At 40.3% G+C, this 60,674-nt stretch overlaps 1 protein-coding gene and 1 pseudogene across 1 annotated transcript; one reads left to right on the top strand and one right to left on the bottom strand.

The window, feature by feature from the left end:
* Nucleotides 1–11,680: 11,680 nt before the first annotated feature.
* LOC128063616 (GTP-binding nuclear protein Ran-like) lies at nucleotides 11,681–12,326 on the bottom strand (annotated as a pseudogene).
* A 10,598-nt stretch (nucleotides 12,327–22,924) lies between these two features.
* Nucleotides 22,925–46,783, top strand: SLC6A16 (solute carrier family 6 member 16). The gene is made up of 11 exons (XM_052656824.1): nucleotides 22,925–23,126; nucleotides 23,562–23,719; nucleotides 23,908–24,034; nucleotides 24,252–24,427; nucleotides 24,665–24,775; nucleotides 24,952–25,193; nucleotides 43,202–43,388; nucleotides 43,729–43,930; nucleotides 44,072–44,231; nucleotides 46,150–46,312; nucleotides 46,523–46,783. Exons 1-11 carry the CDS (start codon nucleotides 22,925–22,927, stop codon nucleotides 46,781–46,783), a joined length of 1,989 nt encoding a protein of 662 aa, XP_052512784.1.
* The last annotated feature ends 13,891 nt before the right edge of the window (nucleotides 46,784–60,674 follow it).

Below are 60,674 nucleotides of genomic sequence, written 5' to 3'. Positions count from 1 at the left end.
GTTCTCTGTTCCCTTCCCCACCAGGTCTGCATCCTCTTCCTCTCTGGTTTCTGGCCCCTTATCTGTGTGCCTGTCCTCCTTCCTCTGTTTATCTACCCCACCCCCACCTTCCTATCATTTCCCGCTCTCGGAATCTGTGTCCAGCTCTTAGCCACAAAGTAGACCAAGGTGCTCCCATGTGCTGGGGCAGGGGCTGGGCACCTGGGGGAAGTGAAAGTGCTGCAGGCCCCAAGTGGGAAGATCCCCAGTGCAAAGGGGTGATTTGGCAGTACCAAAACACCCAGAGCGGAAGCTGAGCCAAGGGCAGTACTTCCTGCTTTGGCAACGAGGCCCCGAGAAGGGGAGGCCCCACAGGAGTCAAGACTGAGCCCAGGACCTTGGCCGTTAGATCCAGGTTTGCAGTACCTGATCATCTTTAGGCCTGAGCTCCACAGCCAGCAGCCTCTGAAATCTCCCCTGACATCCTGCAGGCTTCTCACTTGTCAAGTCCCAAATCCCCATCGATGTTTATTTAACATTATGGATGTTCCTACCATTTCAACATCTACCCAGGAAAACCAGACCTCCTTAGAGAGCCAGTTCCCTCTCTCTTCTGAGCAACCTCATTCACTTTTTTTTTTAAGGCTCTGAATGTAATTTATTTTCTTATTAATGTCATCAAAAATCAATTCATATTAGTAATATTCTGATTTTTAACTCTAGGCTTTCTTTTTTTTAACCCCAATTTTATTGAGGAATAACTGACAAGTATGATTATGTATATTTAAAGTATACAGGAAAATTTTATATATGTGTATTAGGAAATGGCACCCCCCTCCAGTATTTTTGCCTGGGAAAACCCATGGACAGAGGAGTCTGGTGGACTACAGTCCATGGGGTTGCAAAGAGTTGGACACGACTGAGCAACTGAGCAAACACACACGCGCACACACACATGATTAGTGGTTGAGCACCTTTTCATGCCTCTGTTGGCCACTTGTATGTTTTCTTCAGAAAAAAATGGTCTATTCAGATCCTTCCCCCATTTTTTCAAATTGAGTTATTGGCTTTTTTTGCTGTTGAGTTATATGAATTATTTATGTAATTTGAATGTTGTTAGCCCTTTATCAGATATATGGTTTGCAAATATTTGATCCCAATATATCAATATTGAATATTTGAATATTTGAATATATCATATCAATTTTTGAATATTTCAATATATCATTTCCTTTTTAAAAAAAATTGTATTTATTTATTTTTGGCTGGGCTGGGTCTTTGTTACCACACCACCTTTTCTCTAGTTGCGATATGCAGACTTCTCACTGCAGTGGATTTTCTTGTTGCAGAGCTCGGGCCATAGGGCACTTGGGCTTCAGTAGTTGCAGCTCCCGGGCTCTAGCGCACAAGCTCAATAGTTGTGGTGCATAGACTTAGTTACTCTGCATGTGGGACCTTCCCAGGGATGGAACCCGTGTCTCCTGCATTGGCAGGTGGATTCTTTTCCACCGAGCCACCAGGGAAGCCCTTGATTGTTTCCTCTGGTTTGCAAAAGATCTTTGGTTTGATGTACTCTCACTTGTTTATTTTCGCTTTTGTTTCCTGTGCTTTTGGTGTCTTATCCAATAAACTACTACCAAGACCAATTTGGTGAAACTCAAGGAACTGTTTTCCTATGCTTCCTTCTAGTTTTATAGTTTCAGGTTTTACATTTAAGTCTAATCCTTTTCGACTTTTGTGAGTAGTGTATGACAGTGGTTCAGTTTCATTCTTTTGCATCTGGATACGCAGTTTTCCCATTTATTGAAGAGACTGTTCTTTTCCTATCATGTGTTCTTGGCACCCTTATAAAAATTAGTTGACTGTATATGCATGAGTAAATTTATGGGCTCTTTATTATGTTTCACTGGTTTATGTGCTAGTTTTTATGCCAGTACCATATTGCTTTGATCACTATAACTTTGCTCCAGGCAAGAACACTGGAGTGGGTTGCCATTTCCTTCTCCAATGCAGGAAAGTGAAAAGTGAAAGTCAAGTCACTCAGTCGTGTCCGACTTTAGCGACCCTATGGACTGCAGCCCACCAGGCTCCTCTGCCCATGGGATTTTCCAGGCAAGAGTACTGGAGTGGGGTGCCATTGCCTTCTCCGTTGTATATATTACAAAGTTTGAAATCAGGAAGTATGATGTCTCCCATTGTGTTCTTTCTTGAGATTGCTTTGGCTATTCAGGGTCTTTTGTAGTTCCATACAAATTTTAAGATAGTTTTTTTCCTATTTCTGTGAAAAATGCAATGAGAATTTTGGTAGGGATTACACTGAATCTGTAGATTATTTTGGGAACTATGGGGATTTTCACAATATTGATTCTTTCAGTCCAAGAACATGGGATATCTTTGCATTTTTTTGTGTCTTATTCAGTTTCTTTCTTCAGTGTCTTATAGATTTCAATTTACAGGTCTCTCAGTGTTTTATTGTTTTTGACACAATTACAAATGGAATTGCTTTCATAATTTTTTTAAAGATAGTTTGTTGTTAGTGTATAGAAATGCAGTTGACTTTTGTGTGTTGATTTTTATCCTGTAACTTTATTAAATTCAGTTGTTAGTTTTAACAGGGTTTTTTTTGGTGGGGTTTTAGGGTTTTCTACAATAGATCATGTTGTCTGCAAACAGGTAATTTTCTTCTTTTTTTATTTGGATAAGTTTTATTTCTTTTTCTTGCCTAATTGTTGCGGCTAAGACTTCCAGTACTATGTTGAATAGAAATGGTGAGAGCAGGCATTTTTGTATTGTTCCTGATCTTAGAGAAAAGGTTTTTAAGCTTTCGCCATTGAGTATGATGTTAGCTGAAGGTTTGTCATATAGGGTCTTCATTATGTTGAGGTACATTCCATCTATACCTAATTTATTGGAAATTTTTATCATGAAAGGATGTTGAGTTTTCTCAAGAGCTTTTTCTTCATCTAATGAAATGATCATATTTTTGTTATCCTTCATTCTGTTAGTGTGGTATCACATGGTTGACTCTTCCCTGTGAATCATCAAAATTTCCCTCCCTACCAACACTTTCCTATTAGCACACAATCATGCTATTATTTCTTCCATCTAAAAACTCATTCATTGACCACACATCCTTCTATACCTCTGTCCCATTTCTTCCTCTTCTTGATAACAAAATCCATTAAAAATATGGCTATGCTCACTGCTACTTCTTCTCTTCCAAGTCTCTCAATATGACTTTCATTCTGACTTGTACACCAAAACCACTTTGGTCAAAGTCACCAATGATATCCATGTGGTCAATTCTTGGTCCCCATCTTACTTGACTTCTCTATATCACTGGTTGTGGTCCCCACACAGGTAGCATCAGCCTCAGCTGGGCATTTGTTAATATTCTCAGTCCTCATCCCAGACCTATTGTTTGTGGGTTGAACGTGGTCCCCCAAATATATGTCTTTGTCCAAACCACTGGAACCTGTGAATGTGACCCTACTCATTTTTTTAACCCTATTTGGAAAAGTGGTCTTTGAAGATGTAGTTAAGGATTTCAAAATGAGATTATCCTGGATAATCTGAGTGGGCCCTAAATCTAATGACAAATGTTCTTAAAAGAGACACTCAAAGCAAAGGCACTCCTAGAGGAGAAGAAGACAGAGGCAGAGATTGGGGTTATGCAGATATAAGCCAAGGAATGCCTGGAAACTATCCTTAGCCCACACACATCCTATTGTCTGCCTAGAAGCCATAGGGATCCTCCTGTTAAAACATGAGTCACTTCTTGACTCAGAACCCTCTAATAGTTTCTTATCTCACTCAGGAAAAAAACCCCAACTTCCTATCATGACCTCCAAGGGCCTCCATAAAATACTCTGATCCTTATCACTTCTCTTATCTCACCTAATACCCACCTTCCCCTCAATCACTGGGATCCAGTTATATTGGCTTACTTGCTGTTTCAAGAACCTGTCAAGTATACTTCTGCCTCCAGACCTTTGTCATTGCTGTCCCCTCTGCCTGGAATGCTCTTCCTCGTGTTGTTCCTGGTTGCTTTCCTCATCTCCTTCAAGTCTCTGCCAAATGTCACTTCCTCAGAGAGGTCTTACTTGTCTACTGTCTACAGTTCTCTGTCTTGTCGCCTCATAACACTCCGTTTTGCTTTCTTAACAGCACTCCCATGCTCAGAAATTCTTATTTGTTTATGTTTCCTGCTTTTGCAACTAAAATGTAAAATCTTTTTCACAACAGCATCCTGAGGGTCTAGGGCAGTGTAGGGTACATCATATATTAAATATTTACTGAGACTTCCCTGGTGGCTCAGTGGTCAAGAATCCACTTGCTAATGCAGGGGACAAGGGTTGGCGCCCTGATCCGGGAAGATCCCATACCCCATGGAGCAACTAAGCCTGTGTGCCACAACCACTGAGCCTGTGCTCTAGAGCCTGGGAGCTGCAACTCCTTAGCCCATGCACCTCGAGCCTGTGCTCCATAACAAGAGAAGCCATTGCAATGAGAAGGCCCTGAACCATAACTACAGGGTAGCCCCACTCTCTGCAGCTAGAGAAAAGCCCAAGCAGTGACAGAGACCCAGCACAACCAAAAATAAATAAAAACATCCAATTTAAAGCCATTACTGACTGACATTCTTCCTGGTGTCTAGAATTCACAATTTTTCCTGCTCCAGGGCCTTTGCATAGCCTCAGGGACTCAGATGTTCATATTCCATTTTACACTTAGTAAATCATCCTTTATGTCTCAGTTCCAGTGTTACTTCCTCAGAGAACTCCTCTTGTAACAGAGAAGAACAACCCGAAGTGCATATTGGATCTGTTCCTTTAGCTCTAACCTTTGTGCTGTATTCTCTGTGCTTAGTCATGCTGGCTCTGCACCTTTGTAAAAGAATGTTGCCTATAGCCTGAAAAACACATGATAGTCCATTCTCAAGGCTCTACCTTTAGAAGTCTAACACTCTTCCGTTCATATGAAGATAAAGAGCTGCAGAACAGAAAATAACTTGTCTTGTTGGACGCTTATAGGAACACTGTGACCAGACCTACATGGATAGCTTCAAGAACAGATTCCTACACCAAGAAGTTTGCAACAACCAGCTACACCCCACCTCCTCTCTTAATATAAAAGAAGCCTGAATTTTAACTTGGGTAGGATGGTTCTTATGGACGCTAGTCCACCATCTTCTTGGTATGTTGGCTTTCCAAATAAAGTTTCTATTTCTGCCCCAACAATTTGTCTCTGGATTTTTTGGCCTGTTGTGTGATGAGTAGTATGAGCTTGGGTTCAGTCATGGTTTCTCCAAATTAGGTCTCTGAGTTGAAGGATTGGATAATTTCCCCCAGATTGTGATGTGTTTTTATAGCACCTAGCATTTTTCTTTGTATCTTTTTGTTCAGTCATAATGATCTAAGCCTGTGGTTCTCAGAATTTGGCCTAGGGACTGAGACACTTTCACGGGTTCATGAAGTGAAAATTATTTTCATAATACTATTAAGATGTTATTTGCCTTTTCACTCTCACTTTCTCTTGAGTATACAGTGATGTGTTTTGGAAGCTACAGCATGTGAACTATTTTGACAAGTCACACCCCCCACACACACACCCCAAGGACATATGCTAATGCAACTGCCGTCTATTAAGCCAGGTGTTAAAAGAGATTTGCAAAAATGTAAAATACTCTTCTCACTAAATTATTTTTGGTGTGGAAATTAGTTATCAAAAATGTTATTTATGTTAACGCCATGGATTTTTGTGTTACGATGCCAATACACATTCCAGAAATTTCTCATTTTAATATTGATAAATATAGCTCACATAAACACAATCTATATAAATATAACCCACAAAAATAATTGAGGTCCTTCATTTTTAAGAATATCAAGGCAGTCCTAAGACCAGCAATTTTGAGTAAATCTTGGGTTTTCGATTCTTCTCTGTAAGCCCAGCAAATTACTGAACTCTGAAGGCAAGGTCCCCATCTGTCTTATTGGACGTATATTTAAGGTTTGGCTAGTAGTATGGAAGCCTTAAGTATTACTGTCAAAAGGTTAGAAGGCAAGAAGAAATGAATGGGAAGAACGATTCCACCTCACCCTTAGGGCTTCCACGTTACTCGGGGAAGTGGAAGTGAAGCCAGTGCTCCAGCCTAGGGACTCCCCTTAGAGCCTGGACTGAACAGTGCTGGCAGCTAGAAAGGGAAGGGATCGGGCACCGGGTCTAAATGGGAACATAAGGAAAGGAGGGATGGACGGACGCATGCGTGGAAGTAGGCGCATGTGTGTACATGCGCTTACATGTGCAGGGAGGGAGATAGCTGTTGAAGAGTGGCGCCCGGAGTCGCTCGCGCCTGTCCGTGGGGCGCGCATGCGCGCAGAAGAATGCGGGAAAGGCACCAAGAGGTAGAGCGAGGAGCGTCGCGAGATGAGGCCTGTGCGGCCTGAGGCCCCGGTCGCTAAGCTTCTCAGTTGAGCCTTGTACACCCTCATTTTCGCCTGACTGACCAGACTGAAGAGCCCAGGCCTCGAGGGTGAGGTGAAATTGGCGCCTATGGGATCCCTGAAACGCTCATAAATCTCGGGTGTGTGAGGTTGGACGTCATGCCCTGAGGTCATCGGACTCCGCCAAGGGATAACAGGCCACCGGCCGGAGCCTCCCACACTGCGCGGGCTCTGTGGAGCTGAGGGGTCAAACGGCCTGAGAGAACCCTCCTTTTTTCTCCCCTAGAACCTGGGAAACTGGTGTCAGCCCCTTTGCTCACCAGATTCGACTTTGAGGCTGTCCCAAGGCGCGACCTTCGTGGGCCGCAGGCCAGCGGTCCCCGCCCAACCAGGGAAGCCGATGGGTTCAGGCTCCCAGGCTGCAGAGACCGGGTCCAACCTCTTCACCGGCCTGTTGGGGACGAAGTTATTGCTTTTTTCTTGAGGAAGCTGGACACCAGCTCCCTCCTTTCGTTTTGGGGTTTATAGTCACAGGGAAAGAGGTAAAGGGGCATTTCCAGGAGCTCCGAGAGCTTCCTGGAAGCAATGGTTGAGGAGAGTCTTTGCCGGGAAGGATGAGGTAGGGTGTCAGGCGCTGGGCCACCATCAGGGCCTCTCGGCTGCAAGGACACAAAGGGGCTTTCACGGGGTCGCAGGTGGCCCGTTTGCAGAATCTGTTCGCCGAAAATTAGTTCTCTCAGTAAGAGTCAAATTTACCAATTTACCAGAAAACTTGTAGATTCTGGTAAATTGACCAGTTTACACTTTTTGAATGTTTCCAAGAAAGGTGGATTTATTTTTCATAAACACAGTTTTCCTTTTTTTAGTGGAACTCAGTGTCGGGGTAAGTGTTAACATGAATTAGGGGAATCAGAAGTACTTCCTGTTATTTGAGTTATGGTTCATTTCAGTTGCTGGCAAACCATCTGGTAAGAGTGAAGATTTGCGTTTCTTAAGTAAGCTGCCGGCTATCTGAGAAATGTCTCCAGCTTCCTCAACTTGGTTAATTTTTGAACAAATCGAATTAAGATTTCTGGTCGATGCATGAAGCACGGCACTCAAAGCCGGTGCACTGGGACAACCCAGAGGGATGGGATGGGGAGGGAGGTGGGAGTGGAGTGGGGGGAGGCAGGGGGACATATTTGTACAGCCACATGTACAGCCGTGGCTAATTCATGGCACTGTATGGCAAAACCCACCACAATACTGTAAAGGAATTAGCCTCCAATTAAAATAAATTTTAAAAAAGTAGGAAGTATTAAGACACATACTGTTATGAATGATTTAACATTTGAAAACATAATATGCCACATGGGTTTTTCACTACCTTTGAAGAATAAAAGTCACTAAAAGAAAAACCCAAATGAAAGAATTCCCTATGGATACACTTTAGGGTTTATGTTACTTGATTTGCATTGATAATTGGAGGTTCTTTGTTACTTTTTCCTTTTTGTGACAGCATTTCCTTCTGGTGTTTCTCCTTGTTCTCTGGCCATTTCTTCTTTTCTTTCTATTTTATTTCTAATGTTCTAAATCATGAAATCTGCAGCCATCAAAGGGCATAGAATGTATAAACAGTTTTAAATGAATAATTATAAAGCTTGTATTGGTGTAACTGCCCCCCAGATCAAGAAATAGAATGTTACCATGACTCTGGAAGATCTGTCATTATCATTTCATAGTCCCTTCTTACCTTTTAGAGATAACTTCAAGTCTGACTTTTGTGCTGATCATCTCCTTGATTTTCTTTATACTTTTGCCATGGTTTTGCTTCTGTTTTCAACTTAGAACTATGGATTCTCTGTCTAGAATATTTTATATTGTGCTTCTTCTGCTCAACATTGTGAAATTTATTTACACTGTTGCATGTAGCTGTAGTTCCTTTATTTTCTTCACATATGGATAGTATTCTTTTGATTGAAAAGTATATGATTTATGCACTTTGCTGTTGATGGGCACTTGTGTTTTTCAGCTTTGTGACAATTATGAATAATGTTTCTGAAAACATTCTTGTGAGAAGTAGAAGAACGTAGTTGGTTAGAGCTGTTTCTGAAACCAAACTGTAATCCTGACTACCACTCATGGGTGGTGTACAATTGAAGAAGCTGTGTAACTTCTTTGTGTTTCAGTTTTTTCACTTTTGTCAAATGGGAGTAATAATAGTATCTACCTTATGTGGTTATGGTGAAGAGTAATGTAATTTAAATATATAGAGCATTTAGAACAGTGCCCAACACAAAGCAAGCACAATATGTTATCATTAATTATTACTGTATTCTTTGGCTCAAGTGAAAGAATTTCTCTGGAGAATATATTGGGAGTTGTTGGGCCATAGTGTATGTGTGTATTCAATTTTACTACTGGTACTAGGTTGTTCTCCAAAATAGTTATAACCATTTACACTGACATTAATTAAGGATGAGACTTTCTGGTTGTTCTACATCGCACCAATACCTGGTATTATTAAACTTTTCCATTTTTTCCCCAATCTGGTTGGTGTGCAGTGGTGTTTCATTGTTATTTTAATTACCTTTCATTGACTGTTAATGACATAGAATTTATAATATTTATTGGAATAATGTAATTAAATGAATTATTTGATACATATTTAAATATTATAAAATATTTTTGAAGTGCTTCTCAAGCCCCTTGCCCATTTTCCTTTTGGGTTGTCTGTCCTTTTCTTCCTAATTTGTAGATGTTCTTTATATCTTTTGAACATTAGTCATTTGTTGTTATGTAGGTTGCGGATATATTCTCCCGCTCTACAGTTTTTCTTTCTTTTCTCCTTTTGGAGTCTTTTGATGAAAAGCTGTTTTAAATTTTAATGTAGTGGAATGTATCAAATGGAAGTTTAAAAAATAATTTTATTGTTTGTTTTATTTTTGGCTGCGCTGGGCCTGCCTTGTGGTACGAAGGCTTCTCGCTGTGGTGGCTTCTCTTGTGGAGCATGGACTCTAGGTTGGCAAGCTTCAGTAGCTGCAGCATGCCGGCTTCAGTAGTTGTGGTTCCCAGGCTCTAGAGCACAAGCTCTATAGTTGTGGTGCACGGGCTTAGTTGCTGCACAGCCTGTGGGTTCTTCCTTAACCAAGGATTGAACTCCCGTCCCCTACATTGGCAGGTGGAGTCTTATCCACTGTGCCACCAGGGAAGTCCTCAAATTGAAATTTTATGGCCATTGTATCTTTTATGAGAAACACCAAGGTGTTGTGCTTTAAAGGGCACCGTTTGCATCATCAGTAATATTGTTCCCTGGAGTAGTATAACAGTGAGCCTCCATTCTTTTCTAGAATTTCATAGTATTGTTTTTCACATTTATTTATTTTTTCCATGTGAGGTTGATTTTTGCACGTCCTTTGAGGTGCTTGCTAAGTTGCTTCAGTTGTATCCAACTCTGCGACCCCATGGACTGTCATTTGAGGTAGGGGCCCATTTTTTTTTTTTTTTCTGTCTGGATGCCCAGTTGGTCCAGCACCATTTATTGAGTAGTTCACCCCCTACTCACAGATCTGCTAAGGCATATCTCTCGTGTATCAGACTCCGTATAAAGATGGGTCTAATTTCAGGCTCTATTCTTTTCCACTAGTCTGTTTGTCCTTGTATCCATTCACACTGTCTTACTACAAATTTATAATAAAATTTAATACTTGTTAGAGCATGACTTCTCACTTTGTTTTTATTCAGAAGTATTTCAGCTATTTTTTGGCTGAAACTCAAAATTTTCAGATAAATTTTGGTATCAAGGTTGAGGTGGTCTTACAAGTTGGGGAGTGTTCCCCTTTCTGTTTTCTAGACAAGCATATCTTTCTTAAACATCAGTAAAATTTGCCATTACTGACAACCTGGTATTAGAAAGGTTTGTATATATGTGTGTGTAAGTGTGTACATGAACACATGTGTGTTTAAAAGATTTTCCAGTTATTTAATGGCTACAGGACTTTGGGGGTTCTTTATTTCTCCTGAGATAGTTCTTTGGTTAATTTTTAAAAGGTATTTGAGTATCTCATCTATTTTTAAAATTTATTGGTACAATAATGTTAATATTTATTATTATTATTTAATATCTGCAGCATCTATAATAATGTCCCCTTCTTTTATTTCTGGTACTGGTTATTTGTGCTTTCTTTCCTTTTTTAATAATTTTTACTTATTTATTTTTCTTTTTGGCTCTGCTGGGTCTGTTGCTGTACAGGCTGTTCTCTAGTTGCAGCGCAAGGGCTTCTCATTGTGGCGGCTCATGTGGCAGAGCACAGGCTCTAGGGGGTGTGGGTTCAGTAGTTGCGGTGCGTGGGCTTATTTGCCTGGAGACATGTGGAATCTTCTAGGATCAGGCACCAAACTTGTGTTCTTTTCATTAGCAGGTGGATTCTTAACACCTGGACCATCAGGGAAGTTCTAATTGTACATCTTTTAAAATTTGACATATAGTTGATATATTACATAAGTTGCAAATGTATAACATAGTAATTCACAAGTTCTAAAGGTTATGCTCTTAATATAGTTATTAAAAAATATTGTCTATATTCCATGTGTTGTACAATATATCCTTGTAATTTATTTATTATGTACATAGTAGTTTGTACCTCTTATACCCCTATTACTGTTTTATATCTTTTAATTAAGCAGTAGTTCTTTATATTCCCTAAACAAGTGTTTTGTCATCTATGTATCTCAGGATCATTTTCTCCTAGTCTCTGACTTTGCCTATTAATTTTCTTAAGTTTCTTGATGAGCAGAGTTTTCTAACTTTGTGAAATCTAAATGATTAATTATTGCGCTTTATATTCTACATTTGAAACTTTTGCCTACCCTTAAGTCATGAAGGTACTCTCTCATGTTTTCTTTTCTTTTTTTTTTCTGATATTTGAAACACAACTTTATTCTGATTCTAAAGGAAAAGGAATGGGAATGACAATAACAAACAAGGTTCTACTTCTCATTATTGTCATGTGACTACAGCAGTCTTATATTTGAAACTCAAGGAGGAAACAACTGCGTTCCAAAACACCTAAATATGCAGGTCCAAAAAATGAAGGTTGTTTTTTTTTTTACTGCCACATTCACTACAAAGCCCATCCATCTCCTTTAGCATCCAAAGATTAAGCACACGTTCTGCTTAGCTATTTAATAAAGTGGCAAACAAGCTGCACCGCTGATATCACAGGACAGTTGCCTATATAACTAGACTTCTGACGCTGGGCCCCGGCCTCACTTTCTCACAGGTCATCATCTTCATCCGGGAGAGCAGTTGTCTGAGGAACCTCTAAATCACGCTCGTACTGTGCTGCCGAGGCTGGGTCCATGACCACCTCGGGCAGGCCAAGAGCAGGCATGGCGACAAACTCCAAGTTAGGGTCTCCAGTCAGTTTTCTGGTAAGCCAGAGGAAGGGATTTTCCAAGTTGTAGTTACTTTTGGCAGAAATGTCATAGTACTGAAGATTCTTCTTTTGGTGGAAGACAATTGGCCTTGCCTTAACCTTTCTGTCCTTAATATCCACTTTGTTGCCACACAACACAATCAGGATGTTCTCACACACTCGTACCAGATCTCTATGCCAGTTAGGCATATTCTTGTAAGTAAACTCTTGATGTTACATCAAACCTTATAATGGCACACTAAGCTTGTATATCATAGCCATCTCTCAGTCCACCAAATTTCTCCTGACTGGTTGTATCCCATACTTTGAACTTATCGGTCCTCTATTGGTATGGAACACAAGAGAGGATAGACCTCAACACCCAAGGTAGCTACATACTTCTCAAATTCACCAGTCAGATGATGTTTCCTGAATGTAGTTTTCCAGTACCACCATCACCAACCAATACAAGTTTGAACTGAACTTGGGGTTCTTGGGCAGCCATCATGATGTTACTTCCAGAAGTGACTGTGCGCCTGTTGGAGGCTCTTAGGTTTTCTTTTAAATGCTTTTTAGTATTAGATTTTACATTTAGATTGATGATTCATATAAAATTAGTCTTTGTGTATAGCATGAAATAGGATTTGAGTTTCATTCTTTTTTTTTCCTATTTGGATAATTCAGTTATTCCAGAAAGGACTTTTCTTTTCCAGTTGGATGTCTTTGTACTCTGTTTCAAAAATCAAAGTCCATATGCTTATGGGTTTATTTCCGAATTACATTGCTACTTTTTTTGCCACGTGGTGGGATGTGCAGGATCTTAGTCCTCCAATCAAGGGTCAAAGCAGCACACCTGCATTGGGAGCACGGAATCTTAAGCTTTGGACTGCCAGGGAAGTTCGCTACATTGCTACTTTTGTATGTTAAATCAACCATGCATTTCTGGGACAAACTCCATGTTATCATTAGTTATTACCCCTTTTGTATACTTCAGGATTTGCTTTGTAATTTTTGTTGAGGATTTTTGTCTTCATCTATGTTCATGAAGATATTGGTCTTAAATAGTCTCTTTTACTAATATCTTTATCAAGTTTAGTCATTAGGGTGATGGTAGCCTTATAAAATGGACTGGGAAGTGTTTCCTTTTCTTCTGTTTTCGAAAGTACTTAAACTTGGTGTTATTTTTTTTCTTCCAATATTCTATGAAATTCACTAATTGAAACCATCTGGGCCTGAAATTTTCTTGGTGGGAGGGATTTTGATAAGGAATGCAACTTATTTAATAGTCATAGGACTGTACAGATTTCCCATGTCATTGGATATCAGTTTTGTTAAGTTGTATTTTTAAGGAGTTCCCCCATTTCATCTAAGTTGTTAAGTTTGTTGGCATGAAATATTTTCTTATTGTCCTTTTAATGTCTATAGGATATGTAGTAATAATCCTCTTTCATCCCCAATATTGGTGATGTACATATCTCTTTTTGTCCAATCAATCTGTTGTGGGGTTTACCCATTTTGTTGATCATTTCAAAGAACCAGTTTTGGCTTTCTTTGCTCAGCTGTCTGTTTTCTGCTCTGCCCTCTATTCATTTATTTCTGGCTGCACTGGGTCTTCACGGTGGCGCTCGGGTTCTCTGTTGCTGCACTCGGGCTTTGTCCAGTGGTGGTGAGTAGGGGCTACTCTCTAGTTGCGGTGCCCAGGCTTCTTACTGTGGTGGCTTCTCTTATGGTGGAGAATGGGCTCTATGGCACGTGGGCCCAGCAGCTGTGGGACATGGGCTTAGTTGCCCCGTGGCATGTGGGATTTGAGCTCCTGGACCAGGGATTGAGCCAGTGTCCACTGCCTTGGCAGGTGGATTCTTAACCACCGGACCACCAGAGCAATCCCTCAGACAATGATTTTAAACCTCTTTTCTGTTCTAATATCAGCGTGTAAACTTATAAAATTCTCTCAAAGCATTGCTTTTGCTATATTCCACAAATTTTGGCATTTTATGATTTTATTATCCTTCAGTTTCAAATTTTTCACAATATTTTTTGTGATTTATTCTTTGACCTCTGGATTGTTTAGTAATGTATTCTTTTTAAAAATATTTTATTTATTTGGCTGTGCCAAGTCTCAGTTGTGGCACACGGGATTTTTGATTTTTGTTGTGGCATTCGGGATCTTAAGTTGCAGAATGTGGAATCTACTTCCCTGACTGGGGATTGAATCCTGGACCCCCTGCATTGGGAGCACAAAGTCTTAGCCACTGGACCATCAAGGAAAGTTTCAGTTTTCTTCAATTTCCAAGTATTTGAAGTTTTCTTAAATATGTTGCTGTTGATTTTAAATTTACTAACATGTAGTCAGAGAATATACTCTGTGTGATTTTAATCTTCAAGAATTTATTGATATGTGTTTTATGGTCGATATGTGTTCTGCAGTTCTGAGGTTCTATTAGGCCAAAGCTGCTGATAGCGTTTTTGGATCTTCATCTTTACTGATATTTTCGTCTTCTTTTTTCCTGCCAGTTACTGAAAGAGTGCTAACTTCTATTAACATTATGATTTTGGAATTTATTTTTACTTTAATTTTTGTAAACCTTTGCTTCATGTATTTTGAGACTTTTACGTTTGAACACATTTGTAAATATTACCTTCATGATGAATTGACCTTTTATTATGAATAAATGTCCTTCTTTATATCTGATAATATTCTTTATCTCAAATATAATTTTGTTATACTAATAGGGCCACTGGGCTTCCCTGGTGGTTCAGTGGTAAAGAATCCGCCTGCCATTGTAGGTTCAATCCCTGGGTCGGGAAGATCCCCTAAAAAAGGAAATGGTAACCGACTCTAGTCTCCTTACCTGGGAGATTCCATGGACAGAGGAGACTGGCATGCTATAGTCTATGGGGTCACAAAGAGTCGAACATGACTGAGTGACTGAGCACACGCACACACACAATAGTGTGTTTGAGAATGGTGTGTGAAAAATAAAGACTCACCTACTCGAAAAAAGTTTTGCATGATATAACTTTTTCTAGTAATTGAATTTCATCTGTCTGTATCTTTGAACTTAACAGCATATCTCTTCACAAGCATATAATTGGGTCTGGCTTTTTTATTCATCCTGACGAATTTTGCCTTTTAATTGGAATGCTTAAATTAAAAACCTTTAATGTAAATGATATGGTTGGATTTTAGTCTTCCATTTTATTATTTTTCTTTTTGTCCATTTTAGGCTTCCGTTTTTTCTTTCTATCTTCTTTTAGATAGTTTGAATAGTTTTTTAGTATTCATTTTAATTTATCTTTTGCTTTGGTAACTGTAACTCTTTGTAACATTTATTTAGCAGTTGTCTAGGGATTATAAGTCATGTTCTTAACTTTTTATAGTCTATTTAGAGAGAATATTTTATCAATTCACATATAATGTAGATATCTTGCAATTGTATATGTCCAGTGTATGCCCCACTGCTTTCAATGTGTTTTTCACATTTTTTCTACTTTCAATCTACTATGCAGTATAAAGCCTACAACTTATAAACTTTTTGTTTGTTTTCTAATTAATTTTTATTGGAGTATAGTTGATTTATAATGTTGTGTTAGTTTCTGCTGTACAGCAAAGTGAATCAATTCAGTTCAGTTCAGTCGCTCAGTTGTGTCCGACTCTTTGCGACCCCATGAACCACAGCACGCCAGGCCTCCCTGTCCATCACCAAGTCCCAGAGACCACCCAAACCCATGTCCATCGAGTCGGTGATACCATCCAACTATCTCATCCTCTGTCATCTCCTTCTCCTCCTGCCCTCAGTCTTTCCCAGCATCAGGGTCTTTTCCAATGAGTCAGCTCTTTGCATCAAGTGGCCAAAGTATTAGAATTTCAGCTTCAACATCAGTCCCTCCAATGAACACCCAGGACTGATCTCCTTTAGGATGGACTGGTTGGATCTCCATGCAGTCCAAGGGACTCTCAATCAGTTATACATACATACATATATATATATATATATCTCCACTCTTTTTAGATTCTTTTCTCATATACATCATTACAGAGTATTAAGTAAAGTTCCTTGTGCTTATTAATTATGTATTTTATATATAGTAGTGTGTATACGTCAGCCCTAATCTCCCAATTTATCTGTCCCTCCCTTCCCCCATTGGTAACCATAAGTTTGTTTTCTATATCTATGACATTATTTCTGTTTTGTAAATAAGTTCATTTGTACCATTTTTTAGATTCCAAATATAAGAGAGATCTTGTGATATTTGTCTTTGTCTGTCTGAGTTACTTCACTCAGTATGACGATCTCTAGGTCCATCCATGTTGCTGCAAATGGCATTATTTTGTTCTTTTTTATGATTGGTACAATTATAATTTTTGTTTTTTAAAATTATAATTTTGTTTTAAAAATTCACAAGTAAGTTTTGTTTTAAAAATTCACATGTATTTTAAAGAAGTAAGGGGAAAATATAGTTTTACTGTTTCCCACATACAGTCTCCAACATTATTTGTTCTTGAAGATCTGAATTTCCCTCTGATACTGTTACCTTCATTCTCAGAACTAATTTCATCATCTTTTGTTTTGTGGGTCTGCTGTGATGAATTCTCTGAGTCTTTCTTTATTTGAATATGTTTTTGTTTGGTCTCCTTTTTAAAGAACAAACTTTAAAAAATTTCTTAAATCTATTTTTAAAATTAATTAATTATTTATTTTTGGCTGTGCTGGGTCTTTGTTGCTGCATGTGGTCTTTCTTTCTTGTTGTGGTGGTTTCTCCTGTTGCGGAGTATTCTAGGATGCACAGGCTTCAGTAGTTGTGGCCCACAGGCTTAGCTGCCCTGCAGCATGTGGGATTTTCCTGGACCAGGGATTGACCCTGTGACCCCTTCATTGCCAGGTCCATTCTTAACCACTGGACCATCAGGGAAGTCTGCAGCTTCTTTTTTTATTTTAAGGATATTTTTATTGATTATAGAATTCTGATGGGCAGTCTTTTTTCCCCTTTTTTTGTGCTTTGAAGATATTGTTCCATTCCCTTTGGCCTCCATAACTGCTGATGACAAGTACATAGTATTTAGTATTCTTCCTTTGTATGTAATGTGTTCTTTTTCTCTGGCTGCTTTCAAGATTTTTCTCTTTATCTTTGATTTCCAGCAGATTTACGGTGCTCATATTAGACATTTTTCTCTTTGTGTTTATCCTATGTGGCACTCTTTAAGCTTCTTTAAATAAAAATCTATCTCACCAAATTTGGGAGGTTTTCTGCCATTATTTCTTCAAATATGTTTTTCTGACCTATTTTCATTCTTTTCTCTCCTTTAAGGCCACTACTTATCCATTGTTAGAGCTTTTGATTGGCCACCCAGGTCCCTAAGATTATGACTTTCATATTTTCCTCCCTCTTTTTCTTTCAGAAATTAGATGATTTATATGAGTGCATCTTGAGGTTTACTGACTGTTCTGTTATATCATTAGATCATGCAGTGAAATTTAATGCAGTTCTGCTTGACAATTTTATTTTATTTTTTAAAAATTTTACTGAAGTAAAGTTGATTTGCTATGTTTTTTAAGTTTCAGATGTTCAGCAAAGTGATCCTGTTATACATGTATATGTTTTTCATATACTTTTCCATTAGGTTTTATCATAGGATATTGTATATAGTCCCCTATGCCATACAATAGGACATGGTTATTTATTCATCTTGTATATGGTTTTCATATACAGTTTGCATCTACTCATTGCAAACTCTCAGTCCTATCCTCCCCCGCCCCATCTCCTCCTTGGCAGCCATATGTCTGTTCTCTGTGTCTCTGAATCTGTTTCATAGATAAGTTCATTTGTGTCTTACTTTATTGATAGATTTCACATATAAATGGTATCATATGTTATTTGTCTTTCTTTTTCTGATTTACGCTTATCTGGGCTTCCCTGGTCGCTCAGCTGGTAATCTCTGGGCTCAGCTGGTAAAGAATCCACCTGCAATGCGAGAGAACCTGGTTTGATTCCTGGGTTGGGAAAAATCCCCTGGAGAAGGGATAGACTACCCACTCTAGTATTCTTGGGCTTCCCTGGTGGCTCAGTGTGGAAGACCTGGGTTTGATCCCTGGGTTGGGAAGATCCCCTGGTGGAGGGCATGACAACACACTCTAATATTCTTGCCTGGAGAATCCCCATGGACCAAGGAGCCTGGTGGGCTGCAGTCCATGGTGTCGCAGAGTCAGACACGACTGAACGACTAAGCACACGTGATAATCTCTAGGTCCACCCATTAAATGACATTATTTCATTCTTTTTAATGGCTGAGTAGTATTTCATTGTGTATTTATACCACATTATTTCATTGTGTATTTATACCACATTTTCTTTATGCTGTTATCTGTTGATGGACATTTAGATTGGTTCCATGTCTTGGCTATCGTAAGTAGTGCTGCTATGAATATTAGAGTGCATGTATCTCTTTGAGTTATAGTTTTGTCTGGTCTGGATATATGCCCAGGAGCAAGATTGCTGGATCATATGGCTACTTTATTTTTAGTTTTTTGAGGAGCCTCCATACTGTTTTTCATAGTGACTTGCACCAATTTACATTCCCACCAATAGTGTAGGAGGGGTAGAGACCCTTTTTTCTACACCCTCTCCAGCATTTGTTATTTGTAGATTTTTAAAATGATAGCCATTCTGACTGGTGTGAGGTGGTACCTCATTATAGTTTTGGTTTGCATTTCTCTAATAATTAATGACGTTGAGCATCTTTTCATGGGCCTGTTGTTGCATTAATTGCTTTTTGAATGTTGTATTCATTCAGCCTTATATACATGGGATACATGGGATAAGTCCTACTTGGTCAAGATGTATAATTCTTTTTATGCATTGTTGGGTTGTATTTGCTAATATTTTGTTGAGGATTTTTGCAACTATGTTTATGAGAGATATTAATTAATAGTTTTCTTTTTCTGTAATATCTTTGTTTTGGTGTCTAGGTAATGCTGGTCTCATAGAATTATTCCCTCTGCTTCTATCCTTCAAGAGATTGTAGAAAATCAGTATAGTTTTTTCCCTAAGTTGTTGGTAGAATTCATTAGTGAACCCATCTGGTTCTTGTGCTTTCTGTTTTGGAAGGTTATTATTTGTTCAACTTCTTTAATAGAGACAGACCTATTTAGATTGTTTCTTCTTGTATGAGTTTTGGAAGACTGTGTCTTTCAAGGAATCAGTCTATTTCATCTAGTTCTAGTTTAATTTGATTATGGACTGAAAGCAGACATTGTATGACTTCAAATAACAAATCTGAAATTTGTTAAGGTGTTTTATGGATCAGAATGTGGTCTGTTCTGGCGAATGAACTTGAGGAAAATGTGTATTCTGCTGTTACTGGATGAAGTAATCTGTAAATGCCATTTATATCGTTTTGATTGGTGGTATTGTTGAGTTTAACTATATCTTATTTTCTGCCTGCTGATTTTCAGTTTTTGTTCTCTTTGCTTTTCAGATTTGGCGGCTTCTATTCGAGATATTCTCAGGCTCAGAGATTATTTTCTCAGCCATGTTTGGTCTACAAATAAAACCTATCAAAAATATTTTTCATTTCTGTTACAGTATTTTTTTAAATCTCTGTCAGTCCTTTTTGGTTCTTTCATCGGATTTGCATCTTTCTGCTCACATTGCCCATCTGTTCTTGCGTGCTGTCTACTTAATCTATTAGAGCCCTTAACATATTAATCATAATTATTTCAAATCCCTCGTCTGATGATTTCAACATCTCAACCATGTCTGGTTCTAATCCTTGTTCTCTCTTCAAATTGTTTTTTTTACTTTTTGGTGTGCCTTTTAATTTTTCCCTTGATAGCGTGAACTTGATGTAATGGTAAACTGCTGTAAATCAGCCTTTAGTAATGTGGTGAGCTGTAGGACGAGGGGAAATGTTCAGTAATCCTGTGACTAGATGTCAGTCTTTTAGTGCCTGTGTTTCTGGACTGTGAACTTTACAAATGTTTCTCAGGTTTTTGTTTTTCCCCTTCCCTTTTAGGTGGGACAGGGTGTCTAGAGTGGGCTGGAGTTGGGTATTTCCTTACCCTAGGTCAATTTGACTCTGATATTAACATATGAGGCTCTGGTTAACTAGTTTCTCTTGAGGGCAAGCATTATTAAGAACAGAGTGTTCTAGATTGGTTCAAAATGGTTCTTTTTCTTCATTTTAAAATTATGAAAATATGATAACACTAACATGGTTCTTTTTCCCTCTTCTCTTGCTGGAAACCCAAGGGGATTTTTTCCTCTGATATTGTTATTCAGTGAATTTTTGTATTTGCCTATCTGTCTCTCCAGTCTTAAGGGCAGTGATTTTCCCTCTGTCCTCACTTTCCTTAGGGATCCAACAAGAGTTGCTGGTTTTTCAGTCTGTTCAGATTTTTACTTATTAAGATGGAGTGGCAGGCCCTCCTTACAGGCTCCTTACATGAGAATCAGACACTGGAAGTCCAAACCCAGATGTTTTTCAAGTTCCAGCATTAATTTCTTATTTTGTCATACTTTCAGGCTTACAATTGTAATTTTGGACTTAAAATTCTTTTGTTTTTTCTTGTCTTCTTGACTTCAACATTTTTAATGAATAGAGGTCAGTTACTTTATAGAATGTCCGTCAGTTTGGGTTGGTGATATTTCTTCATAATTAGATTCTGGTCGTACATTTTTGGCAAGAATACCACTGAAATGATGTTGTGTTCTTCTCAGTGCCTCATATCAGGAAGCAAATGGTATCAATTGACTTTCATTATGTGGTTAAGGTAGTGTTTAACACTGTAAAGATACTATTTTTCTATTTGATGGGGAGGAGAGTATCTTGTGGGGAGACATATTAATACTAAGCACTTATTTTTGTCCCTGTCAAACTTTCTTGCATGAGCAATGATGAACAATTCTTGCTCAAGTCAATTATTACTCATGGCAAATGATAATTTTCTAATTTCATCATTCCTGTGCATTTATTAGTTTGTATTTTACTGTAAGGAAGAGATTTTCCTTTTCCTTATTTATATCACTGTGGATTCGTAGATTCTTATTTTATTCTGTGGGTTCTTATCTGTTATTATTTATCTTGATGCTCCAGTTGTCCAAGATTTGGCTGATGGGAGCTCTTTCAATTTGACTTCTGTGTCCAGTATCATCATTTTATTTTTAGTTTTTATTTAGTTACATATTTTTTCTTGATTATTAAAGTAACACTTTTAGACAATTTACTAGACTGATTTAAAATCAGAGGGAAGGCTAGAAAAATACCTATAATCCTCGTCTTCTATATATTAATGTATTTTCTTTTGGCCTTTTCTTTCTTTGCATTTTTTTTAATTCTTTTTTTTTTCATTACATTTTAAAATGTAGTAGAAATAGAACTAAAGATGGAAATTTACATCTGAGTTTTATTTTTTTAACCTATCATTGAAATGTAAGCATTTCCTGAGCTGCTTAAGAACTCTCTGTGAGCAGTGTGTCTCACAGCTGATTTATCCTTGTGACCCAGATGTGCCTGTGCTGACTTGGCACCTACTCGCTGCCTCTGCTTTTCGGTGGCGTACTCTTTCCTCCTCTGAAAGAAAACTCCAGTTCCCTCTCTTCCCCTCTTCCACATCCTGTTTTTTTTTCCTTTTCCTTTCCATCACGATCCTTGCCTGTTCTCTTGTAGAGCATTTGAAGAGCCAACAACAGATCAGAGTGGTGGAAGTACAGAGAACAGAGAGGAAAGTGGCCCCAGAAATGAGGTAAAGCACCATCCACTTGTTGGGGACAGAGCATTGGGGTGGGGAGCACGGTTAGACTGTGACTAGATTATCAAGAGATAATCACATCAGGAGGTGAGAAATGCTATGAAGAAAAATAAAAGTAGGTTGGATGGAGAGAGTTGTGGGTAGGTAGCTACTATTCTAGATAGGCTGGCAGGGAAGGCGTCTCTGGTGAGGTGATATTTGAGCAGAAACCTGAGTGTTTTACAAGTGAAACAGCTCAGAGAAGTACAGCAGCTTTCCTAAGATTGGCTTACCGGGCAGATTTAGTATTAAAGTCCTTTGTTTGATTCAGAAGCCCGCTATAAATAGTACTGTCCTCTGTATGGAGTGTACCGCAAAGTTTTCAGAAACTTTTTGAGTGGAATTCCTCACTATTAGCTTGGCTATTTGTCTTTATCCCTTGCACTGAAATGTTTCTAAGAAGTAAAACTTACGTGAAAGATTCTTTTGTGCTTTGAATTTCAGTGGTGGAAGAGACAGAAATGGGTCTTCCCAGTGGAGCTAGTGGTAAATAACCCACCTACCAATGCAGGAGACATAAGAGACATGGGTTTGATCCCTGAGTTGAGAAGATCCCCTGCAGGAGGGCATGGCAACCCACTCCAGTATTCTTGCCTGGAGAATCCCATGGACAGAGGAGCCTGGCAGGCTACAGTGCATAGGCTTACACAGAATCGGATATGACTGAAGCCACTTAACATGCACACATGCATGGTAGAATCTGGGATTTCCCAGGTGGCTCAGTGGCAGAGAATCCATCTGCCAATGCAGGAGATGCAGGTTTGATCCCTGGGTCGGGAAGGTCCCCTGGAGGAGGGCATGGCAACCCACTCCAGTATCCTTGCCTGGAGAATCCCATGGACAGAGGAGCCTGGCGGGCTACAGTCCATGGGGTCGCACAGAGTCGGACACGACTGAAGTGACTTAGCATATACACAACAGGGACAGAAATGGAAGGTTTCCTTAGGAGGTATTGAGGATTGTTTTGTAACTCAGTCATCTTTTTACTCTAAAACCTAAAATCTAGTTTTTGGTGTCCTTCAGGTCTACTCACAAAATCAAATCCTCCCTTGTGAAAGTTGGAGCTGCTCCTGAAAGTCTCCCTGAAATGACAACAGAGGCCCAGGCTTCAGGAACGTCATTGGCCAAAGTCTCATCTGCTGAAAGCTCCCCCGGAGGTCACTCTTTGGAAGACAAGAGCACAGCCACCTGGTCTCTGACAGCCTGGGTCTCTGAGGTCCAGGCTTTTGAGGCCCGGGCTATGAGGGCTCAGGCCTGGGAGACACAAGCTTTTGAGGCTCAGAGCAGGGCCAGCCATCCCAAGGCAACCCCTGTCATGGGGGCAGAGGCTGCCCCAGTCCTGAGACAGAGATTCTTACCTGAGAAAGTTCAGGTGCCAGAGGAGGAGAAGAATGAAGTCCTCATTACTCGTCCATTCTGGTCCAGCAAGGCTGAGTACCTCCTGGTCCAGATGGGCTATACCATGAGGCCTTCCAGTCTCTGGAGTTTTTGCTACCTGTGGCTTCACAGTGGAGGTGGTAAGTCTGGGTACCAGGAGCCACGGATCCACAAGGGGCTAATAAGATGGAGGCCTGTCTAGACTTCAAACTCCCAAGGTCTCTGGGGCCTGTAGAGGATAAAGACTTGGTATCCTGAGCAGGATAGGAGTCAGATGCCTGAACGTGAAGGATCATGAGATGGGTAGAGGTATAGAATATCTGAACAGGAGGATGGTGGGGCTAGAAGCCTGGGTCAAGGGTGGAGGTGAAGACTAGATGTTTGGGTCTTCCAGGAATTAGAGACCAAAGAACTGGACGCCTGGAACTGTAAGGGTTGTGCAAACAGTTGACCCCTGATGAGATGCCCCTGATGGAGATCACTGACGGGGAACGAGTTTTTCTGTACCCGTGAAGAAGTCCAGATACCAAAAAGCCAGCTGGTTCTGAGAGCTCCTCCTTGAATCCCCTCCACAGGCATTTTTCTCATCATCTACATCTTCTTGCTGTTCTTGATTGGGATTCCTCTCCTCTTCCTGGAGATGGCAGCTGGTCAGAGGATGCGTCAGGGCAACATTGGTGTGTGGAAGGTCATCAGCCCCTGGATTGGTGGTATAGGGTATACAAGCTTAATGGTGAGGAGCCCTGGGCTGCCCAGGCCTACCCTTTACACCCCTTCCCCATCCTAACCCTCATCTTGGAATGGGTCCCAAGGCTGCACTTCCATGGGTCAGATCCCTTCAGTTCCCCAGTCCTCTGTCAAATCCCCTCCTTTTTCCTGACCCCTCCGTTCTTCCTCAGCCACCTCCTCCCTGGCCCCTAGGTGTGCTTCATCAATGCCTTGTTCTTGAATGTGATCATTGCCTGGATCCTCTTCTACTTGAGTCAGTCCTTCCAGTATCCCGTTCCATGGGAGAAATGTCCCTTACTGGAGAACGCCAGTGGCTTTGGTGAGGAGGAAGTAAAAGATGAGAAGCGGGGAAACAGAGAGGTAGGAGGAAAGTTGGAAGAGGAGAAAGGAGCAAGGAGTGATAAAGAAGAGGAAGATTGTGGAAGGAAGAAGAAATGGGGGGAAAGGGGAAAGGAAGAGGGGGAAGTGGGGGCGGATAAAGAAGAGGGGAGGGGTCATCCTGTCTAGCAGACATGTCCAGAGCCAGGTCCCCTCAGATCCTGAATGTGCACGGACGACACCCTCCCTGTACTTCTGGTACCGGATGACTCTGAAGGCCTCAGACAGGATTGAGGATAACGGGCCACCAGTGTTCAGTCTGTGCCTGCCTTTATTCATGTCCGTGTGTCTTCTTGGTGCTTTCATGCTTAATGGCCTCAAGTGGACTGGGAAGGTGAGCCACCCATTTTTTTGATATCTTGACGTTCTCAGATGCTTTGGCCCTCACCTAAATTTGTTACTCTTTGATTTGCTAATTTTTCACTCCCTCTAACTTTTTACTCCCAGTAGCCCCTGACCCCTGCTAGAAGCTGTCTTCTAACTCCTCCTTATTTCTGATTCAGAACTTTTGATCTTTGCTGATTTTTGGTTGACTCCCACTGGTACATGCTTTGTCCCACTCTCAATTCAGGTAATGTGTGTCTTGGTATCAACCAGCGGTCTCATAATGCTCTGTTTTGTCCTGCGGAGTATAATGCTAGAAGGGGCAGTATTTGGCCTTCACCATATGACAGTTGTCAAGGTAAGGTGTGTCTTCCTCATTCCCCTATCAGGCCTTGGAGGACATTTCCTGCCTATTCTTAGGGCATCCTTTCCCCATTATCTCTCTCTGTGTCCCCTCTCCCCCATTTTAACCCTTTTAAGATTCTCCTCTCCTTCTTTGACATCTTCCCCTAACACTTGTCTTCTCCCTTTTAGATATCAGCTATATACAACGTGAACGTATGGCGTGGAGCAGGGAACCAAGTCTTGTGTTCCTTGGGCCTCGGCTTTGGCTCCATTGTCTCCATAGCCTCGCACATTCAGTCATCCAGCAGCTGTCTCAGTGATGCCGTTATTGTGGCTCTGGCTAACCTGATCTCCATGTTGCTTGTCACACCTTTTATCTTCTCTATCTTGGGCTTCTGGGCCACACAGCTCACGCACCGCTGCAATGAGAAGTAAGCCCAACCTCTTAGCTGAGGATCCCAACTTCAGAGAACTACAAAACACAGAGAGCCTAACCTTAAAGTTGCTACAAAGACCCACATTCACACGTCTCAATCTCAGGTGCACTTGCAAGCCTCTACTTTTCCTTATAGTGGAAAACAGAGACAGTAGAATCCCTGTCATATATTATCCTTCTTAGAGCCCTTTTCTAGTCCTAGAAATCTTCAAACTCTGAGAATGCCAACTGTTCACCTCAGAGTACCTCCACAGAGATATGAAAGCATTCAAGGTTACTCTAGTCCCAGATCGCATCCAGAACCATAGTCATCTGTAGAACTCTCCACTTCTTGAATGCCTTCATTTTTTACTGTCAGCTCCTAAATTTAGGGATTTCTGTTGGTCTTTCATCAGTTAAGTTCAGTTCAGTCGCTCACTTGTGTCCAACTCTTTGTGACCCCATGGACTGCAGCACGCCAGGCCTCCCTGTCCATCACCAACTCCCGGAGTTTACCCAAACTCGTGTCTGTTGAGTCGGTGATGCCATCTAGCCATCTCATCTTCTGTCATCCCCTTCTCCTGCCCCCAATCCTTCCCAGCATCAGGGTCTTTTCCAATGAGTCAGCTCTTCGCATGAGGTGGCCAAAGTATTGGAGTTTCAGCTTCAACATCAGTCCTTCCAATGAACACCCAGTCTATCATACTTTAACCGTAAAAGGACTCTCAGAACTAGAGCCTTTATTTTTAAAATTCTTTTTATTCTTTAATTCATCCCCATTTTTAATACTTTAGCCATTAATTTCAAAAACACTCTTGAAACATTTAGAAAGTACTCCTTGTATAACATGAAGATTGGGCAGGTGAATCAGACCATAGACCTTGCCTTCACTGAGTTTTAAGGTTTGGAGGGAGAACGGGAGGGGAATTAGATACTTGATTATATGGTCTTAAACTCATGATAACCAGCAGCAGAAGTCATGGGGAGGACAAAATACAGAGGTATTCATTCTGCCTGAATTACTCAGAGAAGAATTCTCAGAGGAGGCAAACCTAAGCTGAATTTATTGCTGGTAATCCTAATCCATGCAAATGGCCACTGTTTTCCTTCTAGAAGGTTGGGCATATTCAGACACACACCTGCAAGAGTTCTCTAATGTATATGTTTAAGAATGGAATTGCTGGGTAGGGTTGGCACACCTATAGACTTAACATATGTTGTCTGATTTTCAACGTGGTCTATGATACGTGAGAATTAGTGTATTTGACTTTCTGCACAACACTCGATTGAACTTGGTCAAACTTTAAAATTTTGCCAGCCTGGTGGGAGTGTAATGGTATTTTTAATATTTTAAAAAACAGTTTATTGTATATTACATACATATAGAGGGACTTCTTTCATGTCTCAGATGGTAAAGAATCTGCCTGCAATGCAGGAGACCCAGGTTTGATCCCTGGGTTAGGAAGACCCCCTGGAGAAAGGAATGGCTCCCCACTCCATTCTTCTTGCCTGGAGAATTCCATGGACAGGGGAGCCTGGTGAGCTACAGTCCATGGGGTAGAAACATGCATAAAACAAAATGTGTAGTACCCATTGTAAGAACTAGAATGACCTTGGAAGCTCTTCATGTATCTCTAATTATATCTTTTTTCTTCCTTCCTAGAGGTACCCATTATCATGACTTTTATGATAATTAGTTCTTTGTTTTCTTTACATTTTCTAATATGTATGCTTATCTAAGCAATATAGTTTAATTTGAACATTTATACAAAGCAGTAGTTTAATGTATCCATTTATGTAGTCTAATTTGTTCATTTACATAAACATTTTCTTTGTATTCTTTTGTGTTTTACTTTTTAAATTCAACATGTGCTTGAAAGATTCATCTGTATTGTTGTATCTTCCTCTAGTCTGTGCTTTTTTAATGCTGTATAATATTCCAGTAAATGAACATACCACAGTTCATTTGCCCATTCTACTACTAGCGAATGTTTGTACAATCTTTCTAGTTTTTGGCTATTGAAACAATGTTTCTCTAAACATTATACATTTTCCTAAGTGCACTACATGTGTGCACATTTTTCAAGGGTATAAAAGTGAAATTGTTGGAGTGACCCCACTCCAGTGCTCTTGCCTGGAAAATCCTGTGGACGGAGGAGCCTGGTAGGCTGCAGTCCATGGGGTCGCTAAGAGTCAGGCACGACTAAGCGACTCCACTTTCGCTTCTCATGCATTGAGAGAAGGAAATGGCAACCCACTCCAGTGTTCTTGCCTGGAGAATCCAGGGACAGAGGAGCCTAGTGGGCTGCCGTCTATGGGGTCACACAGAGTCGGACACGACTGAAGCGACTTAGCAGCAGCAGCAGCAGCAGTTATCTATTGCTGTGAGACATATCACTCCAAAAGTAAGTGGCTGAAAACAGCAGTGGTTTGTTAATTCCTTCTGATCTGTGGGTTGACTGGAGAGTTCTTCTCCTGGGTGTGGATGGGTTAACTCACATGTCTGCATTCAGCTGGGCCCAGCTGGAGCAGCACTGCTCTGCTGTACATGGTGGTGGCTGGGCTCACTCTGCTTGCACGATTGGCAGGTCAGCAAAGCCTGTTCTCTTCCAGGAGGCCTCACCTTGTGGCTAGCCTGGGCTTCCTCATATGGCAGCTCACAGAGAATAAAGGTGGAATCAGAAAAATATCTTGAAGACTAAGCATGAGAATGCTCTCATTGTCACTGCTGTTACATTTTTTTGGTCAAAAGAATTCACAAAGACACCCCAGATTCCAGGAGTGGAAAAATAGACTTTGTCTCTTGATGGGAAGAGCTGCTAAATACCGTGACCATGTTTCTTCAATCTCCTGCATCTATCTTCTGCTTCACTAGATAATGCAAATTGCTTTCCACAGTGTTGATAGAAAACACACTGTCTCTGTGTCTGTCTCTCACACACACCCATTGCTTAATTCTGATACTAGAATATGGCTTTCCTGATGGCTCAGTGGTAAAGAATCTGCCTGCAGTGCAGGAGACACAGGAGTTGTGGGTTTGATCCCACAACTTCCTGGGTCAGGAAGATCCTCTGGAGGAGGAAATAGCAACCCACTCCAGTATTCTTGCCTGAGAAATCCCACGGACAGAGGAGCTTGGTGGGCTACAGTCCATAGGGTAGCAAAGAGTAGGACATGACTGAGCATGCATGCACGCACACACACTACACTGATTCTATGTTCCAGTGTTTGCTGAAAACTTGTCTTTATCCTGAATTTTATGGTCAAAATGCTGTGGTTCTTTCTCCTCAGTTTAGTGTGGTTATGTTATTCACTTGAAATACAGTTATGTTCATTTATTTCTGTTTATATGACATTTTAGCACCCCTAATTTTATTTTATTAAACATTAATATGGATTCCAAAGACAAAATTATACAAGAAGATACAGAGAAATGTCACTCTCCCAGATAATCATGATAGTGTGATCACTCACCTAGAGCCAGACATCCTGGAGTGTGAAGTCAAGTGGGCCTTAGGAAGCATCACTATGAACAAAGCTAGTGGAGGTGATGGAATTCCAGTTGAGCTGTTTCAAATCCTGAAAGACAATGCTGTGGAAGTGCTGCACTCAATATGCCAGCAAATTTGGAAAACTCAGCAGTGGCCACAGGACTGGAAAAGGTCAGTTTTCATTCCAGTCCCAAAGAAAGGCAATGCCAAAGAATGCTCAAACTCCCACACAATTGCACTCATCTCACATGCTAGTAAAGTAATGCTCAAAATTCTCCAGGCCAGGCTTCAACACTTCATGAATCTTGAACTTCCAGATGTTCAAGTTGGATTTAGAAAAGGCAGAGGAACCAGAGATCAAATTGCCAACATCCGCTGGATCATGGAAAAAGCAAGAGAGTTCCAGGAAAACATCTATTTCTGTTTTATTGACTATGTCAAAGCCTTTGACTGTGTGGATCACAACAAACTGTGGAAAATTCTGAAAGAGATGGGCATGCCAGACCACCTAACCTGCCTCTTGAGATACCTGTATGCAGGTCAGGAAGCAACAGTTAGAACTGGACATGGAACAACAGACTGGTTCCAAATAGGAAAAGGAGTACATTAAGGCTGTATATTGTCACCCTGCTTATTTAAGTTTATGCAGAGTACATCATGAGAAATGCTGGGCTGGAGGAAGCACAAGCTGGAATCAAGATTGCCGGGAGAAATATCAATAACCTCAGATATACGCAGATGACACCACCCTTATGGCAGAAAATGAAGAACTAAAGAGCCTCTTGATGAAAGTGAAAGAGGAGAGTGAAAAAGTTGGCTTAAAGCTCAACATTCAGAAAACTAAGATCATGCCATCCTGTCCCATCACTTCATGGGAAATAGATGGGGAAACTGTGGAAACTGTCAGACTTTATTTTTTTGGGCCCCAAAATCACTGCAGATGGTGATTGCAGCAATGAAATTAGAAGACGCTTACTCCTTGGAAGGAAAGTTATGACAAACCTAGACAGCATATTAAAAAGCAGAGACATTACTTTGCCAACAAACGTCCGTCTAGTCAAGGCTATGGTTTTTCCAGTGGTCATGTATGGATGTGAGAGTTGGACTGTGAAGAAGGCTGAGCACCGAAGAATTGATGCTTTTGAACTGTGGTGTTGGAGAAGACTCTTGAGAGTCCCTTGGACTGCAAAGAGATCCAACCAGTCCATCCTAAAGGAGATTATTCCTGGGTGTTCATGGGAGGGACTGATGTTGAAGCTGAAACTCCAATACTTTGGCCACCTGATGCGAAGAGCTGACTCATTGGAAAAGACCCTGATGCTGGGAAAGATTGAGGGCAGGAGGAGAAGGGGACGACAGAGGATGAGATTTTTGGATGGCATCACCGACTCGATTGACATGGGTTTGGGTGGACTCTGGGAGCTGATGATGGACAGGGAGGCTTGGCATGCTGCAGTTCATGGGGTTGCAAAGAGTCAGACACAACTGAGTGACTGAACTGAACTGAACTGACCATCACTTCAACCCAATTCCCATCCATCCTCTGAAGGAAACTCATTATTTTTTTACTTTATCCTTCTGGTATTTGTAAAAATAAGTAGAAAAACGTATATTTTCTTATTTCTTTCTTATACAGAAGATGGGATACTATATATGCTCTTGCTTTTCAGTTTTAAAGAATTTAAAAAGATATCCTAGAAATAACTCCCTTCACATTTGTTCCTTTCTTATTAATTTGCCTTAGGCCTAGTGGTATTGCCTGCCATTCTGTATATCTGCTGTTTTTCTATACTTTATAGAGTTCTCATTGCTGCTAGTAAGAGAGCCCTTATTATAGTTAATAATTGGACACCGTTGGGATTAAAATCATTTTCTCTTTGAAAGATTCCATTAAGATAATGAAAGTACATGTTACAAAATTGGAGGAATTTATATGTTCTGTAGACAGTTGATCTTTTGCACAATGCAAGTTTGAATTGCACAGGCCCACTTACTTATAGGTGGATTTTTTTCAATAGTACTACAGTACTACATGATCTGCGATTGGCTGAATCCATGGATACAGAACTGGATACTGAGGAATTGCAGATGTGGAGGTCTGACTATAAGTTAAAAGTGGACTTTCATCTGTGCAGAGGAATGGCTCTCCCAACATCCCATTTTTAAAAAATAGATAACTTTCAATGAGCTTTTTTTAGAAAAATTATTTTATTTTTGGCTGTGATACGTCTTTCTCTAGTTGTGGTGCAGGGGCTTAGTTGCCCTGCAGCATGTGGAATCTTCCCAGATCAGGGATCTAACCCATGTTCCCTACATTGGCAGATAGATTCTTAATCACTGGACCACCAGGGAAGTCTCTAACCCCCATTTGTTGAAGGATCAACTACATGTTATTTGGAATATGTAAAGAAATCTTTCAACTCAATGAGAAGGCAAACAACCCAAGAAAAATGTGCACTTAACTTTTTACAGTCTAATTAGAATTAATATTTTACGACTTCAAGTGGCTCAGAGGTTAAATCATCTGCCCACAATGTGGGAGACCTGGGTTCGATCCCTGGGTCGGGAAGATCCTCTGGAGAAGGAAATGGCAACCCACTCCAGTATTCTTGCCTGGAGAATCCCATGGACGGAGGAGCCTGGTGGGCTACAGTCCACGGGGTTGCAAAGAGTCGGACACGACTGAGCCACTTTCACTTCACTTTCACTTTAAGTGACATGTAAAACTATATCATCATCATAAGACCCTTTATCTTCCCCACTTTATTTTATGGTTGTCATATGTACCACATACACTGAAAATCCTATCAATGTTATAAATTTTACTTTCAACTGACATACGTATTCTCAAACTTAAGAGGATAAAAATATCCTGCTATATTTACCTGGATATCATTTTCGTGGCACTTCCTTAGTTTCTGAAGTTTGAATTTTTCCTCCAGTGTTATTTCCATTCCATCTGAAAAACTTTTAGCATTTCTTTAATATTAAAGATATGTTGGCCATGAATTTTTTGAGATTCCTTCATCTAATAATGCCTTTATTTTACACTTATTTCTTGGAGGAATTGTGTGTTGACAATCCTTCTCTTTCAATACCTAAAAAATATACTATTTCTTTCTGGTCTCCATTTCTGATGAGAAACACAGTCACTCAAATTGTTGTTCCCCTGTATACAATGTGTTATTTTTCTTTGGCAGCTTTCAGAGTAAAAACAATTTTTAAAAATTGAAGTAGAGATACAGTGTTGCTAGTTTCAGGTATATAGCAAACTGAATACACAAATCCACATATTCCAGATTTTTTAATGTTTAGTTTTCATTTGTTTGATTTTGATGTGTCTGAGTATAGGTTTTTCAGGTTTATCAACTCCTGTTTAAGTTTCATTGAGATTCTTGAATCTAAAGTTTTTATGACTTTGACCAAATGCCAAAGTTTCAGGGAACTTTTTCAGCCAGGCCACTGACTATTTCTTCTGTCATCTCCATTCTGTTATTTAGCCACTGCCGGGGTCCTGCCCCGGTGGATCCAGGGAATTCGAAGCAGGGACGGCGTTGGCGTGAGAAAAACTTACTTGTTTATTAATATAAGATTAGATTAAGAAACAATAGTGTAGCAGGAAAATTAAGTAGAGAAAGAGGGCCGAATAACTTGGATTATGTGGAAGACCGATAAAGTTCCAGACAAGGAACTTGCACCATCCACGTTAGGCCACCGGCGTCCGTTTGAATATCGGAGAGTGCCCCGCCTTGGGCTCTCTCTCTCGCGATCTTAGAAGCCAGGACAAATAAGTAGACATGATGAGCCTCCCTGCTCCAGATGGGAATTCAGCCGGAAAAAGAAAAGAACAATATGGGGAAGCCCAGCATTGGTGCAAGACTCCAAAAACTACTTTTCAAAATCAGCTTATATACCCCAAGTTGTACATAAAGAAATAGAGTTATGCAGGGGCAGCAGTCCTGACCCTCATTGAGACAAGGCTTTCTTTTTGCATACCCTCCTGTATACAAAAGGTCTCAGGTGGTTTACATTATCTTCTGGCCAAGAGGCTTGTTAACATTTTTATGGCTCTCTTCCTGGATAATTGTCCAGAAAACTCCTTTTCCCAGAAGTGTTTTTTCTTTACTCTGCAATGCCTCAAAGTACAAAAAAGTTACATTCCTACAGAACAAAGGTGCAGTGGGTTATAACAAAGAAAGTACTTAAAGATCTAGTGTTGCTAATACCAGGTCTACTACCTGTTTTTCTATATACCAACTATACCTAAAAATAAAAGATCTGAAAATTTGGCAGCAAGTATTGGCTCAACAAATGAAACCTTTAATGAGTCCTATTCTAATGACTTTGACTCCTCAGAAGCCCCAACATTCCTAGGATGTTTTAAGCTTCCTGTGCCTCCCGCAGTCGGGAGGCCTTAAACAATCACATGCGCAGCTGTACGAGTCCTGCAGGCAGGCTAGAAAGCCATCAGAGGGGTTTTTGGATTGAAACACTCGTATTATGCCCAGGAGATTTATTATCTAAAAGCTCTAATTTTTTCCAGAAAAAGGTGGTGGGGGGACAGTCCCCTGTTAATGACAGAAGAGTAGGTGGAAAGCATAACATAGTAAAGCAGGCAGATTCTGGTCTTGGGGGTGGATGCTCAGGAATTTCCAGGGGGAATCCCTGAAGCCGAACACGTCCTTGTGTTTTGTCAGGCTTCCTTCCGCATGACCTTGTCACGGGTGGGAGTCCTCACGCTGGCTCCCGACAAGCCACTCAAGTGAATTTTCTGTTATTGTATTTTTCAGTTATAAAATTTTCCACTTGGTATTTTTCTTGTATCTTTTGTCTGCTGATAGTTTGTGTTTCTACTTGTTTCAAGAGTGTTTGCTCTGACTTCTCAGAGTATGATTATAATAATTGCTTTAAAGTCTGATAGTTAAAACTTCTGTGTCATTTTGGGGTTGTTATGTGTTGATTATCTTTTTCCTTGTGGCATATTGAGATTTTCCTGATTCTTTATACATTAAGTAATTTTGTGTTGTATATATTTATTTTGAACATATATGAGACTGTATTCATTTTCTTTGGATAATGTTTTTTTTTTTTTTTTCTTTTACAGTTTTATGAGACAACTGCCCTGGTTAGATTTATGTTGTAAGTTTCTTCCCATCTTCTGTGGGCTGTGGACCCAATGTCAGTTCAGTTTTTAATTTCAGTGCTGTTTGGATCCATTTAGTTGTGTGCCACTAATAGTTTGGAAGCTGGGCAGTGATATACCTTATTTTCTAGTTGTCCAAGTCTTTGGAATGCTGTTCAGGGTCAGATATAACCCTGTGCTACCAAGAATTTCATATAACACTTTATGGGATCACCTTCTTCAGCTCCTCCTTACCTGAAGTCTCCCCAACACTTTCCAGTTCTTAAGCCCCACTACTTGACTTTCTGCCTGGAAAACTAGAGCTTTAGTTTCCCTGTTCTGCGACTCATTTCATCAACTCCATCTGCCTCCCGGGCTACACATTGAGACAATAGAAAGAATATTTAAAGTAACAGGGATTTTCCTCCGTTATCCGTGTACTTGGAACCACAGTTTATTTGGTCAGAGGATGGATTTCCATCTCAGATGTATAGGTACTTGCCCAGCCACCTCTGTCGCTGCAGGATTGTCTGACATGTTTGATAAAACAGAAAAGAGCAAGAAAAATCAGGGGATTTCTCTTGTTCTCTCTGAAATTTGAGGCCTCTTTTCCTTGGGCCAGAAATATTGGACTTTTTCTCTTGGAATTCTTTTTGTCCATACTCGATAGACAGTTCTTGGTTTCAGGCTACTTTTGAGTCCAGGTCAGGAGATGCTATCGGGAAAAATTGTAAATTCACTGCTAATACAGTGGTACTTTGAATTTGGCTTTCCTTCTCCGAGCTGCCTGTTGCTACCATTTACTTTTCAGAGTCCTTTCATGTACAGGACTTTCAATTGCATCAAATAAAAGTAGGGTAGAATGTACATCTGAACTCTGTTATTTCTGATGAGAAGGCATTCAAAAAATATTCATCCTACTTGGAATTGGCTAAGCTTTGTAACTTTGTAAATGTGTTTTTCACCAACTTTGAGAACTCAACCGTCATTCTCTCTTTAAATATTTTTTTTGCCTTATTCCCTCCTCTCCTTTTCGAACTCTAAATTACGTGTATGTATATTAAACTCTCTGTTACCGTCCTGTAAGCCCCCAAGGCTCTGTTCACTATGTTCTAAAATATGATTTCCTCTGTTCCTCAGGTTGTATAATACTATTGATCTATATTTAAGTTCACCAACTTACCTCTGATTCAGTCCATCCTAGTACTTACTTATCTTATAACTGGAAGTTTGTACTTTTTGACTATCTTCATCCAGTTCCTCCACCCCCCTGCCCTGATGCATCTGGTAACCACACGTCTGATCTCTTTTTCTATGAGTTTCTTTGTTTTTGACGTATAATTGACCTACAACACTGTGTTCTTTCTTGGCACATAAAACAGTAATTCACTATTTCTCTACATTTCAAAATGTAAGTCTAGATGTCATCTGTCACCATACAGAGATATTACATAAATATTGGCAATATTCTCCACATGGTACAGTTTATACCTATGACTCATTTATTTCTTAACTCACCAATTTCTCTCCTCCCTTAACACCTCCCTTCTAGCAACCATCTGTTTATTCTCTGTAACTATGATTGTGTCTATGACTCTGTTTCTGTTAGGTATGTGCATTCATTTGTTTTTTAGATTCCATGTATGAGTGATCTCATACAACATGTGACTTTCTCTATATGATTTAGTTCACTTAGCATAATATCCTCTAGATCCATTTGTATTGTTGCAAATGGCAAGATTTCCTTCTTTTTTGTGACTGAGTAAATATTTCATTTTATATATATATATATGTAGTTGGGTTGTTCAATCACTCAGTTGTGTCCGACTCTTTGCGACCCTGTGGACTATAGACTGCCAGGCTTTTCTGTCCATGGGATTATCCCTGCTAGAATACTGGAGTAGGTTGCCATTTCCTCCTGCAGGGGATCTTCCAGACCCAGGCATTGAACCTGTGTCTCTTACATCTCCTGCGTTGGCAGGCAGGTTTTTTTTTTAACCACTAGCACCACCTGGGAAGCTTGGTGTGTGTGTACATATATATATATATATATATATCTTCTTTATCATCAATTAAATTTTTTTTATTTTATATTGGAGCATACTTGATTAACAATGTTGTGTTAGTTTCGAGTGTACAGCAAAGTGATTCAGTTTTACCTATTATCCATTCATCTATTATGGACATTTAGGTTGAGTTCATATCTTGGCTATTGTAAGTAATAATGAACATGGGGCGCATATATCTTTTCAAATTAGTGTTTTCATTTTCTTGGGAAAATACCCAGGAGTAGAATTGCTGGATCATATGGTAGTTCTATTTTAATTTATTGAGGAATTTCAATGCTCTTTTCCAGAGTGGCTGTAGCAGTTTACATTCCACCAACAATGTATAAGGGTTCCCTTTTCTCCACTTCCTCAGCACACTTTTTATTGTTTTTTGATAATAGCTGTTCTGACAGGTATTGGGTGGTATCTTGCTGCAGTCTTGATTTGCATTTCTCTGATAATTAGTGATCTTGAGCATCTTCTCATGAGCCTGTTGTCCATCTGTATGTCTTCTCTGGAAAAATGTCTACTCAGTCCTCTGCCCATTTTCTAATTGGATTGTTTTTAAGTTGAGTTGTATGTGCTCTCTGTATATTTTGGATTTTAGCCCCCTGCTGGTATATCATTTGCAAATATCTTTTCCCATACAATAGGTGACCTTTTTTTGTTTTATTAATAGTTTCCTTCACTGTGCATAAGCTTTTTAGTTTAATTTGGTCCCATTTGTTTATTTTTGCTTTTGTTTCTGTTACCTGAGAAAATATATTGTTAAGACTGATGTGAAAAAGTGTACTAAGTTTTCTTCTAGCGATTTCAGGTGTTATGTTTACGTCTTGAATCCATTTTTAGTTTATTTTTGTATGTGGTGTGAAAAAGTCGTTCAGTTTGATTCTTTTGCTTGTAACTACCCAGTTTTCCCAACACCATTTATTGAAGAGGTTGTCTTTTCCCCATTGCATATTCTTGCCTCTTTTTTCACTGGTTTTGGATTGTGGTGTCTTAATTTTCATTTATCTCCTGGTGTTTTTACATTTCCTCTTTGATTTTTTTCAGTGACCCATCGGTTGTTTAGTAGCATATTGTGTAACCTTCATGTGTCTGTGTTTTTTTTTTTTTTTTTATTTCTGCAGTTTTTTCCTTGTGGTTGATTTTTAGTCACATTGTGTTTGGTCATAAAAGATTCCAGTATGGAATCTCTGGTGGGTGGTGTTGAATCCTGGGCCCTCTAGTGGTTAGGACTGGGTCTCCATCAAGCTACCTGGTTGGCCTAAGGCATCCCAGGACTGGTGCCAACTGACTGGTGGGTAGATCTGGGTCCTTGGGACTTGGGACTAATAAGCTAGAGGTACATTTCCAAAACGGCACTTGCCAGCTGCACTGTCCTCGTGGTAGAATGAGTTCCCCGAAATGGCTACTGCCAGTGTCTTTGTCCTCAGGATGAGTCCCAGTTGTCTTCTTCCTCTCTGGGAGGCTCTCCAAGATCAGCAAGTGAGTCTCACTCAAGCTTTTTTCAAATTACTGCTTCTGCCCTGAGTCCTGGAGTGTATGAGATTTTGTGTGCACCCTTTAACAGTAGAATCTCTATCTCTCATAGCCCTGACTCTCCTGAAAATAAGCCCCACTGACCTTCAAAGCCAAAGATTCTGGGGGCTCATCTTCCCAGTGCAGAACCTAGGGGATGGAGAGCCCCATGAGGGGCTTGTACCCCTTGCTCCCTGGGGAGAACCTCTACAATTGTAATTATCCTCGCACTTGTGAGTCACCTGCCCCGGGGCCTTGCTTATGCCTTGCCTCTGCTCCTCCTACCCATCTTGTTGTATTTCCTTCTTTATATCTTTAGTTGTAGAAGATTTTTTTCTACTAATCTTCTTGTCGTTCATATCAATAATTGCCTTGTAAATAATTTTAGTTTTGGTGTGCCTGTGGGAGGAGGTGAGCTCAGGGTGTTTCTACTCCACCCTCTTGGCCACTTCCCCCATGTAAGTTTTAGAAATAGTTTGTCAATTTTTTCTTTTTTTATAAAAAGAGTTATGCTCTGCTGTTGAGATTGCACTGAATCTATGGATCATTTTGGGAAGAATGAATAATTAACAAAATTTTGTCTTCTTATTTAAGAACATGATATATCCCTACATGTTCTTTAATTTCTTTCAGTAGTAGTCTGTAAATTTCAATATATGGCATGTCTTATAATATTTTGTAAGGTTTTTCTGTAATTTGTGTTTTATGTTCTATTGTAAATAATATTCTGAAATTTTAATCATTTAATTGTTCACTGCTTAGTATATTGGAATATAACTAATTTGTGGTTATTGGCCTTGGTAAATTCACTTATTTTTGTAGCTTTAGGTTTTTCTACATATACAGTCACATATCTGCGTATGAAGACTTTCACTTCTTCCTTTCTAATCTTTAACAAAATTATTTTACCTGCTTTATTTCACTGACTGGAATCTCCAGTAGAAGATAGAAAAAGTGAGAATGGATATTCACGCATTTTGCCATTTTCAGGGGAAAGCAGTGAACCACTAGTATGTACCATATTATTTGCAGGATTTCCTCCCCAGATGTCTTTAATTAGGTTAAGCAAGTTCCCTTATATTCCTTATTTTGTGCAATTTTTTACATAAATGAATGCTGGAATTTTGTTAGACAGTTACTCTATAACTACTGAGTTGATTGTTTATTTCTTCTATATTTTTAGTGTGATCCATTATATTGGTTGATTTTTGAATGTTTAAACATTCTTGCATTCCTGAAATAAACTCCGCTTGATCATGATGTATTATGTTTTTATCTGTTGCCGGATTAAGTCTGTTGACTTTTGTTAAGGATGTTGAATCTAGGTTGATGAGCGATAGCAGTATTTTATTTTCTTCTGGTGTCCTTGCATGGTTTTATTATCAAGGTAATACTGGCTTCAGAAAACAACCTGGGTTCCTCCTCCTTCCCTGGTTCCCAAAAGAATCTTCGTAATATTATTATTTCTGACTCAAATTATTTGACAGAATATGCCAGTGAGCCATCTGGGCCTAGAGTTTTCTTCGTGGGAAGGTTCTTAATTATACTTCAATTTATCTAGTATATTGTGGGGCTCTTTTTGTTTCATCAGGTGTTATTTTTTTTTTAACTAATTTTAAAAATTTATTTATTTTTATTTTTGGCTATGACAGGCTTTTGTTGCTGTATGGGCTTTTCTCTAGTTGTGGCACGCGGGTGCTGCTCCCTATTTGTAGTGCGTGGGCTTCTCATTTTGGTGGCTCCTCTTGTTGTGGAGCACAGGCTCTGGAGCACAAGCTCAGGAGTGGCGGCACACGGGCTTAGTTGTTCTGTGGCATGTGGGATCGTCCCACATCAGAGCTTGAAACTGTCCCCAGCATTGGCAGGTGGATTCCTATCTTCTGTACCACCAGGGAAGTCTCCCCTGGTTCTTTTTTCTGTCTTCCATTTCTCTACTTGTTAGGTTCATATTTTTAAAAAATACTTTAACATTTTTTTTAATAGATATTTTAATATCCCTGACTGTTAAGTCCTTCATCTGTCATTTATTGCTCTATTTTATGACTGTTTTATTTACTGGTTTTTATACTGATCAAGGTCACATTTTTCTCTTTCTTCATTTGTTTACTAATTTTTGACTGGAAGTTGGACTTTGTGAATTTTATATTTTTGGGTGTCTGACTTTTTGTTGTCTTCCTTGAATGAGTATTGATTGAGCTTTGTTCTAGCAAGTAATGATACTTGTGATTCAGTTTGATACTTTTGAGGCTTGATTTTAAGCCTCAATAGGGTGGGTCTAGAGCCCTCTTTTCTCCAAGAGTCCTTCAGTCCCATTTGGAAGGCATGGCCCTCCTGGACTCTCTGCTGAATACTCCATTCAGATTGGATGTTTTCCAGTTATTCTTTCTACAGGAGATCAGCCCTGGGTGTTCTTTGGAAAGAATGATGCTAAAGCTGAAACTCCAGTACTTTGGCCACCTCATGCGAAGAGTTGACTCATTGGAAAAGACTCTGATGCTGGGAGGGATTGGGAGCAGGAGGAAAGGGGGACGACAGAGGATGAGATGTCTGGATGGCATCACCGACTCGATGGACATGAGTTTCAGTGAACTCCGGGAGTTGGTGATGGACAGGGAGGCCTGGCGTGCTGCAATTCATGGGGTCGCAAAGAGTCGGACACGACTGAGCGACTGAACTGAACTGAACTGAACTGAGTTGTTCTTTATATATAGCCTTGTGGATTTTCATCCTGTATGTGTGACTCTTAAAATTCAGCACACACTCAACAGACTGGATGCAAATTTCTGGAACTCTTTTTCTTCATAACTACATTTCCTCCAGAATTCTTTCTTGGAACTTCAACATCTTTGGCCTCCCTGAACTCCTTCTTTGTCTCCCCAACTCAGTGAGACTGCCATGGTTTACTTGTGATCTTTTCTGCTCTGCAGATTAGAATGTGCTTTCAGGCAGAAAACCAGGATAATTACATGGTGCACCTCATTTGTTTTCCTTCTCTCAGGGATCACGGAGAAGGCAATGGTACCCCACTCCAGTACTCTTGCCTGGAAAACCCCATGGATGGAGGAGCCTGGTAGGCTCCAGTCCATGGGGTCGCAAAGAGTCGGACACGACTGAGTGACTTCACTTTCGCTTTTCACTTTCATGTATTGGAGAAGGAAATGGCAACCCACTCCAATGTTCTTGCCTGGAGAATCCCAGGGACGGGGGAGCCTGGTGGGCTGCTGTCTCTGGGGTCGCACAGAGTCGGACATGACTGAAGCAACTTAGCAGCAGCAGCAGCAGCAGCAGGGATCACAGTTCTGTACTGCCTGTTCAGTTCAGTTCAGTCGCTCAGTCGTGTCCGACTCTTTGCGACCCCATGAATCGCAGCACGCCAGGCCTCCCTGTCCATCACCATCTCCCGGAGTTCACTCAGACTCACGTCCATCAAGTCGGTGATGCCATCCAGACATCTCATCCTCTGTCAGCCCCTTTTCCATCCCCTTTTCCTCCTGCCCCCAATCCCTCCCAGCATCAGAGTCTTTTCCAAAGAGTCAACTCTTCGCATGAGGTGGCCAAAGTACTGGAGTTTCAGCTTCAGCATCATTCCCTCCAAAGAAATCCCAGGGTTGATCTCCTTCAGAATGGACTGCTTGGATCTCCTTGCAGTCCAAAGGACTCTCAAGAGTCTTCTCCAACCCCACAGTTCAAAAGCATCAATTCTTCGGTGCTCAGCCTTCTTCACAGTCCAACTCTCACATCCATACATGACCACTGGAAAAACCATAGCCTTGACTAGATGGACCTTTGTTGGCAAAGTAATGTCTCTGCTTTTGAATATACTATCTAGGTTGGTCATAACTTTCCTTCCAAGGAGTAAGCGTCTTTTAATTTCATGGCTTAATTGTATTATAATTTTTTGTAATTCTAATATTTGTAGTAACTTTGGGGATATTTTTATTGTATTATTTCTCATGATGTCTTGTTTTTATGTGTGTGGTTCTCTCCATGTCTTATTTATTTGACTGTTATTTGTAAGAATTCTTTAAGGCCTAAGAAGAGGGTATATTCATCTAGATAGGACTTTTGCTTTTATTTGATACATAGGGACATTAGAAAGACTCTAACTTTAGCTTTTGTGACAACCAGGCTCAAATATTTGGGCTCCAAGTTTAAGCTAGGGTTGGCTGTGGTTATGACATTCAGGAACCTTAAAAATTTGCCCTTGTTTTGTCCTTTTCTGAAGCAGCCTTCCTTGTGTTCCCTGTGGTGTGGAACAGTTGGGTGCAAGCTTCTAGTTCATTTTTTATTATTGAAGGTGCAACCCTTTGAAATGCCAGATTTAGGGGAAGACCTTCTGTTCTTATCCTTACTTTGGGCATGCTCTGGTGCTTTTACATCAAACTGCCTGGAAACTCCAGGTATAGTTTGATGTATGTGACGTACCCTTCAAGGCAAAATTGCTTTGCAAGTCTTCTTCCCCCACTGCTTTTGTTTGTACTCTGATTTTTGTCCAATACTGTAATTCCTTATTATCTTATCAATATTTTTATTTTTCAAGATTTAAAAATATCTTTGAGTCTTTTAAATTATTTCCAGTGAGAAGTTTGGTCCAAATATTTAACTTGCCTATTACCAGAAGAGCATATAGTATTTTATTTTCTAAAATGTGATTAGAAATGCTGCTTTGTTGTTGCTGTTCAGGCACTAAGTCATGTCTGACTCTTTGCGACTTCATGGACTACAGCATGCCAGGCTTCCCTGTCCTGCACCATCTTTCAGAGTTTGCTCAAACTCATGTCTACTGAGTCAGTGATGCCATCCAACCATCTCATCCTCTGTCCTACCCTTCTCCTCTTGCCTTCATCTTTCCCAGTATCAGGGTCTTTTCCAGCGAGTCGGCTCTTCATATCAGGTGGCCCAAGTATTGAAGCTTCAGCTTCAGCATCAGTCCTTCCCGTGAATATTCAGGGTTGATTTCCTGTAAGATTGACTGGTTGGATCTCTGCCACTTGCATTTTGCTATTATCAGCAAACCTTCCATTGAAGTTACTATAGAGCAATGAGCTGAAGTTTTAAGGATTTATAGGAATTAGCCCAAGTGAAGAATGATGGTGGGAGTGGGGTTGGTCTTGAGCATGAGAGAGCATGGCATGCCCTGGAACTGTAAGAAGTTAAGTGTGAGCAGAGCAGATCTGCAGAAGGTCATGGGGTAAGATAAAAGTTAGAGAGCAGGACCCAGATCAAAAAGTGCAAGAAGTTTCTCACAGCATAGTACAATTTCATGGGACTGTTATGCATATGGTACACTTAAGTAAATGCTCCCTGACATTCAGTTATACAAAGCTTAGAAGGTTGACTTTCACCTGCTAGTCTAAGAAAGAGGTAGGGCGTGAATAAGAGGTAGGGAGTGAATAAGAGACCCCATCATTAGAGCAGGGACTCAGAGTTTCCAAGAACTCTGTAAGACTCAAGAAGACTATAGGAAAGGCTTCTCCTGCCCCATCCCCTCAGGGTCATAAATTATCCAGGCTCATAAAAATTGATGACTTTGAAGGTGGGTGGCTTCTAGATTTAACCCCAGGCTCTACCTTACCCTGGAGAAGGCTCTACCTTACCCTGGAGAAGGAAATGGCAACCCACTCCAGTGTTCTTGCCTGGAGAACCCCAGGGACTGGGGAGCCTGGTGGGCTGCCGTCTCTGGGGTCGCACAGAGTCAGACACGACTGAAGCGACTTAGCAGCAGCAGCTACCTTACCCAGATCAGTAACATGATGTCCTTTCTTATCTGGAAGGTAAGGGGAAAGCAGATCATTTTCTAAGGAGCAAAATGATTCTGTGTAATTCAACTCCTTATCCTCAGGAATACTGAAACACTTTTGAAGCTGGTAAACATGGGGATACTGCCTCCTGAGGCCCAGCCACCTCAAAATCTGATTGGTAACCCAACCTCTATCTTCACCTCCTGGTTCAACAGCCTCTCCAACCCCATCAAGAAGGAGGTCCTCAGCCATGTGGCTGAGTGCAACTTAGAGGAGCAGTTTTTGAAGGTCAGTAAAAATAGGTGAATGAGTCCTAGAGTTCCTTCAAAACCTTTTGTAAAACAGAAATTTCAGCTTTTATTGGCACCAGAAAAAAAAATCCCAGAAGCACCAGGATAAGCTGCAACCTTGGTAATGCAAAGAACTACAGTTTGCAGAATGCCCTTCTATGAGTAATACTAGGTGGACTGGTTTTCCATGTCAGAGGGTCAGCTTGGAAATCTGGTTTTCTCAGTGATGCAGGGGTTTTAAGAAAATTTTCAGGAAAGATAGAATATATCTCTGTACTTTTTGTTGTTTTTGTTAAATTCAAGGACACTTTAACTCCTCTCCTTTCTCCCCTTCACAGATTAAGGGGAGCACAAACTTTGCTTTCCTGGCCTTCGTTGAAGCCATGTCTTTTATTCCTGGGTCTGTCTTCTGGTCCTTCCTGTTCTTCGTAATGTTGCTGAACCTGGAGATGTCCACCATGATAGGGATTGTGGAGAGCATCATTACCTCTCTCCAGGACATCTTTATTTCTGTCCAGAAATATACAAAGCTGTTTACAGGTACTCTGACCTACATGTGTATACCCATCAATGACCCTGACTTCATTCAGATTGTTATACGGCCCTAGTCTATCACCTCTGCTTAGCCCTTGTTACCCAGCCAAACCTCTGACCTTGATCTAAATCCAATGTTCCCTCCAGTGGTTGTCTTAATGCTCATGTTCCTGTGTGGCCTCTTCTTCATTCGACCGTCAGGCAGCTACTACATCAGACTGCTATCTGACTACTGGACAATCCTCCCTATAATCATCGTCATCATATTTGAAAACTTGGCTGTGAAATGGTCCAGAGAGGCCAACAGGTGATAGCTTGGGTCTATAGGGAAGGTTGATCCCTTTCTTGTTGCCTCTATTTTCACTTGACAAGAGTGACATAGGGACCCTTAACTTCAGGGAACTCCAAGGCCCTCTGAAAAACCTTTTTATTCATTCATTCATTTAACATATTTCTGGGGTGCTTAATATGTTCTGGGAACTGTTTCAGTAATCAAGGACAGAGCATTGAGTAAAACAAGCATTGAGTAAAACTCCCTGTCCCCAGGGAGTTTACATTCTAGTGGTAGAGATTCATAATAATAACCAAATGAACAAATACAAATGGCAAGAGGTGATAACTGACAGAAAAATCAAAAAGTGAGGTAAGATGATCAAGAGTGGGAGTATGTGCTATCAATAACTTTGATAGGATCACAGGGAAGGCCTCTCTGGTAAGGTGACATTTGAGCAGACTCCTGAATGAAATGAGAGAAGGAACCATGAAAGGATTTTGAGAGAGCATTCCACGTAGAGAAAACAGTAAGTACCAAAGCAAGAGGAAGCATCATTCCTGAAGTTTTTGAGCAACAAGGAAATCAAGAGATTAGAATGTTATGAGCTGATGCCAAAGAGGTAATGGGAGATGATGTAGGCCTTTGTAGCTAAGGCAGGACTTAGTTTTTTATGTAGAATGAGAGAGGAGGCATGGAAGGGTTTTGAGAAGGGGATTGACATTATCAGGTTTGTTTTTTCAAAAAGATACCTATGATTGATGGTTGTATGATGAGTAGACTATGAGGAATCAAGAGTGAAGCAAGGAGAGCAGTTAGGAGCTATTGTAATATTCCAAATGGGAGTTAATGAATGGCTTGGGCTAAGGTGGGAGAGGTGTAGGTTGAGAGATGTGGTCTAATTCTGCAAGGAAAAGCTACTAAGGAAGAGGGAACAGGATAATCAGGAACATTAAGCATAACTGTGGAAGAAAGAGTGGGAAAATCCAAATAAAATACAAGGAATACAAACAACTCCCAGGCCCAATTTTTAAACAGGCAGATTTGTAGTCATCCACATGGTATAATTTAAGGGTAGAAGTTTCAGGTGGCAGCGTTTTCAGCTGACAGTGGTTCTTGGAGTCAGTTTACTCACTCATTCACTCACTCACATGTATCTTGAGTCTTTCTTTGTGTCAAGAAAGTCTTGTGGTGCTGGGGTACAAATGAATGGAATAAGCTCCTCTCAGAGTGCAGAGTCCAAGGAGAAAGACATGTATGAGCAGACAATCCCAGTACACGAAGGAAAGCCTATAGTAGAGGTAGCCTGGGACATTTAGGGGCATCTGGAGAGTTGGGGAAAGCATCCTAGGTACAGGATGGTTGAGCTTAGTCTGGACAGATGAATATGCGGACAAAGAGGGAGAGAGAAGGGCACTCTGGACCAAAGGACTCCATTTGTGTATTCACTGAGATTGAGAACATGCAGTAAAGGACGATGAATATATTGGCTGGAAGAAGCTAAGAAAAGCTTGCGACCCCATAGACTGCAGCCTACCAGGCTCCTCTGTCCATGGCATTTTCCAGGCAATAGTACTGGAGTGGATTGCCATTTCCTTCTCCAGGGAAGAAAAGCTGAAGGAGGGTCAAATGTTACTCTTTTAGAGTCTGTGGTGTTCACTATGGATGAATACCCAGCAACTAGGAGAATCCCTGGTGTGTCATAGACACTCTCATATTCACAGAATGAATGAAAGGGACTTGGCCTTTATCCTGAGGGCATTGATATCCATGAAATGTTTTTGAGCAGTAGAGGAATATTTGAAATTTTTTCTTGAGTAGGGATAGAAGATTGAGAAGAAGATAGAGGATGAGGCTTGAGCTGAGGCAGGGGCTAAGGTCTGGCTGATCTTGTCCTCCAAGACTGGGTAAGGTCCAGCTGGGCCTTCTACAGTCTTGTGGCCCTTCCTCCCAGTTTCTTTGCAGACACGGCTAACCTGTGGGGCCATCCTATGTACTCCATCATTTGTTGGCTGTGGTCCTGTCTAATTCCAGTTGTGCTGCTAACCCTGTCTGCGACCACTGTATTTCAACTATCTCTGAAGAATGTCACGTATCTGGCCTGGGACTCAAGCACTGTAAGTCGCCCTCCTCAGACCCCTGACCTTCATAGGGAGTGGGGGGCTAGAATTTTCAATCCACTCTTGGTCTAAAGACTATCATCTCATTCTCCGATTCCCTAAAAACTCTTAGTCCTCTGTCCTGGTTCTCCTCTGACCCTCCCCTTCCCCAGTCCTTCCTCTTCTGGGAACTTCTACGTTCTGAACCCCTTTCCCATCTCTCCACAGTCAAAAGAAATGGTTCGACAATACCCATCATGGGGGCTGTTCATATTGTTCAGCTTTTTACTCATTGTCATCCTTCCCATCCCTATATACTTTGTATATTGCTTCACTCATGGGATTCCCTTCAACTCCACCAGCTGGGACAAGCCTATGATATCCTCCAAGTCCTTACCCCTAAGTTTCCAACTGACACCCATTAAAGAGGTTGAAAACGAAGAAATCCTCCAAGGTGATAGTGAAATTGCTGATCAACCTGTGGTGTGACTTCCTAACTATTTATTTGGCCTGACATCATATATCCCTCAAAACAGCTTTTAATAGGCAAGTCAATATCAAATTGCAACTGTTGATGTCTCTAGACCCAGAGCTGCTTTTATTCCCAAGGATAGGGACATTTTTGGGTGGGCTGTGGGAGCTCATGGAGCCTGGCTTTGCAGTTCGTCTCCTAGACCACATCTTCCCTGGTTACTACTTTCACTGTGTTTTCCCCATCCCTTCCTCAGTATATACACTTACCATTTTATATGCCATTGGTGATGCCTACAGAACCTGCTTCTCAACGGGTCTACCCAGTTTCTGGAATGAATCTGGAGGAATAATGCTGTTGGTCAATAAATTAGTCCACTGGGATTCTAAGCACTGGGTGTGAGCAGATTTCTTTTTCTTCTATAAATATCTCAGATGTTCAGTCTTCCTCTCATGAGGCTTCCATTCTTTTGAGAGCCAAATGTCCAGCCCTGAGTTCCTGCCTTTCCTTGCCATGGTAAATTAAATGCTAGATTACTCGACTTGCTTTATCCAAGGATTGACCTTGAGCCAGAAGAAACCCAGGAAATGGTGACTTCAATAAAGATGTAAAGGGTATTAATACACTTGCTGATGGGAAGTGGTAACCCTATCATTCGTCTAAAAATTAATCTTCAATAGATTCCAGGACTGTTGCAGACTCTGTATCTGTGAATTGACACACAACCAGCTTGGGGAACTACCAAATTGTATTGCTGAGCCCATCAGGGTCCCATATCTGCTTGGTAAGAGAAACATGGCAGGTTTTACCACTGAGTTACGTCAAATGAATTTGCCTAGTGGATGATAGGGCTTCCCTGGTGGCTCAGACGGTAAAGAATCTGACTGCAATGCAGAAGACTCGGTTTCGATCCCTAGGTCAGGAAGATCCCCTGGAGGGGGAAATGGCAACCCACTGCAGTATTCTTGCTTGGAGAATTCCATGGACAGAGTAGCCCGGACGGCTACAGTCATGGGGTCGCAAGAGAGCGGGACACTATTGAATGACTAACACACTTGGCTCCTCTGTCCATGGGATTCTCCAGGCAAGAATACTGGAGTGGGTTGCCATTTCCTTCTCCAGCGTATCTTCCCGACCCTGGGTTTGAACTCGTGTCTCCTGCATTGTAAGCGGATTCTTTACAGCTGAGCCACTGGGGAACCCCCACAGTGGATGATAGCTGAGTATTTCAAAACTTTGTGTGTGTGTGTGTGTGGGGTGACTCCATAACAGCTGAAGCACTTCTCAAGAGGAAGTGGGGTCAGTCCCTTAGGAACTGGGGATTGGAGGCTGTGGGTGGTTTTGGAGACTTCCGAAGATCCAGGGAATGGGTTTCCCTTAAACGCTCAACAGATCCCAGGACTTCAGATTGCTTAGGACTCACAGGGAGGTTGTCCCTGTTTAAGTTTCTGTGACAAAAGAAGAAAGAGCGGACATCCTCAACCACTGGAGCGTGGGACCCCTAGGTGAGTCTGGTGTAATGGGAAGAGCAGAGATCCCAGATATCTCTGGACCTCGGACGTTTGGAGCTCAAGCTTGAGGACTGCAGGGCTGGAAGGGATGTGAACCTTCAGGTCATCACCCATTGGCTCCGGTACCTTGGTAGCCCCACCCTCCCAAGCTCCTTCCTTCCTGCCGCGCCTCCCCACTCCCCAACCAAATCCAAACGATCCGTCCGCTTCAAGTCCCGTTCTATTGAGTCGGGTAAGGTGGGAATCAGAGAGAGGAGGCAGTCACCGTCTCATGATCAAATAGTCTTTGAGTTTTCAGCCTCCTCCTATCTGGGAAACCGGGAGCTCATCCTCCTTTGTGCTTACACCCCGCTGCTCCAGTTCCAGTTTTGGGAATAGAACCTGTCGGTGCAGGGAGGATTGAAAAGTAGGGTTTTACCGGATAAACCAAAGGGAGAGGAATGAAGATCTTGGTGTTTTTCTGCCTCCCACTCTAAATCTTTCCTCACACCACTTGTTGAATGTCCGTTGACACCTAACGTCAAGGATATTTAAATTGAGAATATATCACATTGCTGTAAAGGAAAGTGATTAGAGTTAGGCAGACGGATTTCTACAGTAAGTGTTTCTCTTCTCTGGGTTCATATTGTCTGAAATTGGGTTTCGTACACAGTATATGTGATGAGCGGATTTTCTTTTGGATTGTTATTGGGAATCTGTCTGTGTTAGACAAAATGGAGCCCTGTTACTTGGGGAGGGAACCTTACACGTCTTCACTTTTATTCCTCACAAGAGTGGTGTGAGATAAAGGTATTGTCATTTTCAAGTTTAATCGGGAACCCTGCAGTAAGAGGTTCACACAGGGAGTCAGGGGTAAAACCTGAGAAAGATTCTTGACTTGTGGCCTCTGGCCATTTTATTTTGGAAATTTTCAAACACATATGAAAAAATAATGTAGTGAATTGCTTTGCACTTATCACGCATCTTCAATAATGACCAACTTGCGACAAATATGATTTTCTCTCTCCTTCCCCACTACATGCCTCTCCATTATTTTGAAGCAAATCCCAAATTTATCATTTCACCTGTAGATGTCAGTATATTCTCTAAAAAATAGCACTTTTAAAAAACCTGGCAAAACTATTATCATACCAAAAACAAATAACAGTAATCCTTTAATATCATTAAATATCCACTCAATATTTAAAATTTTCTGATTGTTTCATAATTTTTTTTCTGGTAGCTTTATATTTTTTAACAGATTTATTGAGATATATCAATAATTCTTAAACCATACAATCTACTCGTTTAAAATGTACAATTCAATGGCTTTTAATATATTCAGAGTTGTGCATCTATCATTACAGCTTTTGTACATTTTCATTACCCCAAAAATAAACCCCACACTCCTTAGCCAGCACTGTAACTGTCCCAGCTGGCAACCTCAGCCTTAGATGAACACTAATCTTTTTGTCCTGTAGATTTACCTATTCTGCGCATTTCATGTACATGGAATCATGTGATATATGTAATTCTTTGTGACTGGCTTCTTTCACATAGCATGTTTTCAAATTGACCCATGTGTAGCATGTATCGTTACACATTTCTTTTTATTGATGAATAACAGCCCATTGTATGGATAGAACACATTTTATTTATCCAATTATCAGTTGATGGGCATTTGGCTTGTTCCCACTTTGCGGCTATTATAATAATAATGCTATTATGAGCATTTATGTAAAAGTGGGTTTTTTTGGCTGGACATATGTTCTTATTTCTCTTGACGTATATTTAGGAGTGAAATTTCTGGATTATATGCTAACTCTGTGTGTAACTATTTGAGAGACTGTCTCATAACTTTTTAAAAAGTTGGTTTGAATCATTATCCAAATAAAATTTATATGTGGCAATCCATTGCTATACCTTTTAAGCATCTTTTAATGTGTAGGTCTCCCTCCCTCTCTTTTCCCCCCTTGAAATGTATTTATTGATAAAACTGGGTTATTTGTCCTGTACAATTTCTGGCCATCTGGAATTTGCTGATTACCTCTTGTGATGTTATTTAATATATTCTTTTGTTTCCTGTGTTTCGAGTAAATTGGTAATTAGGTGAAGAAGTTTATTACTTCTAGGTTCAATATTCTGGCAAGAATACTTCATGATTGGTTTTATATATTTCAGTTAGGAGGACAAAAAAAAAACCCTCAAATGCCCAGATGGCTCTCCTTTAGTGGTGTTAGCAGCCATTGATGATCATTGTCTAGGTTCGCCTTTCAACGAGAGATAAGATGTGGTATTCTAAGTTTATTATTCCTTCTTTTTTTCTTAGTTGGAATAATCCTAGGAAGAGAACTTCGTGTCAAACATTCATTACACTGGCATACACTTTGTACAGGAAAAGCAAAATAAATTTTTATTCTTTCCCTTTATTTACCAGCTTAAAAAATGAGTTCATTGCCTAATATCCTCTGAATGTGATCACTGAGATTTTTTATTTTAGTATCTCTCTGAACTCATTGATTTAAACTTATTTGATGTATTTCAGTCCATTGCAGTCATTCTTATTGATGCTCAAATCATCTCATCTTGGACCCATGGGAGTATCTTCAAGTTGACTCCTGAGTCCTTTTGACAAGACCCAAGTATATATAAAAATTTCCTTGCTTTCTGGTATTAACTGAATGGTCAATGAAATTAACCTTGAGATTATTGTACATTTCATGGCCCAAATCTGAAATCAGTTATTTTTCCAGGAATACCTAATTTATTTTAATGGAAAATGCTATTTCAGCTCAGTTCAGTTTGGTTCAGTCGCTCAGTCATGTCCAGCTCTTTGCGACCCCATGAACCACAGCATGCCAGGCCTCCCTGTCCATCACCAACTCCTGGAGTCCACCCAAACCCATGTCCATTGAGTCGGTGATGCCATCCAACCATCTCATCCTCTGTCGTCCCCTTCTCCTCCTGCCCTCAGTCTTTCCCAGTATCAGGGTCTTTTCAAATGAGTCAGCTCTTCCCATCAGGTGGCCAAAGTATTGGAGTTTTAGCTTCAACATCAGTCCCTCCAATGAACACTCAGGACTGATCTCCTTTAGGATGGACTAGTTGGATCTCCTTGCAGTCCAAGGGACTCTCAAGAGTCTTCTCCAACACCACAGTTCAAAAGCATCAATTCTTAGGTGCTCAGCTTTCTTTATAGTCCAACTCACATCCATACATGACTACTGGAAAAACTATAGCCTTGACTGCTGCTGCTGCTGCTGCTAAGTCGCTTCAGTCGTGTCCGACTCTGTGCAACCCCATAAACGGCAGCCCACCAGGCTCCCCCGTCCCTGGGATTCTCCAGGCAAGGATACTGGAGTGGGTTGCCATTTCCTTCTCCAATGCATGAAAGTGAAAAGTGAAAGGGAAGTTGCTCAGTCGTGTTCGACTGTTTGCGACCCCATGGACTGCAGTCCACCAGGCACCTCCGTCCATGGGATTTTCCAGGCAAGAGTACTGGAGTGGGTTGCCACTGCCTTCTCCGAATATGCTGTCTAGGTTGGTCATAACTTTCCTTCCAAGGAGCAAGCGTCTTTTAACTTCATTGCTGCACTCACCATCCGCAGTGATTTGGAGCCCAGAAAAATTAAGTCTGACACTGTTTCCACTGTTTCTCCATCTATTTACCATGAAGTGATGGGACTGGATGCCATGATCTTAGTTTTCTGAATGTTGAGCTTTAAGCCAACTTTTTCACCCTCCTCTTTCACTTTCATCAAGAGGCTCTTTAGTTCTTCACTTTCTGCCATAAGGGTGGTGTCATCTGCATATCTGAGGTTATTGATATTTCTCCTGGCAATCTTGATTCTAGCTTGTGCTTCCTCTAGCCCAGCATTTCTCATAATGTACTCTGCTTATAAGTTAAATGAGTAGGGTGAAAATAACAGCCTTGACGTACTCCTTTTTCTATTTAGAGATTACAGTTTTGTGCTTGCAGTGTTTGTTGTATTGCATTGATCATTGTAAGCCATTTTAATAGATACAAGTAAGAAATCCTTTTTCCCCTAAAAATATATAATAAATGCTTACTTATGTTTTTTCAATTCAAACTTAAGACATAGAGTTTTTACTTAGCCTCTTGGATCTTACTTTATATATTTTTTTCTCTATGTGGCTTTAGATTCTCTCTCTTTTTTAAAAATCTCTCTATTTGGCTGCACCAGGTCTCATTTGCAGCATGTGGGATCTTTAGTTGCAGAATCTTTGGTTGAGGCATGTGAACCCCTAGTTGCAACATGTGAGATCTAGTTCCCCGATCAGGGACTGAATCCGGGCCCCCATGCCACATCGGGAGCTTAGAGTCTTAGCCATTGGACCACCAGGGAAATCACCAGTTGAGGCTCTTGATGTTTGTTTCTCAGTTAGAAGTTGGCGCCCACATGCCCTCACCCTTGTCATCTCCCCAAATTGTCTCTTATCGTTGTGTCTTATCAATCTCCCCATTCCCAGACCCACATGTGTTTCCACCTAGGGAGCAGGGCAGGTGGAGCTAGACCTGGTGGGCCTAGAGTCTAGGTAGGAAATTGAGCCAAACGTGCTTTAAGACTCCTTGTGGTAGGGTTTGTACACATCTGAAATGGAAATGTTCACATGTTCTCTCACCGTGTTAGAGGTCCATGGGCAGCAAGACTAATCCCAGAGGTACTCACTGATGGTTCTGTTGTTCCACTCCCTGTCTTGAGAGGCTTCTGGGCCTGGTGGGAAGAACATAGCATTTGGAGATAAACGAATCTGTGTTTATATGTTACACCATATCCTTAGGTCATTCTCTTGAGTCTCTCAGCAAGCTGCTTTTTCTTCTTTTTCTTAGCTTTCTTATGTGTCAAATGGAGATGGTGAAACAATCCCACAGATTTGCTGGGTAAATTTAATGTTTAAGCATAAGGGAATTATCACAAAATTAAAGAGCTAACAGAGATGATAGTATGCTAAGATTCTGTAATTTTCTCTAAATCTGTACATTTTTTTTCAGGTTTTATACACAGATAACTTTAAGTTACTAGAATGTAAGCTCAAGGAAGGTGGGACTTTTGTTTGTTTACTGCTCTGTCTATAAGGCTTGAAACAGTGTCAGACATATATTTTCAAGGACAAACAGGCAGTCAAATATTTGTTCAGTGAACAGATTAATCCCAGAAGTTGATATTTAAGTAGGTAAAAGCAGCTGCCAGTCTAAAAGTCAGACTTTTCCACTTCAAATTTTATTTCTCTCTTAATTAAAAAAAGGAAACCTCTTTAACAGTCTGAAGTGGTAAACTACAAATATGAAAAGATTTGTTTTCCCCCAAGTATTATATTCACCTTTATGTTGACTTTCTCTTCCTGTGTTCCAGATCCCTTAATTTCTCATTTTCGTTCATTAAAAATCTGTTCTAAGGTCCATTTTAAAACTGCAATCTTATCTAACTCTAAGCTGGCTATACTCTTTTTTATTGTGGAAAAATATACATAATATACAATTTACCATCTCAATCATTTTTAAGTGTCCAGTTCAGTGGTTAAATACATTCATAATATTGTATAACCATCACCATCATCCATCTCCATAATTTATTTCATCTTGTGAAACTGAAACTCTGTCCATGAAGCAGTATATTCCTTATTACTCCCTCCCTCTAACCCTAACAATTACCATTCTACAGCCGTCTGTCTCTATGATTTTGACTATTCTAAGTGTCTCATACAAGTGGAAACATATAGTCTTTGTCTTTTTGTAGCTGGCTTAGCAATGAACATAATGTTCTCAACATTCATCCATGCTGTAGTATATGTCACAATTTCCTTCCTTTTTCGAGGCTGAATAATATCCCATTACATGGATATACCGCATTTTGTTTACCAATTTATCTGTCAGTGAATGTTTGGATTTCTTCCATGTTCTAGCTAATAAGAATAATACTGTTATAAATATGAATGTACAAAATTCTCAAGACCCTATTTTCAATTACTGTAGGTATATAGCCAGAAGTGGAATTGTTGGATCATGTGGCACTTTTATTTTTAATTTTTTGCAGAACCTTCATAATATTTTCCAGACAATGAAGTGAAGTGAAGAAGTGAAATCGCTCAGTTGTGTCCGACTCTTTGCGACCCCATGGACTGTAGGCTACCAGGCTCCTCTGTCCATGGGATTTTCCAGGCAATAGTACTGGAGTGGATTGCCATTTCCTTCTTCAGGGGATCTGCCCAACCCAGGGATTGAACCCAGGTCTCCCGCACTGTAGACAGATGCTTTACCATCTGAGCCACCACTTTACATTCCCACCAACAGTGCACAAGGACTCCAGTTATTCCACATCTTTGCCAGCACTTGTTATTTTCCGGGTTGTTTTTTTTTTAAGTAGCCATTCTCATGGATGTGATATAGTATCTTATTGTAGTTTTGATTTGTATTTCCCTCATAGCTCAGTTGGTAAAAAATCCACCTCCTGTGCAGGAGTCTACCTGCAGTGCAGGAGACCCGGGTCTGATCCATAGATTGGGAAGATCCCCTGGAGAAGGAAATGGCAACCCACTTCAGTGTTCTTGCCTAGGAAATCCCATGGCCTGGCGGGCTACAGTCCATGGGGTGACAAGAGTCACACACGACTTAACGACGAAACCACCAACATTAGCGATGTTGAGCATCTTTCCATGTGCTTCTTGATCATTTATTTATATATCTTCTTTGGCAGAATATTTATTCAAATCTTTTCACTGTTTTTGAGTGAATTTGTGGTGTTCTCTAGGTGGTTCTAGTGGTAAAAAACCTGCCTGCCAAAGCAGGAGACATGGGTTCAATCCCTGGTTGAGAAGATCCCCTGGAGGAGGGCATGACAACCCACTCCAGTATTCTTGCCTGAAGAACCCCATGGACACAGGAGTCCGGCAGGCTACCTCCATTGGGTTGCACAGAATCGGACACAACTGAAGCGACTTAGCATACACACTGTATATTCTGGATATTGATCCCTTGTCAGACATATGGTTTTGAAAATATTTTTCTCCTATTATGTGGGTTACCTTTTTACTTTGTTGGTATTATTTTTTATACACAAATCAAAAATTGTTTTATGGAGTCCAGTTTATCTACATATAGTTTTATTGCCTGTGCCTTTGGTATCATATCCAAGAAATGAAATCCAGTGTCATGTAAGTTTTGCCCTACGTTTTTTCCTAGTAGTTTAATAATTTCAGGTTTTATATTTAGGTCTTTGATCCATTTTGAGTTAGTTTTTGTATAGGGTGTTAGGTAAAGGTCCCACTTCATTCTTTTGGATGTGGAGATCCAGTTTTTCCAGCACAAATTATTGAAAATACTATTCTTTCCCCATTGAATGATCTTAGCACTCTTGTCGAAAATCAATTTACTGTATATGTAAGGGTTTTATTTCTGGGTTCTCCATTCTACTCCACTGGTCTATATGTCTATCTTTATGTCAGTATCACACTGTTTTGATCATTGCAGCTTTGTAGTAAGTTTTGAAATCAGGAAGTATGAGTCCTGCAGCTTTATTCTTCTTTGCCAAGATTATTTTGGCTATTTGGGATCCCTTGAGAGTCCATATGAATTTTACGATGAATTTTTCTATTTTTATAAAAAAAATTCCTCAAAAATTTAAAGTAGAACTACCATATAATTAAGTGTGCAATAGTATTGTGTCTGAAAGTTGTACATAATTTTAAAATATTTTATTGCTAAAGAATGTTAGCCATCATCTTACAGTGTGGGGTTGCCACAAACCTTCAGTTTGTAGGAAAAAATGCAATTTAAAAAAAGAGGTGAAATATCTATACACTGAAATCTATAAAACACTGATGAAAGAAATTGAATACGATGCAAATAAATGGAAATGTGTCCTGTGTTCATGTATTGAAAAAATTAATATTGTCAAAATGTCCATACTACCCAAAGCAATTTACAGATTCAATGCAATCCCCATCAAAATTCCAATGATGTTTTTCATAGGAATAGGAAAAACAATCTTAAAATTTGTACAGAATTGTAAAGGATCTCAAATAGCTACAGCAATCTTGAGAAAGAAGAACAATGCTGGGGGCATCACATTTCCTAATGTCAAATTATATTGCAAAGCTATTGTAAATCAAAACAATATTGTACTGGCATAAAGATGGACACCTAGGCCAGTGGAACAGAATAGAGAACCTGGATATAAGGCCACACATATTCAGTCAACTAATCTTAAACAAGCGAAGCAAAAGTTGTTCAGTCATGTCTGACTCTTTGCAACCCCATGGACTATACAGTCCATGGAATTCTCCAGGCCAAAATACTGGAGTGGGTAGCTGTTCCCTTCTCCAGGGGATCTTCCCAACCCAGGGATCAAAGCCAGGTATACCGCATTGCAGGCGGATTCTTTACCAGCTGAGCCACCAGGGAAGCCCAAGAATACTGGATTGGGTAGCCTATCCCTTCTCCAAGGGATCTTCCCAACTCAGGAATTGAACCGGGGTCTCCCTTATTGCAGGCGGATCCTTTACCAGCTGAGCTACCAGAGAATCCCCTATCTTAAACAAAGGATCCCAGAATACACAGTGGGAAAAGCATATTCTGTTCAATAAATGGTTCTGGAAAAGCTGGATTTTCACATGCAAAAGAAATAGGACCCTTATCTAACCCCATACAAAACAATTATATGTTGTTTGAAGACCAGAGGCCATAAAACTCCTAGAACTAATGATTTGGAGGGAGGGAGTTATGATACCAAAACACAGGACAAAAGCAAGAACAACTGCATTAAATTTAAAAGTTTCTCCTCAGCAAAGGAAACAATAAAAAAAATGCAAAGGAAACAATAAAAAAATACAAAGGCATCCTATGAAATGGGAGAAAATATTTGCAAACCATGTATCCATAAGGTATTAACATTCAAAATATAATAAGGAACTCATACAACTCTGGCAAAAAAAAAAAAAAATCCAACTTCAAAAATAGACATTTTTTCCAAGAAGACATAGAAATGGCTGCCTATAGTTATATGAAAAGATGCTCAAAATCACTAATCAGGGAAATGCGAGTCAAAAGTACAATGAGATCTCACCTTACATCTGTTAATATGGCTATTATCAAAAAGTTGCAAGATAACAAGTGTTGGCAGATGTGGAGAAAAAGGAACCCTATACCCTGTTGGTAGAAATGTAACTTGGAACAGCCACTGTGGAAAACAGGATGACATTTCCTCAAAAAATTGAAAATAGAGCTACCATATGATCCAGCGATCCCAATTCTGGGTATATATTGAAAGGAAATGAAATCAGAATCTTGAAGAGATATCGGCATTCTTACATTCATTGCAGCATTAACCTCAACAGCCAGGAAATGGAAACAGCTAAGTGTCCATCAGTGGTTTAGTGGGGTAAAGAGAATGTATTAATAGCACACACATGTACACACACACGTGTGCACCCTGGAATATTATTGGCCTTAAGGAAGCTACCATTTGTGACAACATGAACCTCATGGACATTGTGCTGTGTGCTGTGCTCAATCATATCTGACTCTTTTGCAACCTTACGGGACTATAGCCTAACCAAGCTCCTCTGTCCATGGATTTTCCAGGCAAGAATACTGGAGTGGGTTTGCCATTTCCTTCTGCAGGGGATCTCCTCAACCCAGGGATCATACCTGCGTCTCCTGAGTCTTCTGTATTGGCAAGCCGATTCTTTACCGCTGACCCATGGGGGAAGCCCTTGTGAACATTAACCGAGAGAAATAAGCCAGGCACAGAAAGATAAATACTGCATGATCTCACTTATATGTGGAATCTAAAAAAGTCTAACTCACACAAAGAGAAGAAGAGTGATTACAGGGTTAGAGGGAAGGAGGAAAAGAAGTTGTTGGTCAAAGAGAACAAACTTTCGATTATAAGATAAGTTCTCAATGTACAGCACGATGACTTTACAGTTAATGATGTAAATCTGAAATTTACTAAGAAAGTAGATCTTAAGTATTCTTATCACACTCACAAAATTAATGGTAAGTGTGAGGTGAGAGATGTTAATTAACTTCATTGTAGTAATCATTTCACAGTGTACACATATATCAAAACATCACATGTATACCATAAATATAATTTTAAAAAATATATATACATATATTTACATATGTATATATTTATTTGGCTACACTGGGTCTTAAGCTGCAGCACAGAGGATCTTTAGTTGTGGCATGTGGGTTCTAGTTCCCTGACCAAAGACTGAACTTGGGCCCACTGCACTGGGAGCATGAAGTTTAGCCATTGGACCACCAGAGAAGTCCCTACAATTTTTACTTGTCAATCATACCCCATTGAAGCTGGAAAAACAATAAAAAATTTTAAAATAAGTCTGTGTAATAATTCCATCATCTGGGTCACCTCAGGGTTGATATCTATTATCTTTTTCCCTTGGGAAATGGTCAGATTTGTGTGTATGTGTGTGAAAGTGGTGAGTTATGTTGGATTATATCCAACATAAAATTTGAATATTATATCTTGAGATTCAAGATCCTGTTAATATCCTCTGGAGAATGTTGAATTTGTTTGCTTATTTTGTTTTAACAGACCATCAACCTGGTTAAGTTGAGATGGCAAATTTTGTCATATCTTCTATGGGTGTGGTTACAGTGTTAGTTCAATTTTCACAGCCTTTGTGATGCTATTCGGGTTAGCATGTGCCACCCCAGGGTTAGTCTGTGGCTTGGGCAGTTGTTTCTACACTGTTCAGTTTTCAAAGCCTTGCTGTGCTTCTTTGCATTCCTTCCATACTTGTGTAGTTCAGAGGTGAGCCTCCAGGTTGTGAAGGGGAAATTGGTATTTCCTCCATCCTATTTGGGGGGAGGAGTAGGCATAGGAGCTCCTTTTCCTGGTCCTTGAGAAAGAGGGGATTTCTCCTGGAGTTTTTTCATTTAGTGCTTGTTGTATAGTTCTGATTTGGTTTATTCTTGGATCAGAGACAAAGGAGGGGAAAAATATGTGAAATTCATTCTCTGCATTATAGATCATTATTCAAGTTAACTTAAATGCCCATTCTGACTGCTGCTATTTACTTTTCAAAGTCCTCAGGTAGTTGCTTTTTGTATTCTATCCAGAGATTTTAACTGTAATTAGTGAGGATTGGTTATATGTCGTTAGCTTACTCCACCTTTGTTCGTAGTGATGCTTTCTAAGGCCCACTTGACTTCACATTTCAAGATGTCTGGTTCTAGATGAGTGATTACACCATCGTGATTGTCCGGGTCGTGAACATCCTTTTTATACAGTTCTTCTGTGTATTCTTGCCATCTCTTCTTAATATCTTCTGCTTCTGTTAGGTCCATATCATTTCTGTCCTTTATCGAGCCCATCTTTGCATGAAATGTTCCCTTGATATCTCTAATTTTCTTGAGGAAATCTCTAGTCTTTCCCGTTCTGTTGTTTTCCTCTATTTCTTTGCATTGATCGCTGAGGAAGGCTTTCTTATCTTTTCTTGCTATTCTTTGGAACTCTACATTCAGATACTTATATCTTTCCTTTTCTCCTTGGCTTTTCGCTTCTCTTCTTTTCACAGCTATTTGTAAGGCTTCCCCAGACAGCCATTTTGCTTTTTTTGCATTTCTTTTGCATGGGGATGGTCTTGATCCCTGTCTCCTGTACAATGTCACAAACCTCATTCCATAGATCATCAGGCACTCTATCTATCAGATCTTGGCCCTTAAATCTATTTCTCACTTCCACTATATAATCATAAGGGATTTGATTTAGGTCATACCTGAATGGTCTAGTGGTTTTCCCTGCTTTCTACAATTTAAGTCTGAATTTGGTAATAAGGAGTTCATGATCTGAGCCACAGTCAGCTCCTGGTCTTATTTTTGTTGACTGTATAGAGCTTCTCCATCTTTTGCTGCAGAGAATATAATCAATCTGATTTTGGTGTTGACCATCTGGTGATGTCCATGTGTAGAGTCTTCTCTTGTGTTGTTGGAAGAGGGTGTTTGCTATGACCAGTGCATTATCTTGGCAAAACTCTATTAGTCTTTGCCCTGCTTCATTCCGCATTCCAAGGCCAAATTTGCCTGTTACTCCAGGTGTTTCTTGACTTCCTACTTTTGCATTCCAGTCCCCTATAGTGAAAAGGACATCTTTTTTGGGTGTTAGTTCTAAAAGGTCTTGCAGGTCTTCATAGAACCGTTCAACTTCAGCTTCTTCAGTGTTACTGGTTGGGGCATATACTTGGATTACCATGATATTGAATGGTTTACCTTGAAAACAAACAGATCATTCTGTCATTTTTGAGATTGCATCCAAGTACTGCATTTCGGACTCTTCTGTTGACCATGATGGCTACTCCATTTCTTCTGAGGGATTCCTGCCCGCAGTAGTAGATGTAATGGTCATCTGAGTTAAATTCACCCATTCCA

This window comes from Budorcas taxicolor, chromosome 18 (genome assembly GCF_023091745.1).
Source record: "Budorcas taxicolor isolate Tak-1 chromosome 18, Takin1.1, whole genome shotgun sequence".
Lineage (NCBI taxonomy): Eukaryota > Metazoa > Chordata > Mammalia > Artiodactyla > Bovidae > Budorcas > Budorcas taxicolor.
This window is presented reverse-complemented; position numbering and strand designations above follow the sequence as displayed.

Bases quoted from the DNA above. Each gene is read 5' to 3' on its own strand.
- SLC6A16 (XM_052656824.1), top strand. From the start codon at position 22,925: ATGGGGGCAGAGGCTGCCCCAGTCCTGAGACAGAGATTCTTACCTGAG. The intron at 23,720-23,907 runs GTGAGGAGCCCT...CCTGGCCCCTAG, and splicing joins TAGGGTATACAAGCTTAATG to GTGTGCTTCATCAATGCCTT. The intron at 43,931-44,071 runs GTACTCTGACCT...TGTTCCCTCCAG, and splicing joins ATATACAAAGCTGTTTACAG to TGGTTGTCTTAATGCTCATG.